The sequence below is a fragment of the Leiobunum rupestre genome, chromosome 2, assembly GCF_980474605.1.
Source record: "Leiobunum rupestre chromosome 2, qqLeiRupe1.1.hap1, whole genome shotgun sequence".
NCBI lineage: Eukaryota > Metazoa > Arthropoda > Arachnida > Opiliones > Sclerosomatidae > Leiobunum > Leiobunum rupestre.
This window is the reverse complement of record NC_143385.1, coordinates 59,292,031-59,364,119: the sequence shown is the minus strand read 5'-3', so window position 1 is coordinate 59,364,119 and position 72,089 is coordinate 59,292,031. Positions and strand designations below refer to the sequence as shown.

General features: G+C 35.2%; 1 protein-coding gene and 1 long non-coding RNA gene across 2 annotated transcripts; one reads left to right on the top strand and one right to left on the bottom strand.

Moving 5' to 3' along the window:
• Positions 1-19,567: 19,567 nt before the first annotated feature.
• LOC149958558 (uncharacterized) lies at positions 19,568-22,266 on the top strand. The gene is made up of 3 exons (XM_090167216.1): positions 19,568-19,671; positions 20,989-21,122; positions 22,010-22,266. The coding sequence occupies exons 2-3, from the start codon at positions 21,038-21,040 to the stop codon at positions 22,264-22,266; spliced, it is 342 nt and encodes a 113-aa protein (XP_090023342.1). The 5' UTR covers positions 19,568-19,671; positions 20,989-21,037.
• A 25,217-nt stretch (positions 22,267-47,483) lies between these two features.
• Positions 47,484-49,316, bottom strand: LOC149958557 (uncharacterized). The gene is made up of 4 exons (XR_016478303.1): positions 49,212-49,316; positions 48,878-48,939; positions 48,717-48,818; positions 47,484-47,691 (listed from the first exon to the last, which is right to left on the bottom strand). It is a non-coding gene; the product is annotated as an uncharacterized LOC149958557 (long non-coding RNA).
• Between the last annotated feature and the right edge of the window lie 22,773 nt (positions 49,317-72,089).

Genomic DNA, 72,089 nt, shown 5'->3' with positions numbered 1-72,089 from the left:
TGGCGGGCTGGCTATGAAGTTGGCCCCCCAGTTTGGTTTTCGCCGTAACTTTTGAACTGAACCGGTGCAAGCTCTAATTTAGGTGGTGCAAGCTGGTGCAAGCTCGGTGCGTATAGAAAATAGTTAAATTTTTCGTACCGGGTACCTGGGGGGCTGGCTATGAAGTTGTCTCCCCAGTTTGGTTTTGCTGTAACTTTTGAACTGAACCGGTGCAAGCTCTCATTTAGGTGGTGCAAGCTGGTGCAAGCTCGGTGCGTATAGAAAATAGTTAAATTTTTCGTACCGGGTACCTGGGGGGCTGGCTATGAAGTTGTCTCCCCAGTTTGGTTTTGCTGTAACTTTTGAACTGAACCGGTGCAAGCTCTAATTTAGGTGGTGCAAGCTGGTGCAAGGTCGGTGCGTATAGAAAATAGTAAAATTTTTCGTATCGGGTACCTGGGGGGCTGGCTATGAAGTTGGCCCCCCAGTTTGGTTTTCGCTGTAACTTTTGAACTGAACCGGTGCAAGCTCTAATTTAGGTGGTGCAAGCAGTCGCAAGCTCGGTGCGTATAGAAAATAATTAAATTTTTCGTATCGGGTACCTGGGGGGCTGGCTATGAAGTTGGCCCCCCAGTTTGGTTTTCGCTGTAACTTTTGAACTGAACCGGTGCAAGCTCTAATTTAGGTTGTGCAAACTGGTGCAAGCTCGGTGCGTATAGAAAATAGTTAAATTTTTCGTATCGGGTACCTGGGGGCTGGCTATGAAGTTGGCCCCCCAGTTTGGTTTTCGCTGTAACTTTTGAACTGAACCGGTGCCAGCTCTAATTTAGGTGGTGCAAGCTGGTGCAAGCTCGTTGCGTATAGAAAATAGTTAAACTTTTCGTATCGGGTACCTGGGGGCTGGCTATGAAGTTGGCCCCCCAGTTTGGTTTTCACTGTAACTTTTGAACTGAACCGGTGCAAGCTCTAATTTAGGTGGTGCAAGCTGGTGCAAGCTCGGTGCGTATAGAAAATAGTTAAATTTTTCGTATCGGGTACCTGGGGGGCTGGCTATGAAGTTGGCTCCCCAGTTTGGTTTTCGCTGTAACTTTTGAACTGAACCGGTGCAAGCTCTAATTTAGGTGGTGCAAGCTGGTGCAAGCTCGGTGCGTATAGATAATAGTTAAATTTTTCGTATCGGGTACCTGGGGGACTGGCTATGAAGTTGGCCCCCCAGTTTGGTTTTCGCTGTAACTTTTGAACTGAACCAGTGCAAGCTCTAATTTAGGTGGTGCAAGCTGGTGCAAGCTCGGTGCAATTGTTTTAAGCTGAAAAAGAACGCTTCTGGAAAAACTTGGGGGCAGCCTTTAAGTTGGCCCCCCATTGAATATTGCCGGTGGTCTCCGCCCCTTTCTGGTTCAAACTTTAATTTTTGTGGTTCAAGTTTGTGCAAGGCTGGTGCCATTCGTTAATAGGTCTAATATTGAATTCCATGTTTCTGGGGGCCAACTTAAGAGACCCACTTAAGTGACTTTAGTGAAAAATTGTTTGGATTTTAATAGAGGTACCTTGTAAAGATTTTTTAAAGGAACAAAATTGATCTGGTAGAAAGTACTCATTTGATTTTGATTTGATATATAGACTGAAATATTAGATAAAAATTGATAGAAATTTGTTAGTGGTGTTTACTCATAATTTTTTAAAGGTAAAAATCTATTTTATAGAACGTACTCATTTTTTATTTTAAATTGATATTTAAATGTTGTGGGGTTTTAAAAAAAAGATCGGGATAGTGATAGTGGCGCCATCTTAATGAATCTGAGAGGGAAAAAGATAGATAGGAAAAACAAGTGCCCATCTTAGGTGTCAACGTCCACCGGCCGAAACACTCGGCCCACACTACGGGCACTAAGGCCCTGCCGCTACGACGCGTGCAATAACTACTTTTAGCTACTGAAAGACATGTCGTCTTATCAGTTCGGCGATTTTCTCAATCCTCCTTTCTCTAGCTCGGGTCGGAGGTCTTAATCCCTACGAAGGGTATTGCGAAATTAGGTGAAACCTCCTTCCCGGCGGGGAAAGTTTTGGACCACGGAAATCCGCGGGGAGAGTAAAATACGTTACAATATTATTTTTTGTATATCTAGAATTTACTTTCCAAGTTGTAATTATTAAGTTTCAATTTCGCTGAATAGATGGCGCCACCTCAGTTTTACAAAAGTAAACTGCGAAATATAGCTCTACATTCGATAAACGGAATAAAGGCAAGGAAATTTAATTTAGTATTTAATTTAATTTAAATCTAAAAAGACCCTTGTAAGTTGAACCTCCAGCGACATGACGTTGGGGGTACTACAGATTCCTAGAACAGACAACGACGAAGCGCACCGAACCGCTCTACGTACACTCTCCCTCTATAGCCGGGAAGTCGGTTTCCAGATATCGAATGGCCGTTTTACCTTTGACAATGGTGTCAACCGAAACTGAATTTACGAAAACTGTTCCTGAATTAGAGGGGATTGTAAACTCAGTAACTAATCAAACTAAACAATGCATTTAATTATGCCACGACCTCATCTATCTAGCGTAAGTCTATCATCACGCTCCATAAGTGCATCTCTTACTCGAAATAGTTACTGAGATCGCTGTGTGGGAAGTGATGTATTAGCCAAAAGTAAATGCTTTTCCAGCGATAACAACATGCCAGGGGTGGCAATAAAATTTTCAGATTCAAATTCCCTGACCATTTATTCTGATTTTTTCTGATTTTTTCAGGCCCAAAAATTAGAAAACCTTTGATTGTATATTTTACTTTTATCAGTGGTTGAAAAATTAACTTCAACTTGGTTTTTAGTATACAGGGTATGTTTTAACAAAAAAAGTTTATTCGCACGTTTAAAGAACGACTAGTTTTTACTGAACTAAAAGAATTAACAGAATTGGACACAGAACTGTAGTAAAATTTGTTTCATAGAAGTTTCGAGATAACATTGAATCCCTTGAATTTTGGGACCAAAATGTTTCTTTTATATTTTACTTTTATCAGAAGTTAATAAATTTACATGGACTTATATTTTAGTAAAAAGGTTATTGCAATGTTGAACAAGTTGGTAAGCCAAAATATACCTCCCCTCGGAAGAGTTTTTAATTTTCAGTAAAGCGTAACTGTATCCGTGTTCTGCGGTAGAACGCTCACCTGTCGTTCAAGAGGGCTCGGGTTCGAATCCCGGCCGATTAAAAAATTATACTACACCCAATGACAAAAAGAGGACGCTTTTGGAAAAACCTTTTCCCTGATTCTAAGAAACTGCGTACGCAGTGATTACCCTTTGCCTGGAAAATGCGAACGCGTTCGCAGCCCGGACAGACCTTGGACGAAGAAACACAGGGACGTCTCACGGCTAATATTTCGCGGCGAAGCTTTGTTGCGGGTTGCCTTTTTCCTAATTATCTCGCGCGGTGTCGCTAGCGACCAAAGTGAGTCAATAATTATTGGCTATTTACGGTCACATGATTAGACCAATCCGAGCCGGTCTGCTCTAGGTTTGTGAAGGTTTAATTAACGTAAGAAAAACGCATGGCTCCAATAAAGAAAGTTCTGGTAAGTTTTTATTTGCTTTATGGCTTAAAATATGTAATTATTATCAGATATGCAAGCCTGCGTGTGTTTTTGGATACGCGTTCAATATTGAAGTCAGCTTGGTTCAGCCATTTTATCCAAGTTTAACATTATTTCAGAGATCTCTTAGGCTTTGGCCAAGGCATCAAATTCATTTCTTTCACGTAACTTTTTTAATAATGCCGCGAATCACTTTTACATTTTTTGACAACCCATTTTTTAGTTCTCATAATGGAATAGTAGATATATTAACGAACTTTAATTTAAAAAAACCAATTAGTCACTGCAGCTGAATAACTTCCAAAACTTTGACCCTTTAGCTTAAACTAGAAGATGGTGTTTGGTCACGCGCTTAAAAAAAGAGCGTATTTTATCTCTCTCCCACTGATGGCGCCTAATTGCTATCTGTATCACTTCTCCCCCTTTTTCTTCCCCCTTTTCACGGCAGCCGTAACAAAGTTCCGCCGCTAAAAAAAGCTCTGTAGATGCTACGCGCGAGACGTCCCTGTGTTTCTTCGTCCAAGGACCAGTGGCGGCCTAATGGGGGCGGTCCGCCCCGGGTACCAGGGCAGCAGGGGGTGCCATCTGAGAAGCTCGAGGGGGGGGGGTGCAAATCAGAACGATTAAACTTGAAGAAGACGGACCCGTGAAAACCTCTGCACGGTCCTGGGGGGTGTCACAAAACACTGCCGCCGCCCCGGGGACCCAGCCTTCTTAAGCCGCCACTGCCAAGGACAGACCCACAGACAGACAGACAGACACGGTGATTGTATAACCCCTTAAAAATTAGCCAAACATTCAAGGAAATAAATGATAATCGTGGAATTTGTCATAGATCTTGAGTTTAATTACCTTCAAAAAGTGCCAAGATAAAATTAAATTCCCTGACTTTTCCCTTAATTTTTACCAATTCTTAAAATTCCCGGACTTTTTAGGCCCATTTATAAATTTCCTGACACTTCCCTGACTTTTTAGGCCCATTTATAAATTCCCTGACTTTTCCCTGATTTCCCTGACGTGTGGCAACCCTGTTATAGTTCCCTATTTTACGAACCTTGGGTATAACAATCTATCCTTATACTGGTAAATATTTTTATAAAATCATGTTGTGACTGCCGCCTTTTATGGCGCATTTTTTTGTTTAAAATGGCTAGAATGCATAACCGCTGTTGTGTCAAGAATTGTGTCTCTTCGTGTTTTTTCTATTCCCGGTGTAATCCGAAATCAAGGTACTCAAACTGAAGATTTATCCAGTCATAGGCGTAATAAATGGCTAATTAAGCTAAGGCTTAACGAAACCGAAGAGTTTCTATCTAAATTTAGGGTGTGTTCTAGTCATTTTTACTCGGGTAACAGTTATATTCCTAGATTTAATTATGTTTTATGAAACTGAGTATTTTATTAGGAGAACCAGCCAAGCTGTATGACAAAACAAGTCCAGACTGGTACTGGAAGTTCCTCAGACACAGTTACAAACTCCTGTTAACGTTGTACGTTACCATCAAAGGATTAAACCATCAACAATAAATTACTCAGCACAGTGTTTACTAAATGTCACTTTTTTAGAAAAAAGTCCGTGTCAGTGGCAAAAAGTGACAAATAGTGACTAATAATCAGTAAATGCATTTAAATGATGTAAACAAGCCAAAATAAGTAATTAAAAGTTATTTCACAAGCGTTTATTATCGTCAAAAGTATTGAATATTGCGAATTCAACAGTTTAAACATTTTTTAATTTATTTAGGATTGATTGGTGAGCCGTAGTTGATATCACTAAAAAACACTGAAGGCAAACATATCTGACACAACTTAGGAAAGTATTTTGACTAAAAGGAGTAACGAAAGCTTTTCCTTTTAAAATCACAATTAATTTAATTGAAATATTGAATTATCTTTTTCGGATGTGTAGCCTCCCTTACACAAAACAACCATTAAAAACGCCTTAAAGATATCTAGCACACGAATTCAAACTCGGGAAAAATCGTTGAAAAATAGCCAAAAGAAATAACTTAATTGAGTTTCTAGTCCCAAACCTGGCAACTAATCCAGTATATTTGTCTAAAGTAGCGCAAATATATTTTTCCTTTGGTATGTTTCTTCTTTTTATTACAATTTATTATTGGCCACTATTTGGCATATTAGCTGGTAAAAGTATTATTCGCCATGTCGGTATTTACCACTTTTTGTCACATTATTAGACACGTGACATTTACCACTTCAGAACACCGACTCAGCGTCAAACCATCACCCAGCTACAACATCAACACCAACAGAGAGACGCTCTCTTCGCGTTACTTTTGGCAATAATGTATCATCTATTAGAGAAAGTGTATTTGAAACCACCCTATCATTAGATGAAAATTATTTAAAGAGTATCTCCGCGAGTGATATAAGTATGCCAATAGCCTCGCCAAATGGTTCCAGCCATATTCAAGACCGGATTAGCATTTGTGAACCAACAAGTCGAAGTGATTTCAGCGGGGAAAATGAATCTAGTGAGCAAGCTAAACCTTGTGGCATAGACTTCTGCAAACGAACTGAAGAACCTGGTGGTGTAGGATTTGTGCGCAAACGGAACCTGATAAAGCAGACTTCTGCTGGCAAACTGATGCACCTGATGGTGTAGACTTTTGTGCGCAAACGGAACCTGATAAAGCAGACTTCTGCGGGAAAGCTGCAGTACCTGGTGGTGTAGACTTCTGTGCGCAAACGGAACCTGATAAAGCAGACTTCTGCGGGAAAGCTGCAGCACCTGGTGGTGTAGACTTTTGTGCGCAAACGGAACCTGATAAAGCAGACTTCTGCGGGCGAACTGATGCATCTGATGGTGTAGACTTTTGTGCGCAAACGGAACCTGATAAAGCAGACTTCTGCTGGCAAACTGCAGCACCTGGTGGTGTAGACTTTTGTGCGCAAACGGAACCTGATAAAGCAGACTTCTGCGGGAAAACTGCAGCACCTGGTGGTGTAGACTTTTGCGCGCAAACGGAACCTGATAAAGCGGACTTCTGCGGGCGAACTGATGGTAATACATAGATCTTGGACTTACAAGCTACTCTCTATATGGTCCTTGGCTGGTATTTAAAAGGGCATCGACACGAAAAACTTGTGTTAGTCCTAACGTAGATTTTGACGTCAACACGAAAATTTATTTTTTTGTCCTAATGTAGATTTTGGCGTCGATACGAAACACTTGTGTTAGTCCTAACGTACACTGTTAAAATTTACCGTATCTTCCTGTTAAATTACAGTAAACGTTTTACAGGTAAATTCCAATACCAACTTTTAACGTAAAAGTAACTATATGTTTACTGTACGCATCAGCTTTAGTCCTGTTATTGGATTAACGGTAATATTTAAATTTCAATTAATAGGCTAGCTGTAGTAGGAAGTCAATACGTCCTAAGTAAGTTAACCTTAATTTCAATTAATTGATTACTGGCGAAATCTAATATTTTTTATAATGTTTTGATAAAGGCTAAAACGGAAACTCCACCAACCCAATGACCGCAGTACGAGGAGTCGGACATTCCCAAAAAATAGTACCGTATTTCGAAATCTCTGTGATTTTGCGATTTCGTCAAAGATTTCGCGATTTCGTCAGAGATTTCACGACTTCGTCAGAGATTTTGCGATTTCGTCCGAGATTTGGCGATTTCGTCAATGATTTCGCGATTTCGTCAGAGATTTTGCGACTTCGTCAGAAATTTTGCGATTTCATCCGAGATTTTGCGATTTTGTCAAAGATTTCGTGATTCCGTCAGAGATTTCGCGATTTACTCAAAGATTTCGGGATTTCATAAGATTTTGCGATTTCGTCAAAGATTTCGCGATTTCGGGATTTCATAAGATTTTGCGATTTCGTCAAAGATTTCGCGATTTCGGGATTTCATAAGATTTTGCGATTTCCTCAGAGATTTTGAAATTTGATCAGAGATGTTGCGAATTCGTCGGAGATTTCTTGAGAATTGTACGGGATTTTCTACAAATGTCCGACCCCTCGCTACAGATCCATATTCAAGGGTAAATGAATAAATTCATGATGTTACTAGGCCTATATGGATCTAACCATATAATCTCGATGTGTAACTAATATTTCGTGCAGGCTGATTTGTTAAACTATCTAAAGATAAATAAAGACTACAAGTTAATAAAGCGTAATTCTTACTTGTATGATTACTTTCAGGGCAGATTATTTATTGCTCTAAGGTATAACATTTACTTTTTATTTGGACGACACAGATTTCACGAAATTTCATAAGTTAAATAATAATATGTATTCCAGTGAACGATTTTGGTTAATGGCAGTTGGTTGCGCAGGCTTTGCGTCCATAATTGGAACTTTAAGTAGGCTATTTAGTATTTAAAATACATACCCGAATGAATATACATTTAATCTCTATTTTTTCAACTGACTTTAGTACTCTTATATAGTTAAAATAAGGATTTTTTAACTTGCATGCATCTTTATCGACAAAAAGTTTAGGATTTTATTCTAAAATTAACCCTTTTGCAAATCTTCCCTATTTTACTTTATTTCAGTCAATTTTAAAACTTACTAAGGACTTAATATAAATCTAAATGTAACGAAGGACTAAAGAGATATTTAAAATATAAATAAGAGTTATAATATAATATAGTTATATTTAGTCAGCAAATATTTTACAGTCGTGGGTTTCGGTTTATTGTTATATTTTGATGTTACGAAAATATCTGTGTAATGCAGTCTACTCTAAGATTTAATTTTTGGCAAAACCACCGTGTGACGGTGAGCGTCAACGAATAAATTTGCGGTTGGGTTGGGTGCGGTAGTTTTTTTTTCGTTAACGCTCACCGTCGCGACGGTTGCATCTCAGTATTTTTTAAATTTTGTTATTGTATTGTTTGTGTAGCGTGGGAATGTTGAGTTAGCCTTATGGCGGTTATGGGTGTTGAGTTGGTTGTGTTTGCGTTTTGTATATGGGTGTTTTCTCTCCAACTTCTTCTTATTGACTTTTGGGACGGACCGAGTGCTGAGGGTGACGGTAAACGTCTCAACGTCCAAATGGCAGGGTTTCCACCAAATGTTTACGGTATTCGTCTTAGTGTCAATTTGCGATTGCATCGAGCGGGATTCGAACCCGAGAACAGGCGGACGTTCTACCACAGAACCACCGATACATATTACGATTCATTGAAAATTATAAGCTCAGCTTAAGCAGAAGAGTAAACTAATAGTTTTTAAAGTGTAAATGTTTTACGTATTAAAATTAAAAGGTCAAACTTTGTTTTAGCGCAGTCAGCAGATAAGATGGTTAAAGGGAGCAACCGTGGGTGGTTCACCTAGTTAGTTTTTTGTAGTTTATTTCGTTTTTCAGTCGTACATTTTTATCTATTGTGTTTTAGCGTATTTAGGTTTCAAGCGTAATGGTTCATTTATGTAGAAAATTTCGAGTTGTATACATCGTGGTCTTACATTTAAACGTTTTCTCGACGGATAAAGATGTTTAATGCAGTTCATCAATTGGGTTCGTTGGTTTTTATTATATACTATATAAAGAGCCCTAACTATTTCGTCGACGGTTATTTATTGATAAACGAGCTGTCGTTCAGTCAAGTGGCTTTCTGTGCTTCTTAATGGTAAGTTTTTTCGCTTCTTGTTAATACATTTTTTATTGGTGTGGATATTTGGACATCTACGATTCCTAATGCAGTCATTGATTTCCTGGGTGTGCTTGTCATTATATGATATTGGAAATTTAACGGCATTGGTCTTTTTCATGCGGTATCTGTCACAACGTCAACAGGAAGTCTACGAGTCGTCCACTATACCATATGCCTAATATACCTATTCTACGGTTATAAATGAACGTTAAAGATGCGGCAAGTATTTCGCAAGCGAGAAAAATACAAATACCCTCTGTAGATATTTCTTTCATTAAAATTTGCTTCGTATTATATTTAACTGATAAACTTGTTCTGTAAATATGGTTAAATTCAATTGTGCATTGTTTAAGTACGTCTAACTCACTGTTGTAACTAGTTAATTTATAATATTCTGAATAAACTTGATTGTTTCGTCTCAATTATTTTAATTATAATTTAAATTTTATACCAGGTGGGATTGAACCGGGATTACGTTTTTAGTAAATAACTCTGAATTGCGGAAATATATCTTTAAGGGTCATATCGATAAATGAATACCACTAGGGACAATTCTTCCGAGGAGAGGTATGTTTTGGCTTGCCAACTTGTTAATTATTGCAGTTATTTGCTAAAATAAGATTTATATTTTCGTAAGATCTAAGCTGTATTTATAAACTATAATCAAAAACATATTTATTTTCTTTATTTTAAAAATGCAGGCATAAAATATAAAAACGTATTTGGTTCTTCAAATTCGTAGTTCAATATTCTTTAAATCTTTTGTATACCTTACTTCCAGAGCCGTACCTAGTGCAAATGCCGCCCTGGGCCAAAAACCAAAATGGCGCCCCCAGAACCTTATGTAGAAATTTTTAAATTTTCAATATCTAATTTAAAGGAAAATTATCGATTTTGCGCCTTTAACAATTTGGCGCCCTGGGCCCCTGCCCCTCTCGCCCTACCCAAGGGATGGTTCTGCTTACTTCAGAATTCTTCTTAGTCTAAAATAAGGTATTTTAAACTTGTAAATAATTTTATTAAAACATATTTTATGCTTCAAAAGTATACCTTCTCTAGACCTTTTTAAATCTTACATAAAAATAAGATTAACATACATATTATCTCTTTATTTCAGTCAATTTTAAAGCTTATTAAGGACTTAAAATAACTCGAAATGCATCTTTAAATATTATAGTCGGGTAACGTTTGTTTCAGTCTTAAATGTGCTATCTTTCGATTTTTCGAAGCTGTCTGTTTATTTCAGTCTTATTAAAGACTTGATCATTATATAGCACAGATGCATCCTAAAATAAGAGGGATATAATAAGTGATATTATATTATGTTTTTATATATTATTTCGTATTCTTTTATTTTAATAGGGAATCGTACCAGGAAACCAATTCAACCAGCTCAACCTAAATTTAATTTTCATTCCCAATGTCCATTTTAAGATTGTAGCACTTTTACCTAGTAAATTTTAGAAATCAATGAAACGACGCCATGAAAAAGATTTCGTGGTCATTTTGTCGAAATAAAACGTTGTAACCAACTTCTCAAAAGTACATGATTTCAGTCTGTGTGCTTGGATGGAAATCAACGGCACCCGGTAAAGAAAGCCGCGTGGTTTGTTAGCCTTTATTTCCAAAGCTGTAAATCTATGATACAACGAAGGTTGAAAATTTCATTATCGGAATCCAATTTGAATTCTGGGAAAAGCACGTTCCACAAGTAGATTAGGCAAAGAATTTCCAGGATCATTTGCAACCGACGAGTCTTCGACGTTCGTAAAATTTGATTTTCCATTATCTCACAATTACAGTTTTTGAGTAGAGCATGTCACACGCTTCAATTGCTCAATAAAGACGTAAGTACGGTACTTGAAGACTGATTACACGAGTTATCCTGCCCTTTAGGAGCCGTTCCGGAGACGAAAAACTCTCGTAAATTTACGATAAAGGGGGCGTGTCTAGTAGAAATACGATACTTTTAAAAAAACCGCGTTCCAGAAACGTTTTAACGATACAAAAAGTCTAGTATCTTTAGAAAATGGCGGTGGAGTTTCTTCGAGGTAACGTGAAAAATGAAGGTGTAAACAACATCGAAACAGACATCCCGCTGAAAATAATGTATCGTGAGTGTCCCAATACTATGAATTGATTTAAAAAAAGGATTTTTGTGGCACTACCAATTAGTGATCCTATGGGGACCCCGACCCCGACCCCGACCCGGTAAGTCGGGGATCCCCGGGTTTTCAACCCCGGCCCGACTCGGGTCAGGTTGTAAAATTTTTGGGTCGGGGTTTATTTTGAAGTCGGGTTTTCCAAATCCAATAAAAAAATAATAAACGGCCGAGCGAGCGCTTGGATTACAACCAAAACGGAGAAGGACGGGGCAAGCCAGCAGCCTAATCTCTCGGCGACTTCTCTCGTTAAGAGGTACAAAGGTCGCGTCACACTCGCCGTGATTTCGTTTTTGGTTTTACCATAAGTTTATAATATTGTTCCATAAAATCATCACTTTGGAAAATATTTTACTGACAGCTAGTAACGAAGTGACGTCATCACAAGAAGAAAATATCCCCCTAGCGAGTAGCTGTCAAAGGCTACGTGTGGCGCGTCCGCTCGCTAACGCTAATGAAGTCTGTTTTGTTAGTAAATTTTTTACACGTGAAGAATAGAAAGTGTCACACTTATTAAAAATATTATACACTTATGGATTTATTTTTACTTTTAAATAGTCGGCCGCGGAAGTGATGCGACTACTCTCGTTACTTTTGTAATTAGAAATCGCTTAAAAGTGAAAATTCCAAAAAACCCCGACCCGACCCGACCCGACCCGACCCGACCCGACCCGACCCGGTTTTTCGGGGTTTTTTCTGTCCCCGACCCCGACCCCGAGTCAAATTAATTATTATTAGATAATAAAACGAAACGAAGAAAGAACGATCTTTTCGTTTTGTCACTTTTGGAGAAATTGATTTAATAAAATTATTTTATTGCAGATCTTCATAATGATGTGCGGTATTTGTTTTGGAAATTTTGGTATTTCATGACAATATTTTGCATTGTCAATCTTTGTTTTTTTTACCAGTGTGTTGTCATCAATATGAGAAGCTTAATTAGGTTTCAATTAAATATTGATAACCTCTACTTTCTAAAAAAAGTTTGCCACGTCTCTTTGAAGCCAAATGAAAGGGAGCAGGAGTAGTACACGTAGGAGTAATGTGAAAACATCCCGCACTTGGCGTACCAATAAAAACACCACTTGTTCTGGCTAGTGGTGGACCACCCCCCCTGTCGCTTTTCTGATCCTTATGATATCTTGGGCTTTCACTATTCTCATAATTCTGTTGACCAAACCCATTCTAGCTTCAAGCCAAAATTGCTTCCCTTTCGTTCAACCTTGGTTAAACTTCTTTGCCTTTTGCACTCCTTCTTTGCTGTCTCCATTTTTAAAACAATTTCGCGTTTATGAATAGTAAATGTAAATAATATATAAAAACATATGAAAATAACAAGAAAATTTGGAAATATATAAATAAAATTTAATATATATAGTAAAATAACTGATAACAAGCCGAGATTACGAAGTCGAAAGTGGAAAATTGCCGCTGTTTACAAGAAATAAATAACGAGTCAAAGTTATATAAGGCTTAACTGAGCGGTTGAAGTAACCCGCTCCCGGCGATATTTTCCAGCGTTTATTGGGTATGGTGGGGGGCGGAGCTTATTAAAAAAAGGCCAAAGATACGAAAGCGGGAGTTTAAGAATTCTTGAAAAGTTACATGTCTCTGGAACGCGTTTAAGATACGAGAGTTCGGGTCTCGCAGATTTGCTCTCGTAACTTTTTAACTTACGAGAGTTTTGAAAATGTCTCTGGAACGGGCCCTAAGTCGCTTCTTGGACACCGGATTCTGAATTCCTCAAAGAACTAGCGTTTTGTTTTTATATTTTCTTCTATTGGAGTATTTTGCCTTTCGATAAACATGTGGATTCTATTTGAGCAGTTTGGCTTTCGATAAACATGTTCTAAATAGGCATTTCACTAGTTGATGTATAACTTTCCTAACGGTCCTCGTAACTTTCGATTACTATAAATAAACATAAATGGGTTTCTTAACTGTGAAATTTATGGGAATACATGCTTCTCTCAACTTAATAGTAAATAAACGAAAATTATTATTAAATCTTTATTCCGATTGTAACAACCAATTTTAGGCAGTTCTTTAAATATAATTTTGTTTAGTAGCTCCCCAGATATTTTTCATATCATTTAAACGTTTTCCCAACGTTGCGTCATGACGCTATGGTTGTGATTGGTTGGGTCCAGCCAGTAATACTGGAAACTAGGTCACTGATTGGGATGAACGTTTGTGACACCAGAAACCACGTGAAGAACTAAAAACCAAGGAGTCGGTGATCGGAAGGACAGAGGTTGTGGTGAACGAGAAAACTTGTCTCGATGGTTTAATCTTTAAAATCGTTCCAAGATCAAGTGGCGGGAGCCGGACGCGAGACATAGTCACGGAGATGAAACCAAGTTTTAACCCGCGACGAAATGACCCTGCAATAAGTAACGGGTGTTCGAGTGAGAGACCGCGGAGATGAAAGCGCGAATGTCCGTAAGTCGCAGCTGGGTCACCAAGCTTGCGCGGAGTGCGTGAATCGAAATCACCTGTGAAGACCAGGAAGCGGACCCACCTAATAAGTACTATATTGGCTAAATTGATTAGCTTGCATCTTGTGGTTTAATATTAGTGTACATTATATTATCTGTGTTTCTTTTTGTTTCTTTAAAAGGTTAACCTATACTCTGATTACTGTTAATTAATTTTTTGTTAATTTTTTGATTCCTTAAATGGAAACTCTCAATGTAATATCTAAGCATACAATTTCCCCTAAACAATCTTTTTTTAACTCGCTAACCCCAAAAGTTCCGCGAAAAGGGAGGAATGTAGGAAGGGTCGCAGCGGTTCCTTTAGGATAGGAATAGCGATCTGGGTTTGGTAGAAATTCCCCTACACGATATAGATTACATTGTTCGTTGATAATCCAAAGTCTTTATTTGCTATTTTAAAAACTAATTAAGGCAATCCTAAAAACACTGCTTCTCTTTAGTCTTTATTACTATTAACTGCGACAAACACCGAAAAAAGGAATGTTTTCAAATAAAATCCCCTTATTTAAAATTCAAATAAATATATTCTTAACATAGAAGCACGGTAAATAAATTTATTGATTATTTGAATTTACATTTATTTGGAAACTGAATGTTTAATTTTACAGTGTCTTTCTAGACCGACTTTATTCATAAAAGTGTAACCAATATATTTCGAATCTAAAATTATCATTTAATAGTGAAATCGTTAAGTGCATGTCTATCAAAACCGTGGTTATTCGTAGTAATGTAGCATCAGCTCCAACGAGCATGATAACACTGTTTTAAATTTAATAAATATTTCCGAAACTGAATCTCTTGGTATAGCCAGATGCATCTACCGCCTTTGCTTCTGCACAATTGTTTTTCAGTGGATAACAGATTGGGATCACCGAGGGGCTGGTCACTCCGCGTAATCGGTGTACAGAGCCGTACCTTTGACTGTACTAATGGGATTACGTGTAATCTTTGAAGTCCCTGCCTTTGGCAGTGCTAATCTAAGCGTAATCCGGTGTACAGACTTTCTAAGAGTGGTTAGCCCCTCGGGGGTCACCGTTTCGAAAATAAAGCGTGATGATTGCGATACTAAATGAACTTTGTATATAATCGAGGTTTAAAATAGCTTAAAGATTTTAAAAATTGTTTTTCCTATTAGAGACCAGAAAAACGATAAAAATTTATTGGTAAGCCCGTCTTAACCGAGCGATATTTTTGAACCTTGGCTATTTCCGTCTTGATTAGGGTGCTAATGCATTTACTCGTGTCTTCGTGATCTAATTGCGGTAAAAGTTTTATATATCCATAATAGTCTTCAGTGTTTTCATCGGCGAAAAACGTTTTGTAATATTTTACCTCATCGGTAAATAATTATATGAAAAAGCGATATGAAACTAAACGATATGGTATTATACACAAAAATGAGTCCAAATTTGCAACTATATCTGTCTTCAACTAAACCGAAAATAGAAAAGCTTTCCATGAACCGAGAAGTTTACCAACGTGATAAAAAAATACGGAAGAAAATTTTTTGACGCTTCAAAAAATTTCTCCACGCTTTCGAAAAAGTAAATGCTTTTATACTACGCATTAAATAAGTTCAAGAAGTATTCGAAACCCTTACTATTGTAGCCTCACCAACCAAAGCTTAACTTCCAGCCCTGGACCATTAAGTTTTAACAACTCGCGACATTACCAGAAAGGGGGTGTGGTTTTGAAAAATTGAGAACTTCGTGCCAAATACATATCGATCGCATTTAAATAACAGGAAAGCCTTCTGTTTATTCTGCGAGTGGCTTGGGGCAGTCTCGCAAAAAATGGCAGATAATTATGGTAGAGCTCGAGAAATAAATTGAGAAGTAAACGCTACTTTATAAAGATAAATAATATAACACGATAGGTCAGCTTCTTTTAAATTATCGAAATGTGATTTTCTAGCTTATCATCGCTTTCCGGAATTTTTTTGTCAAAATATTGTCAGAGCGAAAGCCCAAAACGATCATGATTTATGAAACTCTAAAATAATCCTGCTGGGTGCTCTACAACATTACAGGTAAGATGAAATTGTAATAGATAATCTTTATCATTACTAATTGGGGTATATTCTAAGCTTTAGTGTTTTTATAGATAATTATTTGCTGTTGTTATGACTAATAACACGGTGAATTGGTTCAGCGGAGCTACTATATCTTTCAACCAACATTTACACCGATTCAAACCGTTTCTCAGAAGAAACTATTCCTCAGGTAAACTTGTAGTGGCGAGCGATTTTGTTGTATTACCCTAAAAATGGTGGTCAATTGTACACACTTGTATCATAATTTAAAATTTCTAAGTTGACTAGGCTGTATAAATGCCATAGGCTTAGGTAGAAGACGAGCAGCTTATTTCAAATAGCTCATGATGTAATCACAGGACCATGGTTTTTAGTTTTTGAGATCGGATAATTAGCTAGAAACTACTTTTAGACAATTACATAATTTTTGTGTTCGTGATAAATTGCCCTTTCTCAACTTATTTATAGATTTATTTGATTTCTAGATTTATGTAAATTGTTATCAGCAAAATTTTCAAATAATTTTTTCTCCAAAATCAAAATGATATGGTACATTTTCTAACGAGGAAATCCGTTCAGAAAATGTTGGCTTATAATAGTAATGGACTATTTTATTTTCGGCTTTTTAAAAAATAACAATAAAAATGATACATCCAATAAAAAATAGAGTGGAAAAATTATTAATAAGAAGAGCAAAGCCTTCACCGTCCCAACCGGAAGGACCGGGAAGCAGATAATAACCAAGTGATAGCTTTTTTGCATCCAAATTCGAGCTCTCCCATTGGTCCGTGGCCTCGGGTTAATTTTTTGACCAACAACAGCGTCGCCGATTAACAGGAATCGCTAAAACGTCTCTACACCGGGCCCTTACCCTACAGACGAGTGCTTTTTTAAATTCCGAAAGACTATGGGCAGAGTAAATCTTAAAGTATCAACGAATTTCAAAATTTCCCATTTGCATAATCTAAGATTTGTGACTTTGCCGAAATATTGCGCATCATATTTCGCGATTCTAATTTCCCACTAAATAAGAATTGTTAATTTTTTCGATACACTTACTTAAAAAACTAACGGCCATTTTCAAAGATGGCATACATATACCCCGAATGAGGGTTTCAGTGATAATTTTTTTCGCTTATTCTAAAAGTTATTCATTCAGACACTGAAGGGATATCGACATCCTGGTGTTACTTTAACTGCCGATGATTCCGCCACTGTGACCGAGGTCCCAAATATTTTATATATTTTACGTGTAAAGTATATTGTTCAAGTTTCAGCTCTCAACCTCAATATAAAATGGTGGGCGCAATATTAAAGTGGTCACCTTAACATTTAAGAACATCTGATATATTTTGAGCACGTTTGAGCAATTTCCAATAAGGGGTTTCATTGGGATTTTGAAGTATCGATACGAAACATTTTTTGGAAGACATTCCAAATAAATATATTACAGTTTTTGTAGGTCAAACGCTAAATCTCCAGGACTTTTAATCAGACGCATAAATTTTTATCGGTTCCTAATCAGAATATGATAAACGATACTGAAAACCACCCTTAAATGGTGAATATTGTGATAAAAACGGAATTTCAAATATGGTATATGTAGTTAATCATTATATTACTTATTTTTATTTAGATATTTGCATATGTGATATGTACGCGTTTAATGAACTTTACACAAAAATCCGTACTTACTGAAAGTATATCATTTCATGTAGTAGGGCGTTTTATTAAATGTATAACGCTAAGGTTTTATACGCAAAGTTTAATAATCCTTTAAGGAGTTCTTTAAGAATTAAAGTTCATTGTAATCGTACGGGCGTCTATACAATAAGTGTTCTCGAGTAGTGTTCTCCGGAGAATATGTTTTATAATTTGAGACCGTTCGTGTGAAATTATTATTCATTTAATTCTGCCAACTATTTTATGGAACCGAAGTAAAGTTGGCTGCTGCGGGTCCAAAATGCGCGCCATTTGATAAAACATCCAGCTTGCATTTTCTCAACGTGTTGTTTCGTTCCATTGTTTCAAATTAAATCTGTATTAAATTTGTCAAGGAAGTAGTTTACGGGCTTTGTTGTGTCACTGTGTGATGAATGCAAATTGAATGTATTTAATGTTATTTATCTGCCGTCTGGGATTGTATAAATGAGAAGCTATAGCGTCGGGTATTCACCTTTTCGCCATTCTAGTCTAGTCTGCCGAACTCAAGTCCTCGCACTCCGGTTCGAGTTGGTAAGAGTAGGCTTAGGTCCTAGATACTTTCAATTAGTTTTTCCATAGCATTAGTTAGTTGGCCTTCTTTTTGCCATAAGTTAACTCTAGCTTTTTCTACTTATTTCAGTTGAATATACCCGCGTAGTTAGAAAATATTTTAAGTGAGTCAATCCTATAAAATTAGTCTTTCATTATTCGTGTTTACAGGGTTTGGAATTTTCGCTGATAATGGTCCCGTCTTTATTTTCAGTCGCCAATATATCTTCCAACTTGTTGGTCTGGTTCTAACGTTCATTGCTGTAGACAAGGCAATCGCTCAATCATAAATAGGCAAGTAGAAACAAGAACAGGTGCGTAGAATCGTTTAGGTTTAAAGAGGGTTCAACTTGAATTTTGAATATGTCGAATTGAACTTAAAAATTAACGATTTGAAATTAAATTGACTTAAATCTATTTGGAAAATTGAGCTTTGAACCACTGGAAACCACTCTAAATTCGCGTAAATTTTCAAAGATACAGACTTAAGGAAATATGATGTTGACACTTAATTTGGACTCCGGCCTATATTCAGATTGGCTTCTATTTGAAAATATTTTATTTTCTTCTCTAGTCCTATATTTTTAGTTTTTGCTTTGACCCTCTAAATAGCTATTTTTAAAACCGAATATATTTATCTTTTCTTCACTCGTGATTAACCAAATTGTAAAAATTCCAGAGGGTCGCCCTTTTGAACTTATCGGTGTGAAAGAAGTAACACTTGTTTGAAAGACGATGCTGGCTCGCGTGGCATGAAGGGCTTGCTACCACCCTCCTACGCATGGTAACCCGGCCACCTGTTTAAAGGCATTATAAGTCGCTAGATGACTTGGGCCTAAGGTGGTGCCTTGGGTATTAGCCTAGCTGGCCTAGCTGGTTGTTGAATTAATAATACTGACCTCCGAAAAAAACTTTAAAAACTACTTCCTCCCAATGGAATCGCCGAAACCATCGTCTGCTTTCGTAAATCTACCGACTCCAAAACAAATTTTAGGCCACCTCTCATATCGACTGTTTACGGGAGTTGTTCGCGACCAAAATCTAAAAGTCGTTCACCTTTGAAATTACTTTTAACAATGAAATCGCCCATAAAGTGCTTCTACTCTTCATAATTATTTCATTTAACGAGTTTTCCGCGTCAAGCATATGCATGGTCCTCACCTCGAAACTAAAAGTAACAGACCGACGACCACCGGTGATAAGATTTTGTCTTGTACCCAAAAGCTTTCCCATATATCATAATTACACTCTTGTAATACAGTATAATGCGAACAATTTCTTCCACTACGTATAACTTGAAGCGTCATTTCACTGCAAACGCGATTAAACAGATTAAATATGTAGCACAGAACGCCCCATAATTTATCACGCTCACTTTTATCTTGACAATTAAATAGGAAAGAAAGTTTGGACCGGTCTAGGTAGTTAAAAAAATTGGGAATCGAGCTCGAGACATCGCAGCAGCTACGACAGATTACATCGTTCCCGAAAAAAATTACCAAATTGGTAAGTTATTCAATTTCTAATGTTATTCCAATGAAGCACCCGTAGAATCTATTATCAACGTTTACGATAAGCCTTAATGGCTTCATATTTTAGTAAACCCAAGTACTTTTAACCTTAACCAACTTCAAGCTTCGCGGTAAAGAGAACTACATTTTTCTATTTGAAAATATGTATGATCTTCTACTGGTGAAAAATGCGTGTTAGGTTTTAGAATTTTTATGAAATTTACAAATTAAAGAGTAATATTCAATAACAATATGTACAAAAAGCATAAGCACGGATGACGATAATTTATCTGAAATTGTGTCATGAAAATTCCACAGGTGACGATTTTTCTTTATTCTTTGGCATCTGCCGATAGTTTGATTGATTCTATACACGATTTTCACCGTCATACACAAGCCGCTATTGCAAACACAATCCCGCAACTGCATAGACAATTCGCAAGTGCAGAGACAATTGGCAACTAAATACATTATCCGTAACTGCATACCCATTACACCTACTAAACTTAAATTTGCACCCTAAAACGCAACCTAGTAGTTTGAGACACTTAGCTAACATTTGCACTTAAAGTAACTCATCGGAGAATATATTGGCCCGCGCAGAGTAGAAAGCTAATTCCACATGGCACCAAACACAACACAAAGAAAACGCAACCCGTCAAAAGTTGTGTATTTTCTTGCATACATTTTTTATTGGAAAATTCGGAAATTGTCTTCCCCCTTTCCGTAAAACGTTCAGCATAAAAGTTCCGTCCAGTAAAATTTGTACACAACACTGCGTTTAAAGGCTTGCTGCGTTGTCCTTGTGTTTTTTGCTCTTAGGTGGCACGATCTTAGAAACTTTTTATACCACCACATAACCTTTTTAAGACTGCAAATTTGGTTGTCTAGGGTTACCAATTTCACGTTTTAAATTTATTTTATATTCTCTATTCATGAAAGTAAAGGAACCCGAGGGGTCTATGAAAAAAAAACAAAAAAAAACCAGAGGGGCACGAGCCTGCAGGTTGGGAGAGTAGACTCTAAAATGATTACCCTTTTAACATTGTAACTGAGGCGAAGATGACCGCTGATTGGCTTTTTAAAAGGCTTGGAGAAGGCGCTTAGCCATTCGAAAGCAAAGTGGACAGTCTCGGCCTCGCGCTCTAGTTTCTTAACTTACGTCAGTTTCTTTTCTTTATTCTGGGATAGAGCCTGCTTCGATTTAGGGAACTGAGGGATTTTATACTAATATTTTGTTAAATTGAGGATTTTGAATTTTATCTTCTGTCTTCGGTTTGAAAGTTAAAAAAAACTTATTATTTCCACACAGCTTTAAATTTAAGCTACTAGTTGTTCCGAATTGGTTTTCCGTCAGCAAGATGGCTCTCATATGGTTGATTTCTTTCAATTACCTGTTACTCACTTTTGTCGCTGTGGACAAAGCATTCTCTGAAAAAACTATATGTAAGTAGCAAAAATATTTTTTTAAATGAGATTATTTTGAAGGTGTGGATCACTCAATTTTCAGGACACTGTTAAATACGAGGCCTAAAATAGCACATTTTGTATATACAAACGCTTTACACTCTAGCCGTTATTAAATACAACACCTGTGACGTTTTTAGTCATTGATTTTTAAGTGGGAAGCAGTAGTTACTATACCATTCTTATAAATATCAATAGAAAACGTGATTTACTAGCAGCACTCCCTTTATTTTTCAGTGGATGAATGACATGGTGATTAGGATCGTTGTTAATGTACTAGTTTTTGAAAAAGTGTTGTTTTTGGTAAAAACCCCTAAGGTTGTTTTAATACGGTTATCAGGGTGATTGAAATATTGTTTCTAATAAATAGGGTGATAAGTATAGCGTTGTAAGAATGTTTTTGCTAAGAATTGATGCCCGGATTATGATAAAGGACCGGGTGATTGAGTTATTTTACGGGGTGGTCGATATTTTCATGAAATTTACACGTAGGTTCTTATAGTGCGCTTATTAAATTTATGTACAGGGTGATTGGAATATTGTTCATAATTAATGGACAGATGGATCAATAAAGCATTACTTACTGCTTATTGGGTTTGATATATTACACGACAGGGTGATTGAGGTAAGGTTTGTAAATTGAGAAAACGCTTATTTCCGACCAAATTCATCTTGGGTTAGTATAGTTCGTTTATAAAGTTTATGTACAAGATGATTGAAAATTTGTCAAATCAAAAATTTATATTCAAAATGTATTTAATACATCGGGGAGAATAGTGTGTACTAAAATGCCCATGACATCTGGTTATTATCTCTTTAAGATAAGGTTTCAGAAACTGACCTTGAACTATCTTCCCTGGTTTTAGATTGTACTAAAAGGACTGAAGCTGAGAAATGCAATTCAACCACAATCAAATGCGCATCAAGTGACATACCGTTCTGCATGTACGATAACTTCTATTCTCGATGCGTCTGCCCTTGCAACGACAACAGTGAGTGCGACAACTCCTACATCCCGAGAAAACGTGAAAAGAAATGTGCCGAAGAAAGCATTAGCTGTAAAAAAGTACCATTTACTGAAAACAATGGTGACAAAAAATATTGTTCGTGCAAGGATAGCTAAACTCCAAATGCTAATAAATTAGAAGAAAATTAATGCACGTATCACTAACTGTTCAACTTATCTCCGTTTTGATGGATATTGTTCATCCTTACTTATTATCTTACTAGATCATTTACGGTGTAAAATTAGTATTATTCTACCATTGTTATCCGCAACAAGATTTTCCTTTTTTTTTGGTTTTACTGTTTCGTTTGACTGTTCACTTATTTTCTTCGGTGTATTTTTGGTAATCTCTTGACATTCATTTGAATTAAAATCTATACACACAATGCCCTACACGTTTTTAAATGAAATAACTTTTACTAATTGACCTATTCGGAATATTGAAAAGTGGTGGATGCTGTTCGCACTTCTTTCAAGCTAGAGAATTTCATTGAAAATATTTCCAATCTGTTCCAGTATAATGGATCTAATTAAAATCCAATAATATCATCTTTAGCAGGGGTGGCCAACAGTTTCGACTCAAGGGCTAAGTTCGAATTATGCCGCCACTTTAAGCTCTAAAATTGTTCCGTCCATTTGTTATTGAAAAGTACGATTTTTTTTCGGGATTAAAAAGTTATTTCCGAAAATCCGGCGTTCCTTCAAGGAACGATAATCGTTATAGCGGGAGTCTTGGGGCCAATCGCTCTTAAAAATATTAGATGGACCTTAAAATAAATCATTCAAAAGGCGGTTGCGGAAACAATGCTTTCCTACCCTAGTCGAGAGCAAAATTTAGTGTTAAAGTTCACGTTTTAAAGTCGATAAATGTGAGCGTACGTAACGTAACCCATTTTACCTCTCCGAGGAGGGGTTATACAATCACCGTGTCTGTCTGTGGGTGGGTCTGTTCGCATTTTCGGGGCAAAGGGTGATCATTGCGTACGCAGTTTATCGAAATTTCTGCGTTCGCAGTTTCTCGAAGGGTTGGCGCGTTAACGGATTGATTTGCGGTTGGGTTTGGTTTGTCTTTTTTTCGTCAACGCTCACCGTCGCGACAGTTTTAATTCAGTTTGATTGGATATTTCGTTATTGTAAGGTTTATGTGTAGGTATGAATGTTGAGTTCGTATTGTGAATGTTGAGTTCATGTTGTGAATGTTGTGGGTGTTGAGTTTGTTGTGTTTGCGTGCTGACGGTTGTGGATGTTGAGTCTGTGTTGTTTGTACGGGCGTTTTCTCTCCAACCTTTTCTTAATAACTTTGGGACGGACCGAATGCTGAGTGTTATACAAACTCTCAACGTCCAATGGCAGGGTTTCCACCAATTGCACACGGTATTCGTCTTAGTATTAATTTGCGATTCATTGGCGCCGGCCGGGAATCGAACCCGGGTCTACCTCGTGCAAGAGACTTACTCTAACCACTCAGCCACCAACACTTGTGAATTTACGGTGTTTTTCTAAAAAACAGTTTTGGCGAATGTCCTTTACAAAGTTATAACGTTAGGTACTATAATTTATTCTACATCATTTTAAATATTTGTAAATTATATTAATCTTATATTTAATTAAATATTTTAGTATTTTAATGTAAAATTTGATCTTGATCAGGAATTGAACTCGGGTCGCATTGTAACAATGCAGATAGTTCACCGCCGAGACATTGACCTCCTTGGGGAAAATATTAAAGTAAAGGAACCATTATGATAAGGCGGGTTTTTTTACTAAACGGAATAATACAAGATCTGTATATATTATTTATTGAACTTTGTTTGTTTATTCTTTGGTACGGGTTTTTTGTTTTGTTTTAAATTTTTGTTTAATTCTTAACAAAATTTCGTTAAAACACAAAAAGTAGTTCATTGTTACCTTTTAATAACGCTTAGAAAAAGGATAATTATTCAAAACTCCCGCGGAAACTATATCAAAGTAATAATATAGCGCCACCGTGTGGAGAACAATCAATCAAACCGGGTAAAAATATAATCTCTTCAATTTTCGAACTTCAGTCAAATCTCGACGGGTCAAAAAACACACAAAATAAAGTATATAAGGCCGTTGCCGTCAATATAGAAGATATATTCTTAAATTAGTTCTTGGCTGTCAGACGAACTACTACAGGACGGGGTCCTGGTGTCGGTCAAACGTTATGAGGTAACTTTACTGTTTTAATTAGAATGTTCGGTCTTCGGTCAAGAAAAGAGTTAAATTGTGTTTCGCGTTTGGAACGTGAGTGAATGGACTTAAGTGTATGAACAGTGCGTGTTTAAGACTGAAAGTGTTAAAGTAATTGTGAACTAACTCAAGTCAGCTGAAAGATAAAATTGATTGTTATAATTTTTTGAATTGGAATAACCTAATTATACCCTTGAAACTATCAACTCAACCTGTGAGGCTAATTAAGTAGATTGGAAGTAATTAGTAGCGAACAGCTCTCAGCTGTTAATTAAGACAGTTTATAGTTAGGTAGTTTGAATTTAGTTAAAATTACTCAGTATAATTTATGATATTTACTTAAGTGTAAGTGTGTTTTGGTTTATTTTTCAATCACGATGAACTAAGACAAATCTAGTCTTAGACACTTGAGTACCAGTACAATTACGTAGAAGGGATATATATTGTTGGGTTATTGATGAAAGTTAAATCTAGAACGTTCCATAGACTGTTCTGAATAAAAATAAACATTGATAATTTCGCATAATTCTGGCTGCCATTTTATTTTCTAATCACTCGCCCACAACATTACAGTTCTGGCATTCCCGACTCAAATAAATTTTCGATATAACGGCGATGGGAAATTATTCTCGTAAATTTATAGCACGGCCTTAGGGAATATTCTTTTAACAAAATTTCGATAAACTATCGTTTAATTCGGTTTAATTAAAATCGGCCCGATTCCGTTAAAATTATAAACCAAAAAGCGAACGGTCGTTATAATACCCTCTGTAGATATTTCTTTCATTGAACTGATAAACTTGTACTGTAAAAAGGGTTTAATTCAATTGTGCATTGTTATAGTACGTCTAACTCACTGTTGTAACTACTTAACTTATGATATTCTGAATAAATTAAAATTGGTCGTTTCGACTCAATTATTTTAATTATAATTAAAATTTTATACCGGGCGGGATAGAACTGGGATAACATTTTTAACAAATAACTCTAAATTGCGGAGATATATCTTTAAGGGTTATCTCGAGAAATTAATACCACTAGGGACAATTCTTCCGAGGAGAGGTATATTTTGGCTTGGCAACTTGTTATTCTCGTATTTCCCTCCCCATTTAAAAATGTTTCTCCCATTTCACCCCCCTAGGCCAGTGGCCCTCAATAAAAATAAACTTAAGGGGGTCCGCGAGACCATAAAGCCCCCGTTAAAAATATTACTATTGCTTAGTCTGGTATTATACCGCGCACATATGCAAATCGTAGCATGCAAAGAAGCAGACGATGCGAAACAAATGAGAAATGACGAGGTTAAAAAAAAGCTTTCCAACCAGGTTGAGAAATAAGATGTTTTTAATAGTTCTTTCTATAAAGTAACATGGCCTTCTTGTTTTAATGTAGCTCTTACGTCACTATATTTACCTTTTCCAACACTACGAGCGCGCGCTCGATTCACGAGGAGCTTCCTATTTTCTAACGCTCGTGCAAATCGCGCGTGCTAAGATAATTCTGCCAAAGCTAAGTCTCGTGACGTACGAGCAACATGTTATACTTCTACTTTTAACAAGTTGGATAAGCGTAAAAAATTTATAGAAAGAACTATTATCAAGAGGAAAAGATTACAATGCTGCTGTTAATCAAAACCGCAATTTAAAAAAACGGCGAGTGACGTACAGCCCATCTTTGAAAGGCTTTCTTTTGATGCCTTTATTCCAAACCAGGTAATTTATCGCAGGGTCTGCTGTACCATCGGTGCACCATTGAAAAGTAACGACCATACCTGGGGAATATTTTTCCTTTCTGTTAAAAGAAATCTATACAAGAGGTCAGGGACGGTTAATCATTATCCATGTTTAAATTGATTTTTTTCGGGAAAAAATGTAAACAAAGAAATTTACCGGTTAATATTTCGGAAAATGATTAAAAAACATGACTTATTCGTAAAATGTGAGCTTTTTATCGAGAAAAAAACGTCGTTTTTTGATTAATTTTACAAATTTATCAAAAAAATAATCGGATAATACAGAAATATAAATTACTTGATCAAAATTTTGAGAGCTTTATCTATTGAATAAAAGTTAACCATCCCCGACCTCTAATCTATACGTGTATTCGTCGATTGTCCGTATGTCTAGCCTTCTTAAATCATTTGTTATCTACCTAATAATAAATAAGATTCAGATATTTTCAACGATCTATCTGTAGGACATCCCAAAATCCGGGGTTGACGTCGGTTGGACGTTAAAGGACGTCCAAATGTCCGGTTTGTCTATAGCCGTAGTACGTCCCGGGGACGAGTTTTCGGACGTCCAACGGCGATTACGGCGGTCGTCCCCTGGATGTCTTTCTATAAAACCTAGAGATGTCTTTAGGCTTTTAATTTGGTTCAATCATGGTTCAATAGGGATAAAACTAGGACGTTCATTGGATATCGTATTCTGAACAAATAATTTAAAAAGCCAAACTTGATATAACAATTTTATTCAAAACATTAAAATACAAGATAATGGAAAAAATCCAGCAACAAGTGTACAATTTGATTGTATTAACACGAACTCTGCAAGTATTAGCAGTTAGCATATAAATTACAAAACTTATATAGTTATTTAATTTTAATATAACAAAATAAATTTCGAACTTAACTATTAAAATAACCTTCCTTATACAAATGTAAAAAACAATAAAATTAATGTTCAAATCAGAAGCAAAATAAAACTAAGCCATTTCATACTATTCCTTAAAAAAAATTAAGACTATCGGATGAAAAATGTACTAAAGAAATTACTGTTTCTCGAAGCTTAATTTTAATATCTATCCAAATCTTACTTTTGGAATTATAATTTAACTATATAAAATATCACAGTATGAAATAAAGCTTTAGGCGAACCGTTCAGTGAGAGTAATGAATAATAAACTTAAAAAGTTAAATTGAAACATGTACAGGTCCAAAATGAACTTTAAAAACAGCGAACCTTCCCTAACATTCGGAGAATTCAACGCAAATCTTACTTTTAGAATTCCAAATCCAATATATAAAATATAACAAAATGAAATAAAGCTTTAGGCGAACCGTTCAGTGAGAGTAATGAATAATAAACTTAAAAAGTTAAATTGAAACATGTACAGGTCCAAAATGAACTTTAAAAACAGCGAACCTTCCCTAACATTCGGAGAATTCAACGCAAATCTTACTTTTAGAATTCCAAATCCAATATATAAAATATAACAAAATGAAATAAAGCTTTAGGCGAACCTTTCAGTGAGAGTAATGAATAATAAAGTTAAAAAGTTAAATTGAAACATGTACAGGTCCAAAATGAACTTTAAAAACAGCGAACCTTCCCTAACATTCGGAGAATTCAACGCAACTCTTACTTTTGGAATTCCAAATTCAATATACAAAATATAACAAAATGAAATAAAGCTTTAGGCGAACCACTCAGTGAGAGTAATGAATAATAAACTTAAAAAGTTAAATTGAAACATGTACAGGTCCAAAATGAATAGACTTTGATCAAACATATTTTCTTCATACCTCTGTAAAAGTCACATTAAAACAAGTTGGCAAGCCAAAATATACCTCTCCTCGGAAGAATGGTCCCTAGTGGTATTAATTTCTCGACACGACCCCCAAAGATATCTCCGCAATTCAGAGTTATTTACGAAAAACTTATTCTCGGTTCAAACCCTGCCCGGTATAAAATTTTTATTTTAATTTAAATAATTGAGTCGAAACAATCGAGTTCAATTTATTCAGAATATTATAAATTAAGTAGTTACAACAGCGAGTTAGACTTACTAAAACAATGCACAACTGAATTTAACCCTTTTTACAGTACATGTTTATCAGTTGAATATAATACTAAGCAAATTTTAATGAAAGAAATATCTACAGATGGTATTTGTATTTTTCTCGCTTACGAAATACTTGCCGCATCTTTAACGCTCATTTTATTTCAACACTCGTACATGTAGACTTCCAGTTGACGTTGTGACACATACCGCATGAAAAAGACCAATGCCGTCCAATTTCCATTATCATATAATGACTCGCACACCCAGGAAATCATTGACTGCGTTAGAAATCGTAGATATCCAAATATATTTACAAGAAGCAAAAACCTTACCATCAACAAAGCACAGAGAGCCACTTGACTAACCGCCAGCTCTTAAAGCAATAAACGTTAAATTATCAACTTTGAATTAACACAACTATATATAGGTCGTTAATAATACCCGTAAATAAATAACAAAAAGTAACAAAGTGGACCACCCACAGGGTCTACCCTTTAACCCTCTTATCTCGGCTGACTGCGCTAAAACAAGATTTAACCTTTAAAATTTCATTCGTAAAAAAACCAGATTAGGCCTTCATAAATTCATTAATAAAAAAAGACTTTATTACCTATTATGCTTACGATGCGTGTCTTAATTTCAGTGAACCTAAGCAGCTATCGGTGGTTCTGTGGTAGAGCGCTCGACTGCCAAGCCGAATGGCCTGGGTTCGAAACCTGGGTGGCGCATTTGTTTTTAATCAATAGAGAAACGCTAAATTAGAATTTCTTCGATGCAAAAATTTCAATTTCAATTCTATTTCAATTAAACCAAAATTTCGTAATATTAAATAAGCTTCCGATAAAGCTGAAGGTCTAATTTTCACTAAAGCGTAACAAGTGTCAGTGGTTCTGTGGTAGAACGTCCGCCTGTCTCGGGTTCAAATCCCGCCCGATGCGATCGCAAATTGATACTAAGACGAATACCGTGTACAACTGGTGGAAACCCTGCCATTGGACGTTGAGAGGTAGCATTACACTCAGCACTCGGTCCGTCCCAAAGTCATTAAGAAGAAGTTGGAGAGAAAACGCCCATACAAACACAACAGACTCAACATGCACAACCATCAGAAAACAAACTCAACACTCACAACCTACGCATAAACATTACAAAAACGTAACACACCAATCATCACGACGGTGAGCGAAAAAACACCATCCAAACCAAAACGCAAATGAATCCGTTAACGCTCACCGTCACACGGTGGTTTTGCCAACCCTTCGAGAAACTGCGAACGCAGAGGTCTCGAGAAACTGCGTACGCAGTGATTACCCTTTGCCCCGAAAATGCGAACGCGTTCGCAGGCCTGACAGACCCACAGACCCACAGACAGACACGGTGATTAAAAATCATTAAAAAAATCAAACAGTTTTTTAATAAAATACTTACTCTTATGATATATTATCAGCAATACTAGAGATTACGATGTTATAATCTTTAACGTTTGAGTAGAACGCATTATGGACTTTATGGTGACTGATTCCAAACTATCGAGTAATGGCGTCGTACAAAAGAAACTACAAACTGGGCTACCAGCCTACCAGATATTTTAAAAGGACTTTAGCTCGGCCAACTTAGATCAGCTTTTTCGCAGTAATTGGCTGTGATTGTAGAAATAATTCATTAAATGAAAATAATGGAAATAAAAATTAAGAAAATAATAATATAAAAAAATATAAAAATTAAGAACAGATAAAATGAATTAAATAATTAAGTAGTTTTGATTTAACACGTAATTCCATTAATTCACGTTAAATAAACTCGTAAATTTAAATAATAATATTCTTAATAAAATTAATATTTTGTGGTTCATTAATCATTATCATCTCAAATACAAATACAGGTGAAAAAATTCAAAATTAATTGCTGATAAACGCACTTCTAGATAGCATTGATGGACGAAACATTTCGGACGAATAGTGGAGATCCATGCGACGTCGATTGGGCTGAATATCGAATGTCGCGAATTTGGTTCTACGAGGAGTAAAATGGGACGTCAGTTATTCGTCCCGTAGGACGAATTTTGGACGGGACCAAGCTGGGCTCTATGGACCATGCTGGGACGTCCCAGGGACGATTTGTGTTTGCTGGGTACGCACACCTGAAATATCTGATGAAAAATATTTCAGTCTCGATTATTTGCCATATAAATTAATTTGAAATGATTAGAAAGAAATAGGTATTTTGGAATTTTAGTTTGTAAACTAATTGTATTCAATAATATTTCCGTTTATTTATTTAAGATATTTATCTTCGAATAAATTAATTGCAACTTTTTCTATAAATAAAATCTAAAAAAACATATGTTATTAGTTATTTGAGAATTGATCTCTGCCGGCACTAAAAGTAGAAAGGAAAACGTCCCCATTGTGTGCCTTAGTTAACGAATGAGCTTCGGGATGATTTTATTTTTAGCCACGCTAAAACTCGTTTCAACATAGTTCATCTCCTAAATTAAAAATACAAACATTCTTGAATACTTCGCTAGCTCGACGAATTAAGCAGGCAGAGTTTGCTCAAAGACCACTACCAAGCCGGCAAACGTACGAGGCTGTTGACAGATAATTAAGAGAAACTTAACACATTCAAGCGGAAAAATGTTAATACACCAGCACTCATTATTTTCGATGACGATCCTAGTGCTAGGCAAGTTGGCCACCGATTAAATGAAGATTACACTTGTAACGACGTCCCTTAGGGTCACCCCGTTCAGATATGGACAATGACCACTTTCTCCCCTCTAGGCGAGAAATGGTTTTGGCCCACTGCGTGGGGTTTCGGAGAATTCCGAGAACGGTTGGGCAACGCGTGGAAATGTACGCGAGCCGTTTATACCTTGTGAAAATAAAGGCAGTTCTTTTTTGGATGTAAAATCATTAAGACGTCTTCGTCGTTCCGTAAATTTATTCTAGATTATCATCTAAGTATTAGTTATTAAGTTCTATCATCGTTACTAATTATTTATAACGTGTTTTATCCGGGCCACGTTATACGCTATGGTCTCACGATTTTTTTTGTTTGCATCTCTTATCATTTGCCAAAGGCTCAAGCTCTTAACCAGGCTGAATATCGTAGTAGGGAAAAACGATTATAAATGGAATTTAGTGATAATAAATCGGTGACCTTAATTATCAAGTATTATATTAGCTGATGACGAGTTATATTTCGTGACGGAATACTAAATTTACATAAGATTCATCAGTGGTGCAACCCACTACAGTTTAGTGTAAAAGTTTCCGATCATTTAATTGTACCTTATTTTCTAACTCCAGAAATATCTGAAACTTTTGTAGAGCATTTATCTGATCTAATCAAAGACGTGTAGTTAAATCAGTGAATGCAATTTTTGTATCATAACATTTCAGCCACCAAGCTAGAGCTCATCTCGATGGTAGGTGTCCTTTCAGGTGGATCGGTCGAAGCTGATCTCACAATTTAAAACCTCGCGATATTTTTCCTTGGGGCTATCACAAGGACATTGCTTACACCAGTTAACTTGGTGATATTGACGAATTGGGTATACGCGTAATTTAAATATGTGACACTCTCCAAGGTGGCCATTTGGAACAATTCAAACGATTATAGATAAATAAAATTAATGGTGCAAATTAAAAAAGAAATTTAATATCTAACAAAATTAACTATTAGGTACACTAAAACATTTTGAATAGAGTCTGTGCGTTTTTAAACCCTAGTATTGGCTCTTGGCGTAGTTGCTTAATTGATTGGTTGTGCTGTAGCCGCTGAGCCAAAATATTGTATAAGATAACTGTATTTTGCTTGTTTAATATTCGAAATTGAGATTAGCTGTCAAATAAGTGGGCTATTAGTTAAATACCTTACGAGAAAAATGACATTCCTAATGCACATTGATGAATTCATCAAGTGACTGTTCAATAAATGGTAACATTTGGGCTTCATTTTTATGTTTATTTCTTTGTTTTGAGGCTTAGATTTCGGAGCCCAGCCTCTAGTCATATAGTTTAATATTTTATTATTTTAATATTGTCCGAGGAAAAAATATTTCAATCGGTGAAAAATCGATAATGAAACTTAAAACGAAAATTCACAACTCCAAAGATTTGAGTCATTTAATGAAATCGTCCATCTCGGGCAAAGTTTCCGCTATAAATGTTTTGATTTTAAAAGAAATTTAAATCCGCTTTGGTAAAATATTAAATCTATTCATTTTTTATTAGACAAACGATAATTTTTTACTCATGTTGAAGGTTTGCAAGTTTCACAATTTTAACACATTTCAAAGTTTTTTCAATCCTTCCGTGATCAATAATCTTTCCTTTTTTGCCTAAAATGAATCCGCTTTTGGCAAATGCGCAACCGCATTTTACTAAACAAAAATGTTAATAAATTTGCCGAATGCCGATCTGTTGCACTCGCGCATTGACAAGGCGGTTTTGTGTGAACGTGTGGGACATATATATATATATATATATATATATATATATATATATATATATATATATATATATATATATATATATATATTTAATTTTCAACTTAAACAATTAAATGCAATCAGAAATATGAACTTTAATTTAATACTATGAAAATAAAAATATTTCAAATCGCTCGTATTTGAAATAATGGTTTTCATTGCAAAATTTGCAAACTATTCGATTATTTATTTTATTTTTGAAATTCAATGCGGTAATTGATCGGCTAACCGATTCGATTTTTCCGTCTGAAAATATTCGATTTGGTATATGACGTGACTAGAAAAAATATTTGATTTCCGTAAAATGCTATTTGCAAACCCTTATCTAAATTTCTCTCGTATTTTTCATTTTAATGGAAAGTTAACAACTGTCTTGTTATTCCTCGAGATTGGACAAAAGCTGAGATCATTTTTTCCCCCTTTTTATCTCGGCGCCCTTTTGGGTTGTACTAACCAAAAATAAACTGAATTTGGCCAGCTAAGTGAGTTTGGTCATTTAGAGTTGTATTGATAAAGCGGGTGGTCACATTTGTTACCACACCTAACCTAGATGTGGACTCATATTACAATTATACCTAAGGTAACATTTACCGTGGTATATCACAATCACATTTCCTGAACCTTGTTGCGCTGCTCAGTGTCCCACTGGTTTTCGATTTATTACTAAGAAATTTTGGTATTGATGCTTATTATTTAAGTAGATTAGTTGTACTTGAACGTTACCATGCATTGTAACCCGGCCACCTGAATTAATGACTTTAAAAGTCGCATGATGACTTAGGCCTAAGGTGGTGCCTTGGGTATTAGCCCAGTTGATTATTATTATTATATTGGCGTTACCAGTTTGTACAGTAATGCCAAACGAGATAATCATTACGATTGTAAAGATTAAAAGAGTTATTAAACATGGATGTGTTCAAATTTGTCTAAATTAATACTTTTTAAACAGCCCACAGATCGGAGATGCCAGTGTAATGGTTACAGACGCGCACATTTCTGTAAACCGGTGTCAGATCGAATCTCGCTTCCCTTAATATTTTTTCATTTTAATTTTAGCTTAAGTTTGAACATTTTCTCTTCTTTTTATATCAAATAAATTATATTACTTAAATTCCTCGAATAATAATTCTTATATTCCTAGAATTCCTTCTCTTGTCATTTTCATTCATTTTAGGCTACCAACGCCATCTCGTATAAAAAAATAACTAAGAATTTCGGAATTGTTGAATTTTTAACTTAATATAAATTGATTATTCATAATGGTGTTTAAATTTATTAGTATTTAAAATTTTAGTTTGAACATTTAATCCTATTTTTATACCGCCATCTAGTAACAAAAAATTAACTACGAATTTTGTAATTGCTATATTTCTCACTTATAATTATTTATAATAGTATTTAATTTCAGTAGTATTTCCAAAAATATTGTTAAAAATATTAAATTACACTCTTTAAATCTGAGCAAACCAGCACCTACACACGGGTACACGATTCATATTACAAAAATTTATTTTTGTTTCCTTGTTTTTTGAAAAACTGGCTTAATTATCGACAAACATTTATTGAAACATACATTTCATTTTTAATATTTTTAAAAAAATTACAAGAGTGACTCAACCAAATTTTCTAAACCACCACTTAATAAATGGGCATATATTATAGCAAAAACAGTTCTTCGAACTGAAAAAAACAGTTTAGAGTTCGTTAGAGGTGCGGCCTTAAAGGGACATATATTATTTTTTATTGTTGATTAATTTGTCAAATTAATTGAAATAGTATTAAAAAATACTCCTGTGAACAACAGAATGACGTCATTCTGCTTTCAAATCACAGTCCACTGCTCCTCCAATTTTTAACACAAAATCTTTGGCCAAATTTTGCCAACAAAGGTATCCATATTTATATTTATTTTCTTCACTACTCATTTAACATTAAAATTTTAAAATTTACTATTATTAGTTTATTTTTTACTGCAATAAATAACTAATAAACTAATAATAATAAATTAATCAACAATAAAAAATAATATATGTCCCTTTAAGGCCGCACCTCTAACGAGCTCTAAACTGTTTTTTCAGTTCGAAGAACTGTTTTTGTTATAATTTTGGTAATGCTTTAAGGGTTACGACAGAAAAAGGTTTAACGAAAATACCTCTCTGGCATAATTATTGTTGAGCTATTCTGTAAAGTTATATTTGAGTTCTACAAAATTCATGGTATACATCTTTTGTATACTCAATAGAAAATATAGCTTTTGAAATATCCTTTGAGAAAAGTCATTTGGACATAATGGATTTGTAGAATACAGTATTCATCCATGACTAGTCTGACGCAGTTAGGAGCAATTCTAAAAAATCATTTGGGCTTAAATGTAAAGTTGTTTTAAATCAATCATACAATTTCTGTAAAAGTCACAGATAAATAAATACTAGTAAATACATGGAAAATTCTTCAGGGAGGCTATTCTGTAATTTTCATTTGGATCGAGTTTGTCCAAATCATTTGAAATTTTGGACAGTTTGCACCAAAAATGACAAAAATGCTTATTCTGTAAGTCTAAATCCCACATCAATCGGCTCCAAGCAAGCCAAATGATTTGGCCATACAAGTGGCCGGCCAAATGGGGCTGATTTCTCATTTAGGTAGTTTACCCCCCCCCCTCCCCTGATTTTCACTAACATTTCCTTCCTTTTTGGTCACCCAGAAGCGGCGCCAGCAACAGGCCGGTGTCGGCCTGGGTCTACTTGAAATTTTGGTAGGGCCCTACAAAAGTCGTCCAAATTATTTAATATCAGAAAATTATGTAATTTGTATCTTTCATTTTATATTTACAAAAAAATGGTTCTTAAACTTACTTTACTTAGTGTACCTACATACATTAATTTTAATAAAGTTGTAAGTTCTGATGTAAGGGATGTACTGTTGTACATGCGAAGTACCGAAGGTATGAATGTAAATTGATAGACTGGAATTCAGTCGTAGAAATAAGTAAATAACCACTCATTTGTTAAGTGTTATCGGTACACAAAAAAGGATCAACACAGACTCTGTTTTTAGTAATGTTTAAATTCATAATTAGTTATAATTTTTTCGTCGCGTATTCATTTTACCCAACATTTGCACCATTGGCTTAAAAAAATGAAATAATCCACGTGGACGGATTTGAAAAATTCGTGGTGTGAGGCCTCCATAATTTTAGGGGGCCTCCAAATGGTTGGCCTACCTTCCCAAAAATCCTGGCGCCGCTACTGATTACCTCTCTATAGTAAACTCTGTAGAGTGGGCTCTTTTTCACTGCCATTTTGATATTTTTCGTGGTATTTTATAACTCTGAATTTTTGATATTACTGCGAGTATGTTTAAAGCTTAATTGCGAGGCTAATTTATATTTTATACACCTTAAACATTGTTCTAAACTTGGCATTCATTTATTGGTGGTGGAATATACTAAGCCTCTGCTTTTTCGTTTAAAATGGAAGCTTTGTTTTTCCGACATTGGATTAATAATAGGACTATCCTTAGTTCAAGTTCCAACTTGAGCTTTTTCGTTTATTGTAAGAATATCGTAATCGCGTTGAACGTCGTGATCTACGAATTCAAAGAGTTAATAGAGATACGAATCAAGTGTGGGAGTTAGCAGACCTTCGTTTCCGAAGAAATTTTCACTTAACGCGTGATATGGTTTTAGGCTTTGTCAAACCTTGACGGAGCCTCTACAAGGAATTAGAACCACCACTTTGCCAGTAGATTTGAAGGTAAGAAATCTCACAAATCTAACAATTTTTAACTATGAATATTTATAAAATTGAACGTTCTTTTTCAAGGCGATTATCGCTTTGTGGGGTGGCGGAGTGGTTAGCACTTTCGATCCCAGCCTGTGGCACTGAGTGAAAACTCGGAACAACTCCTTCTGCGTAGAGTTTGCAAGTTTAAGGGGTTATCCCCCGAGATCTAAAGTTTCCCCTTCCATAAAAACTAGTTGAGGTTAACGGTAATAGTTAGTGTAGGGAGGTGTTGGCTCGAACGCGTGGCATGCAGGGCTTGTCACCACCCTCCTACGCATTGTAACCCGGCCACCTGAATTAATGGCTTCAAAAGTCGCTTGATGACTTAGGCCTAAGGTGGTGCCTTGGGTATTAGCCTAGCCGATTATTATTTTTAGATTTTATTCGAAAGGGTCATACCAACTGCATGTAAGCCAAAATCGTTTTTGGTGTCAGCCAACCTAGTGTGCTTTAGTGACGTTACGAAGGCTTTCAACCGGCATCTAGTACCATTACGTTTCCTGTGACCGAAGTGCACAAAGCTGCTGTTAAATTGAGGTACGAAGAAGAGTGCAACTTTACCGGAAAAATTGGAGCGATAGATTGCACACATGTAGCAATCACCCCCCCCCCCCCCTGCGAACATTGACCCAGAGTTTCCGGAGAATCTTCACGCATGAAGATTTCATAGTCGGATACCCTGTGACAACGAGCTTATTTAAAATTGGGAAATTCTCTTTTTTGGAGGAATTTATTTTCTAAGGACGCTTGAAGTTGCAATTTATTCTCTTAAATAGGCTAATATCGTTGAACATGTGCGGAGTATGTTGCCTTCTCGTGTTGAAAACTTGCTTTTGCTAGGCCAAAACATGCACGCTTTTTTTACTCGCAAAGATGAACTTTAAATATTTTTTGGACCTTATTTAGTACTTTTTTTAGGGAATTTCCATTTGTACTTTTTTTGATTTTTTTAAATATAGTACATATTGAAAACTAAAGGGCTACAGCGGCTGCGATTTGCAGGTGACTAAAATATAGAACAACTCTTTATGGCACTATAAAAAGACGAAATATCAGGACCTCTATAAGTCAACCATAAAGAGTGGACGCATTCACGGAGATTAAATACCACTTGCGTGGTTCGTTTTCACTATGATTTCAGAACCAAAAACATGAAAACAATCGGAAGCTGATAGGGCACTGTTAAAATAAGCCACACGCTATTTAAATTTATTTTAGATTAAGGCGCTAATCAAAAGCCGGTTTTAGCCTAAATGATTATATTATTATTATTTTTATTATTTTGTTATTGTTGGAAACCATTCCAAGAATGCCATTTAATAAAAACCGCCACTTAAGAATCAGGTTTAAAAAACGGTAGAAAATCGCTGAAAATCGCATCGAAATCAGATATATTCCGAAAAATCAAACAGTTCAAGAATTCAGTAATACGCTTTCTATAGCGCAGACTTTTTGGAGAAATATAATGTCATTTAATCTGCACCAGTTTCGTCAGCACCTAGTTGGCGTCAAACGTATAACTGACCTTTTGTTTTAGGTCAATAGGACTAACTTCAATTCATAATGTAGAACTTACACAGACAACAAGAAAAATTTATTCGTTAAGAGAATAGTTAATATTTTACCTCACGTTTTCTACAATACAGTGTACAGTCAATTTATAGCCTTAAAATACATCGTTAATTGTTGCGAAAAAAATATTGAAATGCTTACAAAAACTGCAGTCTTACGATCCATAAATTATTATTACTGCTTATTGTTGAAATATTCCTTTTCGAAAAACCTTTTCGATATATTTCAGAATGTATTACTGCTACCGAAATACAAAATAACGCGAAGTTGAGTACATGAATTCTTACTACGCGATAATCGATGAGTAATTACAACTTACTCATTTTCGAGTTCAGGTTCCCGGACGAAAAAAAGATCGATGGAGTACTAGCATAGCAGCAGTGACTCATTTAAAAGTACAAAGGTTATTGTAGTATTCTAGGCAAATATACAGTTTAGGGCCCCGCCCCATTCCTCCTATTCCACCAGGGAGTATACAGTGGAAGGCCACTAATGATTCAGTTTCATTAGGGTATACACACTAGAAGGTGTGCTTATAACTTTTCAATCATCCCTTTTCATTCGATAGTGAATGAAGAGCAGATGATAGTAGGGTCTTCGAGCCGATTCTAGGCCATACACAGTATTCACACAACCCATTCCACCTATTCCACCCTTTCCACCAGCGAGTATACAGTGGAAGGCCACCACCCGTCCCTCCCGTCCCTCCGGGTTGGTGCTGGTGGTGTACAGCCAAAGGCAGGGGTGATGATGATGGGTAAATACTTAGGTGGTGAACGCGTAAAGGCGGGGTGAACTAGCAATGCTATGTTTAACGAAAGAGTGACGCAATACTTAGGTGGTGAACGCGTAAAGGCGGGGTGAACTAGCAATGCTATGTTTAACGAAAGAGTGACGCAATACTTAGGTGGTGAACGCGTAAAGGCGGGGTGAACTAGCAATGCTATGTTTAACGAAAGAGTGACGCAATACTTAGGTGGTGAACGCGTAAAGGCGGGGTGAACTAGCAATGCTATGTTTAACGAAAGAGTGACGCAATACTTAGGTGGTGAACGCGTAAAGGCGGGGTGAACTAGCAATGCTATGTTTAACGAAAGAGTGACGCAAAACTTAGGTGGTGAACGCGTAAAGGCGGGGTGAACTAGCAATGCTATGTTTAACGAAAGAGTGACGCAATACTTAGGTGGTGAACGCGTAAAGGCGGGGTGAACTAGCAATGCTATGTTTAACGAAAGAGTGACGCAATACTAAGGTGGTGAACGCGTAAAGGCGGGGTGAACTAGCAATGCTATGTTTAACGAAAGAGTGACGCAATACTTAGGTGGTGAACGCGTAAAGGCGGGGTGAACTAGCAATGCTATGTTAAACGAAAGAGTGACGCAATACTTAGGTGGTGAACGCGTAAAGGCGGGGTGAACTAGCAATGCTATGTTTAACGAAAGAGTGACGCAATACTAAGGTGGTGAACGCGTAAAGGCGGGGTGAACTAGCAATGCTATGTTTAACGAAAGAGTGACGCAATACTTAGGTGGTGAACGCGTAAAGGCGGGGTGAACTAGCAATGCTATGTTTAACGAAAGAGTGACGCAATACTAAGGTGGTGAACGCGTAGAGGCGGGGTGAACTAGCAATGCTATGTTTAACGAAAGAGTGACGCAATACTTAGGTGGTGAACGCGTAAAGGCGGGGTGAACTAGCAATGCTATGTTTAACGAAAGAGTGACGCAATACTTAGGTGGTGAACGCGTAAAGGCGGGGTGAACTAGCAATGCTATGTTTAACGAAAGAGTGACGCAATACTTAGGTGGTGAACGCGTAAAGGCGGGGTGAACTAGCAATGCTATGTTTAACGAAAGAGTGACGCAATACTTAGGTGGTGAACAGTAGGGATGCAACGGTTCGACTTTTTTGGAATATCTCGGTTCGGGATCCGGTTCCGGTTCCTAAATTTTTGCTTTATCGGTTCCGGTTTTAATTTATCGGTTCCGGTTCTCAAAATTTAGAACCGATCAGTTCCGGTTCCTAAACGGTTCCTATGCAGTTCCAGTGTGTTTAGTATTAATTAAAGTTAAATACACAAGCAATTCAAATGAAGTTAAAGATAAATAAAATCCATCACATTTATTTATTTAGAATATAAAATTTGATTTTGATAAATTATATTTTAAAAATAGTAGTATCATTAGACAAAATCTAGAAGAATTGTCATCGTGAATCAGTACCATTAGACCTTTTTGTAACGTTGTATACCATTGACCGGCTTAAGTCCTGTCAAAATTGTGCGATTTAATATATGTAAATATCAATATTGAAATATTTATAGAAATAAAAGGTGACTATTGTAGAAAATAGAATACATCTTATTTAAAATATTTCTTAATTTCTTTATTGACTTAAAATATTTACAATATTGGACAAATTTTTAACGTTTTCATTTGTCTAAGAGTTAGTGCACAGTTCGTCGGCGGATAAAATATACTAACTATAACCATTTGGAGATAAAGAAAACTTACATATATCAAAAGTATATAGTTGAAGTTTGAAACTAGTGGCTCTATATAATGTGACGTTGGTTTCTTTCGTTGCAGCCTCTTTACTAAAATGAACATAATAAAAATTTGTTTTTTGTTTGTTTTATTTACGAGTTATCTATTGAGATTTTCATTTCGCATTTTAATTTGTAGTCGGAAGAGATCACTTTTGGAATCGATAATTATTTATCGTAGAGACCAATTCGGTACTTAGACGCAATACCTTAGATTTCATTTGAGTTTCATATCGGTATTTGTTGTTTGCTATCGAATAAATATGAAGAAAAGATTAAAGAAAATAATTTGGGGGATTTTTCTTGGAAATTGCCAATTTTATTTAATTACAAATACTGTTTTAGGGCCTGGTGCAGAGACATTTTTTCCTATCGCAAAATAGCGATTCCTCGCTAAATTAACAGAAAACGCACGTGCTATCGAACTTAGCGCCAAATCGGTGTGCAGAGACATCTCGCTCGCTAAAATAACAGAAAGTCACTCTGTTTATTTTGCGAGTGGTCTTGGGCAGTCGCTAGCCGCCGAAAAGCTCGCAAAAACAATGGCCGATTGTGTTACGCAAAGAGCTCGGGAAATAAATTGAGAATTAAACACTTTTTACCTACTTTAATAAGATAAATATTACAACACGGTAGGTCAGAATCTTTTAAATTATTAAAATTTGAGTTTCTAGCTCATTATCGCTTTCCGAAAAATATTTTTGACAAATTATTGTCAGAGCCAAGGCCTAAACACAATCATGATTTACGAAACAGAAAAAAGCCAGCCACTCTTAGCAATTTTACAGGTAAGAATAAATTATAATAGGGAATTTTATACATTACTACTTTGGGTGTATTCTAAGCCTTGGTTTATTTATAGATCCTTATTTGCTGGTAGTGTATGCAGTGGGTTTTAACTAATGAGCCAGTAATGACATGGTGAATTTGTTCAGTGTATCAAAGATCTTTAGCTATCAACCAGCGTTTATACCAATTCATATACCGAGAAGAAACCTATCCTCAGGTAGACTAGGAGTTGCGATAAAAGTTGTATTGGAATATTCAAGTTTATTTGGCATGCATCAAGAGCTTACCGAGCCAATTTGATGTATTACCCGAGGGGTCGGACACTTGCCATTATTTTGTACAAGAATTTTGTAGAAATTTTGGCGATTTTATCATTACATTTTGAAGTGATTTTGGGATTTCAATGTTAATTTACCATAGAGAGAGTTAAAAGATTTTGAAATTTTAGACAAAGTACGGGATTTTGGTAAATGTCCGACCCCTCGGTATTACCTTAAAAGTGTTTGGCAGTTAATTCTACACGCTTATATCATTTGTTACAATTTATACCTGGACTAGGCTATGTAAATGCCAGATAATTGAAAACAACTTATATCAAAAAGCAGCACTATTGTTTTACGTGTGATTAATATAGGATATTTCGCTAGAAATTGCGTTAGACAATTACCAATTTTTGAACACTCGTGAAATTGCTGTTTTTTTATTTATTGATGTATGTTATAACTAGATTTATTTTAATTGCTATCAGCTAAGTTTTGAAATAAATATTTTCCTAAAAACCAAATGATACGGCTCATTTTCTAACAGAGAATCAAATTCGGAAAATGTTGGCTTATAATAGTAATGAATCTTATTTTCATTCGGTATTTTATTGGTGTACCAACCATATAATAAAAATATATTTTTAAAATGACAAAACCATTAAACTGTGTAGTAAATGCAACTAAACTAATAAATAATAAGAGTAAGAAATTTATATAATCAGAAGGAACCAATTTTCATGCACTATTTTTTTTGGATAACCTCTCATTCTTCAGAAACTGATTTGGTTTCCCTTCGTGGCTATATTACATAAATATATTTTATTAAAATAACGGATTTAACTATAAAAATTATAAAACCTAATAATATAATTAGAGTAAGATAATTATTAATTAGAAGAGCCAGGATTTCATCGTCAAAACACAAGCCAACCATAACCACGTGATAGCTTTTTGCGTCAAAAATGGAGCTCTCCTATTGGTCCGTGACTTGGGTAAAAAATAACAGCTAAAACGTCTCTGCACCGCGATTTTGATTGCGAGGATCGCAAAGTAAACAGCTCGCTAAATCTGAATCGCTAAATTGCGATCCTGTTAAAATTAACAGGAATCTCAAAACGTCTCTGCACCAGGCCCTAAAAAAGTACAAACAATTATAGTAACCATATGCTTACAAAGTTCAAAAATGTAGAATTATTGTAAAATTCAGTTATTAATTCGATAGTAAAATTACTGATAGCCCTTGAAATATGTTAATTACTATTATATTGATAAAACTCTCAAACCGAGAATGGGATAATTGTTTCTAAGTCCAGTTATATTTATATGGAAATATATCATGGGTATGTGATAAGGATCGGTCAATCAATCTATCTAAAAATGATGTCCTTAGAAAGAAGAGCTATGGCGACGTTTTTAACGTATTATCTGTGTTATTATACCCAAACAAAAGGTTATAATAGATGCAGCACCATAGCGCCATTAGATTTCACGAGATATTTGTTTGGATCTCCTTTATCATTTACACTTTATACGCATCAACATTAATAATAGAGAAATGTCAATAAGGTAAGAATACTTCAGAATGCCGCATGGTGACGTTATCGAGGCTTTCAAATCACGCTTATAGTTTTTCACTTTGTATGGAATAACCATTGGTCTGCGTCATCGATGTCAAAAACCAACTATGTTAAATAAGTTTTAAAACCTTATTTTTCCCTTATCCTCCGTTATGCCCACTGTTCCCCCCTTTGTTTATTTTTGATATTATATGAATCACGTCGGTGGTTTCTGAACACTTTATATTTTAAGACTTAAGAAAATTAAGCCAAAACGAAATAACAGCTGTTTCCTATTTTGTTTATTTTCGTTATTATATGAATCACGCGGGTGGATTCTGTACCCTTTATATTACAAGACCTAAGAAAATTTAGACACAACAATATGAGCGCTGTTTCTTATTTTGTTTATTTTTGTTATTATATGAATCAAGTGGGGGAAATCTGTACACTTTATATTTCAAGACCTTAGAAAATTTAGGGAAACAATATGGATATCAACCCTAGGATAGGTGAGTTCCGAAATTAGATACAAAACAAAATGACCACCAGCCCTAGGTAGACACCGAAAAACGTCTTTAAACGCAATTTCCCCTTATCCCCCGTCTTTCCCTAATTTCTAATGATTTCAAACCCTTATATCCCCTGTTTCTTTAAATACTAATTGCAGTTCCTTTCTTTAAAAAATATTATAATACTTTTAGTGTACTTGACCGTATGTGGAGTGTCATCATGGAACGTAGCTTAGGTGGTTGCTCAGAGACCTGGATGAAAATATTCTCGAGGGAAAATGGTTTTGTAAAAGATATTATCAACATTGTTTATGAAAATATGATGTCAAATATTGATTTAAAAAAATAAAGAACTAAATCGTAACCTCTTTTTCATATTCCATAGTTTGTAAGCTTCTATTAGTCCACTAAGTATCGATTTAGCTGCAAAGTTTAGTTCTCTGTCCTCTAAGTAACTTTATATAGCATTTTGATAAGCGATTGAACGTTGATATCATATTTAATATCACTTTTGGAATAGATAATTATTTATCCAATCGGTACTTAGACGCAATATCTTAGATTTCATTTGAGATTCATATCGGTATTTGATGTTTGCTATCGATTAAATGTGAAGAAAAGATTAAATATATTATTTTGGGGAATTTTATTGCGGGAAATTGCAAATTTTATTTAATCAAAAAGTACAAACAATTATAGTTACCATTTGCCTTCAAAACTTAAAAATGTTGAATTATTGTAAACTTCAGTTATTGACTCGATGTTTAAATTAAACTTATTGTTATATTTAATTTGTCAACACTCTCTCTCAGTTATGGAGTTCAGTTAGGTTATTGGGATTCTTCGGGACACTTGAATTTTCTCCAAAGCGTACATGTGTTGATGATTGACAAAAAGGGGAAAAGGTTGGGGATGCGCGAGGAGAGTGGTTTCTACTAAGGATTAGTCCAAATACATTAAGAAAACTTTTCACTACCCATCTCCCGTTGTTCATGGGGACCTAGCGAACACCCGATGGTTTTTCCACAACAGTAGATTTACTCTACGAAATTTGGTTTCACACTTTTTTTAGTATATACGGCTCGTAAATCACGGAAAATACATGGTGTCATTAGGGTATTTTTTACTACTTAACCTTTGAGCATGTTATTTTTACAACTAAGGGCAAAACCCTTAATCGATACTGAACGCGTATAAAAAGGGCTCCAGGATGGTCAAAATTTCAATTTTCAATAGAGCTGTTAAAATGGTTGTACGGAAGGTTCCTTTAGCGACGGAATGGGTAAGAACCATGTTCAGCGACGATGTCGACGACAACGAGGATGTTATGGATACAGTATCCAATGTATCGTCAACCGATACTTTTCCGATAGTACTGTATATGGTCTGCTCTTAAGATAACGTTTTATTTTATTGTGTTAATGGGGTAGAAATATTTACTATAATTTATTAAATCCTCAATCAAATGATTAGGTAAATGCTAAACAACTCCATTGATGAACCCAAATATGCAACAGTAAGCGGGATAATAGAAGAATTTCGTGCTAACATACTTAATATCGACGGATTTCAGGAGGGTAGGATTAATATCAGTTGACCCTATTTTGATTCTCTTCCAAGTTAAGTGTTTCAGATAACGTTTACTTATTCTGTACCTTCAATCCATTTTGTTTCACATTAACTTGATATAAACTTGTATCCACTAAATTATAGAAAGGATTGGAAGATCATAGTAACAGGGAAAAAGCATTGCTTGGAATTATAGATATTGGGGTGGAGGAGTGGTAGAATTACGGCTCTTCGTTTTTCCAACTGCTTTTCTACCAAAAATGGACCAAAACGGACCAAAAGTACCCTAAAAGCGACCAAACTGTGAATAGATTACTAAAAAGTAAATTTAATATAAGCTAAGTGAGCAGTGGTGGTAAAAATCTAAAATGTATTTTTAAGAATAATTCCGGGAATAATACTACTAATAATATAAATAATGTAAACAATGAGAGATGTGTGGTGTATAAATTCGATTGTATTTGTAAACAACCCTATGTTGGTGAAACAAAGCGCCCTCTAAAAAAACGTGTCAGTGAACATAAATACTGTATAAAAACTGGTGACTTAAAAAATGGGATGGCCAACCATATTTGGAATACTGGAAAAAATGAGATACATGATATTTTATTTGATGAGCCTTTAATTTTATATAAGGAACCTGACTATTATAAATGAAAATTCATAGAGGGCGTATATATCAATGATATTGGAAAATTAAATCTGGACGATGGAAATCTAACAGCGAAACTATGGGGGGCGTTTGATAAAAAACTGTTGTATCCAGTAAGAAAGACTACTTGTGTCGTGGTTTTTTTTTATTTACTCTGTATCGTGAATGTATATAACTCTAGACAAGGGATGTTTTCCTTTAGTTTGACAAAGACCCACGGGTCGAAAGCTCACCTGTTAATTATTTAATTATTGTTAATTTTTGAATTAAAATAATTATGATTTTAGTTATATCCATGTGTTTCCTCCGTTAATAAAAAAGTTTTATTTAACGTTTTAACCTGGTTTGAAAATACTTAAATTCAACTCAAGCAGCTTGAAACGCGCCTGCCTTATAGCCTAGGTGATTCCAGTATCCAAATCTGAAGTGTTGCATGATTCGCATTTAAGATTATCATTTCTGCAAACCTTTAAATATGCTAACCCCATTTATTTGTTAAATATTTTGGTAAACTCAGACTACTTAGGAGAGTTTTTAGAAATAGAGGACTGTTCAGTTTTATTTTTAAGTCACTGCAATAGTAGGGAGTTTGGAAATATTTCTCAACAGTTTACTAGTCTTTGTTGTAACGGTTAGTGACTTTTAAAGACTAAGCCTCTTAACTCGCTATTTTGAATTTTTCTTGAAATGCTTAGGGGGCTATGAAGACGGTTAAATTAATATTTACGAAACCAGGAATTTTAACGGTGGAAACACCCTGAACTGTGACGACACTGTTTAGTAGAAATCCACCAAAGAAGTAGTGGTCTTTTTACACTTTAACACATTCTGGTGGATAAATTCCTAAACTACCATTAAAAGAAAAGCTGTTTTTCACATGTAGAGCTAGTTTTTTATTTAAACTCCCACTGTCCTAGCCAGGGGCGTAGGAACGTTCTAGAAGTTGGAGGGGGCAAAGTGAAACCAAAAGGGGTCTTTAGAATGGTTTTTAATTTTTAATGGAGTGTAGCTTCTCCGAATGCACGTGTACATTTTACTACTATGTAAATTGGCGGGAAAAGACTGAAATTTAAACACAGTTGAGGTTCTATAAGTTTTTTTGCTTTTAAAATGAGAATTTGAGCCTTTTGAAGATTTCAACTGACCAAAACGTTGGAGGGGGCAATAACATTAGTTGCCCCTCCCAGAAAAATTCTAGGGAGGGGAATTGCCCCCTTGCCCCCCCCTTGGTTCCTACGCCCCTGGTCCTAGCCCCAAAAGTAAATGAGAGAAAGAAGCAAATTAAATAGTGACAAAAAGTCCATGTGGGTAAATGGTTTAATAAATACAGACCATCTTAACATGAAATGGCAAGAAATCATATCTCATTGGACGGTTCGGTGTAATTGGTATTTATTTTTCGCAAAAGCCAAAATACCAGCAATAGAAAAAGGACCACGTTTTCAGACATGTTTCCCTTGACAGTAAGAGGTAAACCGTTTATATAATTAACAATTATTAACACGCATGCTGATCACGCATAAGCTCGACAGAAATATTTTAAGACTTCATTACACGATTTATATTATTCTCGAGAAATTGAACAACAAACATGTATTTGATTTTGACACATTTTATTAATAATTTTGTAAGACATTTTACATCTTAACTCCTTAAATATGATCTGAGCATCAGGCGTCGCAATTACATTTGTACCTGATCATCTTAATCGAGCCATCTATTGTATAGTTCATAACGACCATTTTGCAATAGCAGCCGTCTGCGGTACAAGCGCTGAGGCAGTCGCTCTTCGAATTGTAATGACCTAAAGCATTTGGTTTCATTGATCGATTCCGGAAGTCAGTGGTTGAAACTTTCATTCCACGTACTAGTGAAAACTGATTTCTCCTACGTCATGTTCCGTAATCTCTGCTCAGTGGCACCCCCAGAAATTAAGTGAAGGGGGACACGGTGGCTTGTGGAAGGCCTGGTTGAAAAGTTATAAGTAGAGGTCGGCATTTGAATCCAATTATTTATTTTTATTCATAACCGCAAATTATCCAAAAAACATACGAAAAGATCAATTATTTTTGCATGTTAAATCTTTGATTATTCGTATAAAATGTTCATAAAAACAATTAACCCAACTTTTTATGGTTAATCGAAATTTTGCCGGTTAATTTATTCGTTCCGCCGACCTCTAGTTATAAGTAAATCAATTCTTCATTATTCCGTATGCCTGGGGGTGCCATTGTCTCTGTTTGTGAGAAGGGAGAGAAGAATCCGTTATGACGTAGAATACAAAAGTCTGCAGAAGTAAAGGAAAATAGAATACCACCACTGACATTTGGGATCGATCTTATAAATTAAATAATTTAAATGAACTGCAATCCTAATAGTTCATTTTATAAAATAAAAAGTGGTCTTGCCAAACTTGTTAAAATGTTGCTCTTACGTCACAAGACCCAGCTTTATTAGTGTATTCTTCGCACGAGCGATTTGCACGCGCGCTAGAAAAAGCTATTCTCCTCGCGACTGTAGCGCGCGCTCGTAGACTTGTAAAAGTAGGAGACTGTGACGTAAGAGCAACAGTTAAACAAGAAGACCACGTTACTTTATAAAAAGAACTATTAAAAGGAAAGAGACAAGCATTTTAATGTTTAATATTTCCTCAAAAGCCTAAGCCAAATTCAATTACTACTGCGATTAAAAAAAATATTAAGTTTGAAAAGTTGGAAAAATTGGGCTATTTGCTTTAAATATTGTCCTAAAAACCAATTAATATTAAAAAGCTCTTAAGAGAGTTTGGCTTCAAACGGCTGTGATTTAAATGTGATTTGGATTGTTTACCTTCTGCGAATTGCAAACCAATCACCAATACGAGCACAAACACGGTTAGGATTAAATTCGGCTTTGGTGAAATTCCCATTGTGAGTTTGGTGGTTTAGTCGACTGTAATCAAACAACTTATTAGGTTCGAATGTAATAAACATTAATGTCTGTTATATTACATGTGAGCTTATTGTTGTCGTATGGTGAAATAGCAGACAAATTTATCCCTTCGTGGCTGTGCCTGAAAATTTGAGTTGTTGCTAAGAAATAATATGGAGCAGATGACATGCAGACATTCAAATTGAATGTCAGTCAGTACGCATTAATTTATTCCGTCTTCCATAAAAACGTTTAGCGGTTAACGGTAATAATTAAAGGCATTAAAAGTCACTAGCTGACTTGGGAGTAAGGTGGTGCATATTGAGGTATAAGCCTAGCTGAGTATACTTCTCACTAAAAGTAAACTACCAACGAAGATCCCTCAAATCCTGCATTATGTTAAAAATGTCTTACCTCGATAAATAGCTTGAAATTATGTCTATAGGTTGCCGTGATTCGTACTTAACTTAACAAATATTTTTATATTCAAAGGTTTTTGAAAGAGGAAATAACTCAAATTTATGAATAGCTGTTTAAAGCTAGATTTATCAGCATTCTTGTTTTCCCGAACAATTAACCACTTATTTTTAAATGTTTAATTTCGGAATTATCATAAAGTGTATAAAGCGTAAAATATGAACTATTTGTTTCAAGTTTAAATTATCCTTCTTGTCTATACTGACCTATATTTAAAGGCCCAATAAAATGTAGACACGCAAAACCATTGCTTAGCTGAAGAAAATCCAGAACCTTAAAGGACGTATGAAGTAAAACGTCCAATGGACATTCAAGAATGCCTTGATTAAATGTAGCCAATGTGACCAATACATTAAAACACCTTTTTTATTACATAAAGGCCCCAAATCACCTTTAATTTACAACTGATTGCTCCATCCGTATCGATCGCTTTGAGAAATATTAGTTACTACTCATCACTTTAAAAAATTTAATAATGAGCTGTTAGCGCCTTTTACTGCATCGATTAGGTATTTCAGTGACCTCAGTTAAGCGAAATGTGACAGTTTATTAGTTATATTTAAAAATCATTTTGTGTCATTTGAAATATGGCACGTTGGAGGTGTATTATGCTATTTATTTAAAATAAATACAAAAGAATAGCTGGAATATTTTTTAAATAAAATACTAAATACTAGAAAAATAACTATAAATTATTGAGTTTATTTTCAGAGGAAAACGCCAAAAGCTTGCTGAATATTTTTTCGAACCCTTCTGGTAAAACTTGAACTAGTAATCGAGTAGATTGGGTTTTCAAGAGGTTTCTTTTAACATGTTGAATCTTTGTCATAAGTGAGGTCGGAAAACAGCTTTTTTCACCGTGTAAACGATCCAGCGCCAACGATATTGGGCCCATGATTTTGCAGTACTCTTACAACTTGCAAACTCAACGCAGAAGGAGTTGTTCCGAGTTTTCACCCAGTGCCACATTTAAAATAGTACTTAAAATAATACACTGCCTACAATGAAGGATACAAACGGTACAGATTACTCGCGCTGTGCTGGGGAAGTGTTTGAGCAATTCTCCTCGTTAGTAGAAATGACTTTCTTATACCTGGGCTCTCTCGGTAGCCCTGATTGGAGTTTATTACCGACTGCTTCTGTCGTTTTATAAGTCCGGAAACACGAAGCAGATTGCTTGTATTTAATAATTTCAGTGATTTGTCACTTGTTAGGTTGTTAAAGTTCAAATACAATTTATTTAAATAAGCAAGTGGTTGTTTTTACTCTGTTTGTAATTAATGACACATCAATACACATACGTGTTACAAAACAAGTTGGCAAGCTTCCCAAAATATACCTCTCCTCGGAAGAATTTGCCCTTGGGTGTTTTAACTACTGGACACGGTACTCATTGATATTTCGCCATCAAAAGCGTCCTCCAAAGAAAACGTAATCCCGGTACTATCCCAACCAGTAGATTATTATTACCTCTCCGAGGGGACAAAGTCCCCTAGGAAGGGTACTACAATCACCGTGTCTGTCGGGGTGTGCGAGTGTGTGTTGGTGTGTCTGGGCTGCAAACGCGTTCGCATTTTCGGAGCAAAGGGTAAACTCTGCGTACGCAGTTTCTTGTAATTAGAGAAAAGGTTTTTCCAAAAGCGCCCTCTTTTGTCATTGGGTGTATAATACAGGGTGTCTCAATTGCTCGATCAGGCCATTTTTCTCAAAATGTATCTATGCTAGGGATCTGAAATTTTCAGTGTTTATTTGTTAGGTATGGAAGGCTTTGGTTACTAAAGTTCAGAAAAATCGAACGATTTTGTGCCGTTTTGGAAAATTTATTTTTTCACCGGTAGGTGTCACGCAAAATGTTTCAATAGAAAAGTTGTAGGGCATAGTCGAAAGTGTAAAAATAATTTTGGTTCGGTTGAAAAAGACTTATTTTTCACTGAGTTTGGAGGTCGGGGGAAAAAACAAGTTGTACTAGCAGGCAATAGCCTTTAACGTAAACAATCGTACATAATCACAACACACATGTACATTTATTTTAGGGAACTTATGCTTTCAGCTATGTAGTTAATAATCAGATCTGCAAAAAGTTATTGTTAAAGAAAATTATTACGTTCAACACCTAATTAGACAAAGTAGACAAAGACCGCGTCTTCCATTTCGACGTGGTTACGAGTAAGATCATCAAACAAAGATTTGTAGACCAAAAATTACGCTTATTTTCCTTTTGTTGTTTTTTAACGTGAAATATCAATTGTCCGAGTAGTATACCTTACAAATAAACCCTAAAAATTTCAGAACCCTAGCATAGATACATTTTGAGAAAAATGGCCTGATCGAGCAAATTGAGACACCCTGTATTTTTTTGCGAATGTACGCGAATAATCTTCGACGTTTGGGACGGAACGAGTGCTGAGGGTTATACGTTAAACCTCTCAACGTCCAAATCGCAGGGTTTCCACCAAATGTTCACGGTATACGTCTTATTATCAATTGGCGAGAGTATCGGGCGGAATTGAACCTGAGCCCTCCTGCATGACAGGCGAGGGTTCTACCACAGAACCACCGATACATGTTACACTTCATTGAAAATTATAAACTCATATTAGCGGAAGAGTATATTAAATCTTTTTACTAAAGTCTACATTTTTTACGTATGGAATTTTAAAGGTCAAATCTTGTTTTAGCGCAGTCAGCAGAGATACGATGGTTAAAGGGTAGAACCCGTGGGTGGTCCACTTAGTTAGTTTTTTGTCATTTAATTACGGGTTTTCTTATTGACTTAAATATAGTGGTATTAATGTGGTGGCGTTGGTTTAACGTTTATTGATATACGAGCTGTCGTTGAGTCAAGTGTATTTTTGTGCTTTGTTAATGGTAAGGTTTTTGCTTCTTGTTAATACATTTGGTGTGGATATTTGGAAATCTACATTCCTAATGCAGTCATTGATTTCCTGGGTGTGCGAGTCATTATATGATATTGGAAATAGGACAGCATTGGTCTTTTTTACGCGGTTTGTGTCACAACATCAACAGGAAGTCTACGAATCGTCCACTACCAGATGTCGAATATAGCTATTCTACGGCATCTTCATCAGGGACGAGTGTTGAAATAAAATGAGCGTTAAAGATGCGGCAAGTATTTCGTAAGTGAGAAAAATACAAATACCCTCTTTAGATATTTCTTTCATTAAAGTTGAACTGATAAACTTGTACTGTAAATAGGGGTAAATTCAATTGTGCATTGTTTTAGTACGTCTAAATCACTGTTGTAACTACTTAATTTATATTATTCTGAATAAATTAAAATTGTTTCGTCTCAATTATTTTAATTTTAATTAAAATTTTATACCGGGTGGGATTGAACCGGGATTACGTTTTTAGTAAATAACTCTGAAATGCGGAGATATCTTTAAGGGTCATCTCGAGAAATTAATACCACTAGGGATGATTCTTCCGAGGAGAGGTATATTTTGGCTTGTCAGCTTGTTTATTATATTAAATATTACAAATGTTATTGCATTAAACAAATTTCCAATATCAATAGAACTAAAAACCAACTTTAGACCCAAAACGTTATTATATTAACAAAGCAACAAAATGAGAAATATAAAATACAAAATTTTAAATTATTAGAACGCTCACGAAACGTAAAATATCCGTACAAATAATCAAATGTATATGGAAAAACAAAAGTTGAAGCGAAAACCAAAACTATAAGTGAAAGCACTAATAAAAACTGCGTGGGCTCATGACGACAACCCAACGAAGCCGATAAAAATCAATGCCGATAAAAATAAATATAAAATCGTAGCCCACATTATCAACAAACAAGAATAATAACCAATAGAAAAATATTTAATAATAACCCAACTAAGTAACAAGTGAATTAAAATACTTAGGAATCAAGAAAAAATCAATCTAAATACCCACAGTAATAAACATTGTATAAGCAGAAAGATTCAATAAAAATATATAATAATTACCCAATCAAACAACAAGGTAATTCAAATACTTAGAAATCCAGAAAAGGTCAATCGATATACCCACGGTAATGAAACAATTCCCGGCTTAAAACGCACACAAAAAAATCTAACTGAATAGTGAAGGCTAAACAACAGCGCATATCTCCAAATATAAATATAAAACCAACGAACCCACATTAATGAAAATGTATCACACATTTAAAGACGATAAGAAAACACGTAAAATAAATTACGAAGTTACGAGTAAAGTAAACAAAACGAAAAAAGCGGTTCAAAAGTACCGATAGACAAAAAACGAACTAAGTTGCCCACCCAAGGGTTCTACCATGGACTAATTAAATGCTTTTCCTCTTTTTATCCCCCCCCCCCCCGACGGAATTTTACTCGGGTCAAAACGTCACAAGAAGGAAACGGCTACCGCCATCTAGTAGTTTTCAATATCACTTCTGAATTTTAAAAAATATAGCAGACGGTTCTGTCTCAGTTTTTACAACGGTCCTTTTTTCGCCGCGACAATACGTTTTAGGATAGTTTTTAGCATTTGATTATATTTTTATTGGGAAAAATGAAAAAACTCTGTTAAAGTAAATCGTGTAAAAGTGATTCAAGATACAGCAGTAAACAGCATATAAGTGGACTTTTTTTTTACCATTCCGTAAACCAAAATTCTGAAATTGATAGCGATTCAAAGGCTGTTTATTAAGCCTTGGTAATCACTTACCAGAAAGAAAATCAACATCCAATTCTTTTTCTCCCTTGTTTTAAGTTGAGAAATGAATATCGTTTTATAAGTTAATGAAGAAAAATTCATTTTCTATTTACTTCAAATTAAGAAGGACAATTCTTGCTAATTTAAATCCGAAAAACAAAACTTTACGCGCCACAACATGGTAGCCACATGGAATAGCTTTATGTTCATTACCCCCTTTTCTCGGATCTCATCCCGTTTGACCCTAGTTTTCCGTTAGTTCTTAACTATACCGCCAGAGCGCACATTTAACAATCGCTCGAAGCAAATATTCGGGAACGGGGTGTCCCAGTGTTAATTAGTCCATGGTTCTACCCTTTAAACCTCTTACTTCTGCTGACTGCGCTAAAACAAGATTTGACCTTTAAAATTTCATTTAAAAACTATTAATATACTCTTCCGCTTTAGCTGAGCTTATAATTTTCAATGGAGCGTAACACTTATCGGTGGTTCTGTGGTAGAACGCTCGCCTCTCATGCAGGAGGGCTCGGGTTCGAAACACACCCGATGCGATCGGAAAATGATACTATGACGTAAACTGTGAACATTTGGTGGAAACGCAGACATTTGGACGTTGAAACGTTTACCGTAAGCACTCGGTCCGTCCCAAACGTCGATGATTCTTCACGTAAAATCATAATTCCCCAAAGAATATTGTAATACACCCAATGAAAAAAACAGGGCGGTTATGGAAAAACCTTTTCCCTAATTCTAAGAAACTAATTCCAAGCAATTGCGAACGCGGATTTCGAGATAATGCGTACGCAATGATTACACTTTGCTCCGAAAATGCGAACGCGTTCGCAGCCCAGACAGACACACACACCCACCCACCGACAGACACGGTAATTGTAAAACCCCTCCTAGGGGACTATGTCCCCTCGGATAGATTAGAGGTAGTTGCCGTAGAGCCCACTGTGGGTGCAGTTGACTTACCAGAAAGAGAAGGGAAGACTAGGCGGGATGACAATTTTGGCCCCCCTATCACGGTAGTAAGACCGAGATCGGTACCTGGTGGAAATCTATAGAAACACGGGAAAATGGCTGCCGATGTAACCGCTGAAACGTCTTTGCGTTCTATTATGGATATTCAGGCTCTGTAGTAACTTCTCCTAATTTAATTCTGATATTATTGTTTTATCTACTATCAACTAACCCTCGTCAAGTAATATAATTCTAATGGGTTTTCCTTTGATGTCAGCGGTAGAAATAATTGTAGCTTTGCTTCCCAATGCTTAATCTTACGCATCACAAAGGGTAAGTGAAACGTCTTATTTTTTAGTGGTCCGTGTATGAAATATATTTTATAATTATTATTAATTCAGTTTTCTAAAATTATAATTACCTATTGAATGTTTTCGTGCCGGTGTTTTCATTCGAAGTCACCTTATCATCTGATAATATTAAGCTTTAAGTTGGGGCTGGAAATTGCTTCAAACCGCATTTCGATTAGTTTTGATTTCCTTCCGGTTAACTTAATATTTTTATTTATTTACTATTAAATATAGTTCAAAATTGAATATTTTTGAGTTATAAATATAACACAAAAAATAACAACGCAAAAATGAATTTACTACGCTTCTGTATCTTGAGGGTTTTTACATTGAAGCTAATAAATGACTTTTACGGTTTGGTGACTGTTTTCCTAATATTATCTTTTTCCATCCTTAATTTTAAACTAATTCAATTATATTTAAATTTACCACATTTGCGGAAGCCATAACAGATTTGAAATGCTATTCATTAATGTATTGTTCGTCTAAAATTATTTAGGCTATAATTGGACAAATTTTAACAGAAAATTAAACTTAATCTGGAAGCATATTTTCAGAGAGATAATTGAATGAATGAAAATTTTACACGGATCTAAATTTTGAAGTTTAAGTGGCAGAAGACCTAAAATTTTTAGTTAAACTCATCTTTATGTGTGACATCCTTTTTATAAGCAAAGAGGGCGAAAAACTTGTTTTTTTTTTAAATTATTTTATTGCGCATGTAAAGAGCTCTTTTCATTGTTAAATTAATTGTTTATGCGCATTATTTTAGTCAACTAAGAGCCGGTTGCAAAAGTATGTTTGTCTAGGATTTGTCGAATCCTCCTCCAGCGTACTTTACTTTGCGGGAAGATAAGATTAGTTTCAGTACGACATTTTCAAAGCTTGCAAGTTTTTTTAAATATCAACAACACAGTCGTCAGTGTTTTATTCTTATGTTAACTAATGCAATATAGAAACTGTTTTAATCATTATAACTAATTCACTTTATTAGCCGCTGAACAGAGTTTTTCCAGTGAGATTCCAAAAGTCAAAGAGTATCACCTTTATCCATAAGCTAATTATACAACAACAATGAGTAATATAACCAAAGACTATATAATGGATTAATATCACAGTCGGATACAATTTTTATGTATCGATAATTATCAGAATAGTGAGATACTGACGGAGTTGCATCGCTATTAAACATTGTGTTTCACATTCAAGATATAAATCGAATATGGAAAATTATAAGGAATTTTTTAGGCATTTTCCTGCCTATAACAAACCCTGCGTATTCGCCACAAAGACGCAATCACCATGATAAGAATAAATTACCATTTGTATTTCCTATTTCAGGAAGATTGACGCGGTATTTGGAATCCATAGAAATAAAATATTTGCCAATTTGTACACCGAGAAAAATGTCTAATTTTTCTGTATTTTTGACAATTTATTAAGATATAGTTGTTGAAATTACAAATAGTTTACTGTAATTTCAATAATTTTTTAGTTGTAACCTAAACACAATGTTGTGGAAACTACTGACCCTTTTCTGTGTTTTTTACAGTTTTTTATTTGTAAAAATAACAGCAAATGTCCTATTTTTAACAACTTAGCTCTACATATTTTACGCAATGTTAAGTTAAAAGGAACCACCTATGGACTGCATTGTAAAGGATTATATAATTAGCGAATAAGTAGATAAGTCCATTATGAAAAGGGATAATAAAGCTAAACCCTAAACAAATTTGAAGAAATTTAAAAACTTACTAATTAGCTCGTACCGATAGGTCTTCGAGCGAACAAAAAGACGCGAAACTCGGACCAAATAGATCTTCGAGTGAAAAATTAAATTAAATTAAATTAAATAGCCAGAACTTAACATTGCGTATATTATAATCTCCACCACTCTCCCCCTATTCGGCTTTCCGTTGCTATGCAACTCGTTTTGAAATTTTTAATATTTAGGCTTAGTTTCTCCTAGAATGTATTTATTTATACTCAGGGAGAATGAATATAGTCGCAAGCCAGATTTCCCGCACGGTACTGACGAGTCCCAAATAGGACGAAAACGGTCTACCGTTGGAATTTCTGGCTCTTTAATTTAATTTTTCACTCGAAGATCTATTTGGTCCGAGTTTCACGTCTTTTTTTTTCGCTCGAAGACCTATCGCTACGAGCTTTTAGTAAGTTTTTAAATTTCTTCAAATTTGTAGAGGGTTTAGCTTTATTATCCCTTTTCATAATGGACTTATCTACTTATTAGCTAATTGTATAATCCTTTACATATTTTACAGTTATCGAATTGTAGAAATTACGGTTTTTGAAAATGGAAGCGATATTTGAACTGGTCATATAAGACCTTTGGTGCAATTACCGAAGGCCGATGCTGATGTGGGCAGTCGTGTGATATTTTAACGTTATTATCTAAACTTGAGTGAAGTATAAACAAGATATAATGAGTGTACTTATGGAGCTGAGTAGCGGCTCTAATAAAAAGTAAAGCCACCAAATCCACCGACCAGACATTAATAAAAATGAATCCATTACTTAAAAATGGGAATCTCAAAGGATATATGTTTTTCGGTGGATCAGTTACCAAAAAGACGTTTATAAAGTCTTTTGTAAAACTTGTCAATCTTTTGTCACAAAAAAAAGTTATAGGAAGATTTCTTGGGATTTCATCAAGATAAAAATAAAATAAATAAATAAAATATTAATCAATTAGGCACCACCTTAGACCTAAGTGATCAAGCGACTTAAAAAGTGACTTTAAGTGCCTTGGATTATGAGGGATTCTAAATTTGAAAGAAAGGTATTGAAAAGTTCAAGAAACGTGAACAGAGCACTTTCTATAGAGCGACTAGAAACGTAACTGACCAAAGAAATGTTCATGTTTCGATTTCATTATCCGCCGCGAAGCTCAATGAAATGAAAGCCTTGATGAAAAGTTTCTGTATTTGGAAAAGCAACGCCAGCATACAGGAACCAAAATTTCACCTGTATCAGCTTATTTTTTTAAGACGTGCCAGAACTGATGTCTAGAAAGAAAACGAAATGGATATCACAATGTACATGTTAAAATATTGGATTAAATCCATCAACTTTAATTTTGTCTGATAGACATTATGAAATGACTCGCGTTTTATAAGCAATTTGTTACGTAGACCAAACTGTTATTACTTGAGATGTAATCAGCTAGGCTAATACCCAAGGCACCACCTTAGGCCCAAGTCATCTAGCGACATATTATGCCTTTAAACAGGTGGCCAGGTTACAATGCGTAGGAGGATGTTAGCAAGCCCTACATGCCACGCGAGCCAACAGCTCCCTACACTAACCATTACCGTTAACCTCTACAGGTTTTTAAATAATTTGTGATTTAAGTAAGCTAGTTTAATTTAATTTTAAATCATTTAATTATAATTTTCTGTTAAATCGAGCTTTTTGAATCCCTGTGATAAAAATAAGCTACTCCCGTGGGAAATCAAAGGGGTACAATCTGCTCGTAATGGCCGGGCTACCCAGATAGGGGTTTTAAATGAATGATCTAAACTGTTTAAACCACGCACTAGAGGGGGCTGCAATCTTTAATTTAACATTAATTTTCGTAGTGTAAATAAAGCGAGTACCGGAATTAAAACGAAGGAGCGCAAGGCCTTAAGGTCCATTTTCCATAAACGGAATTCTTGCTCGGTTTCAACCTCGAATTCAATTTCTCGTCTTCAGCTAATGCTGTTTTCTACAATACATAGTTTTGCATGAGGTCAGCAACCCCACGTTTTGTTTTCCGCTGTGCGACTAATAGAGTTATGGCTTAACCGACTTGCTTTTGATTTCCTAGTCACGAAAGCGAATAATAATACTTGGCACAGTCATAAGACCTTACAAAAACGATAATAAACAAACCGGCGCCATGCAGCTGCATGTAAAAAAAGCGTGAAGTGCCGAAGGTTGTTCCACAAGAATGCGATGTGACACGCGGGTTTCTGGGCCATGGGCAAAATCCGGCATGATTAAAGCGACAGTTGTTGATTTTGTGCGTGGGCAATCACTATGACAGGTAGAGCCTCCATACCTCATAATAACCTGGCATAGGGCACCACGGAATCACAAACCAACTATTGTAAATCTCGTACAGAAGCCGTAAGAACGTCTAAAGAGTATCAAGCTATTTTTCACCAAGTGGACAAAGCGCAGATTGAACCCGGCTTCTCCTACTTCGAGGTGGGAGAGAAAATAACTCCCATTATTAGAACTCCGTTATAACCCAAAAAGTTTCTCTTACAAAATATATAACGCGAATATTGTAAAAAAAAAATCAAATCAAAGAAATATTAGTCCTTTAAAATGTAATTTGAAAAAAGACTAAACAAAAAAATTAATCAAATAAATGATATCATGGTGCTCAACCTATTTGTCTGGAGAAGAAAGCCCGCCAAGAAATCTTATCGAACTCACTGTGGTGCAATAGTTAGCGTCACCGGTAACTTTACTCCGATGGTGGAAAACGCGAGCGAGGAGGAATCATCTTGACCTTTCCCAGCAGTGATGTCCCAAATCCACGAGATAACTCTCTGAAGTCAAGTAGTCCAAGAGACCATGACAAAATAAGCGTGCTCTTACCAAATATCTCTAAATTAACCTTCAAATCTGAACCAAACGGCGCGGCGTATAAAACAAAAAAAGTAATTTTGTCTTATACATGTAAATTTGGGAGGGGCTCCAAATTAGTTTTTTAATCTTATACGCCCCTTGGTTCTTATTTGATCGTTAAATTTGCGATATTTGGTAAGAGCACGTTGAGACCAATCGAATGATACCAATATCAGGTCATATCAATTTTCAAGGTCACCGGAAGTGACGTCACGTGGTTCGTATTTCCGGAAAGCCCCCACTTTGACCCGTAAGACAAACAGTTCTTTGTTACAAATCACTAACCTAATTTAAAATTATATTGACCCACCGTGTACCTTATCACATGCGTATTTTGTCATGGGCTCTTGGACTAAAGGGAAAGGCTGTTAGGGACAAAGCCTACATTTGCGAAGTTAAGCAGATTTTAAATACCTTAAAAAAATTTATTTCCTTCCCGAAAAAAATTACAAAATTTGTAGTAATTACGTGGAAAATATTTCAAACCCCGCCGCACATCCGACCCCAGATTGGTTAGCACTAGTAGACGCCAAGGTAGATCAAACCCAAAGTCCTAGAATGAAATTTATTGTTTCTTGGATAATACAATTAGAAGGAGTATCGCATTTTAATGATAATTCACCATATTTAATAAGAGTGGTTAAATAAAATGAAGGCTCTTATAACATTCTAAAGGGGTCCAACATTAAATAGATGGAGCACCATCCACTCGTGGCGCCGTCATTGACTTAGGCCCCGGAGCAGAGACATTGGTCGATTCCTGTTCATTTGAACAGGATCACATTTTAGTGATTCAGATTTAGCAAGCTATTTATTTTGAGATCTAATAAACGCAATCGCGGCGCAAAGATTTTTTAGCGAGCGTTGCCAGTTCCTGAAACTCAAATTATCTTACCACAACCAAAAAATATCATTCTCAGAAAAATTTATCGTATGCCCGAAAACTAGCGGTAGATGAAAATTGTGTGTCAAATAGCTACGTTTAACTTGTGAAATCAAAAAAATAATAACACTTAAAGTTCAACCGATTGAAAACTTATATTTAAAAATCGCAGTTTTAAATGGTTTTCAGCGAATTAAAAAAATATCGTTCGGGTGAGCTGACGATCTCTGATACACTGAACCAATTCACCATGTTATTAGTATACAACTGTATGCAACAGCAAATATATCTTTAAAAAACCAGGCTTAGAATATACCCAAAATAGTAATGTAATAATAGTGGCGGAGTGGTTAGCGCTTTCGCCTCGCAGCAAGAGGAACCGGGTTCGAACCCAACTTGTGGTACTGGGTGAAAACTCGGAACTACTCCTTCCGCGTTGAGTTTGCAAATTCGCTCCCCACTGGTGAAAAGGGTTTTCCCCCGAGTTCTTCGGTTTCCCCTTCCATAAAAACTTTTAGAGGTTAACGTTAATAGTTAGTGTAGGGAGCTGTTGGCTCGCGTGGCATGTAGGGCCTGCTACCACCCTCCTACGCGTTGTAACACGGCCACCTGTTTAAAGGCATAATAAGTAAGATGACTTGGGCCTAAGGTGGTGCTTTGGGTATTAGCCTAGCTGATTACTACCGGCAAAATAAAATTAAACGTATACCGTAAATATTTGGTGGAAACCCTGCTTTTTGGACGTTGAGACATTTACCATAACCTTCAGCAATCAGTCTGCCCCAAAAGTCAATAACCAATAAAAGTTGGAGAGTAGTTACCCGGTACATACAAAACAGAAACACAGATATCATTGAACCACACGATTCGAAGAAACACACGGCACAACGACACGTTACACAAGCACACACGACAAAATACACACGAATGGGTAAAGTGAGCAATGAAAAAAAGGGCCTTTATATTTCCAAAACCACGTAACACAAACCGCAAAAAAAGAAGTCCGTGCTTTTGGAAATAAAGCCGTTTTAGAAAACGTTTTTAAATCCTGAAAACTGCGAACGGGGTGATTGCACTTTGCCCCGAAACTTAACTTTTTAGCGGTTAATCATGTAGTTCACCGTTTATTTTAATGTTTTAACGGTTTGCCGAACCCTACTCAAAATATAATCAAGCATTACTTTGCATAACCTAAATAAATTTTATTTTTTGAAAAGAACAGGAAACAAACGACTATTTAGAAAAAGTTGTCGTGAATTATTATGAAGCAGCGACTATCCTTAAGAAAAGATCTGGAAAAATGCCTTAACAAGTGTCGACAATAGAAACCGTACAATTATAGATGTAAGTAGATTCCCATCCACCAGCAAAGTGAATGGAGCTATCGTTGATATACATGTACGCTCAATACAGGAATTTCTAGTGATTTCTAGTCTGTCACGTCCTGCTATATTATCTTTAATCTTGGTGCTCAGTGAAGCCACTTCCTTTCTTGGTTCTATTTTTTTACAGTACCGCAGAAATAAGAAAAAAAAAACGAAAATTGTTGCAGTTGCTTAACATAATGATAAATATTCCACAAAAATGTTTTTTTCCCCCGAAGGGTAGAACACGAAGATCATCAGTATAGGAAGACCCTGTAAAGAATCCAAAAATGATATTTAATTATAAGTAAATAGTGATTGAAATTAGGGCTAATGGCTTGATGTTATTGAAATTTTTAAAATCATGAAATCGTGATCAAAACTCATTAAATAACGATTTGAAAATAATTGAAAAACGTTGAAATTTGGATAAAATAAAGGAGTAAAATAATATATTTATTTTGTAAATCTTAAAACTACCTCTATATCGCTTAAAGATTTCAATAAGAAAATTACACTTTGTCAGGTTGTGATCAATTTAACCAATAATGTTCTAAAACTAGTTTACAAACGATACTCAAATATAAAACAGGCTTGTTAAAAATTATTAATAAAATATCTGCTATTTCATCTTTAATAAATCATGTTTAACATTCTAAATTTAGCCATGATACCAAAAGAAAATAATAATAAAATAAAACTTCGTTTGTTCAACTCACGTTATTTACATTACCCCAAAACTCGTTTTTCCCAATTTCTAGAAAATAAGTTGTTTTCTTTCTTCTAATCGTGTTATGAAACGGTTCTCCGCTTTCACTGGACTACGTTCTTCTCGCTTAGCCATAATTAATGCCAGAGATAAAACGGGGAAAACAAGATGGCGTTTTCCGCAACAACTGAATCTGAAAAACGTTTCGCTGCTTCGCTTTCAAAAGTGTTGACTTCAGCGACACCTGTAGCTCAGAATTGAAGTCCTACTACACGCGAAATCTGAGGATATATTCCGTTCATAAAAACGACCACGTTACCGGATGGCTACTCCATCGTCCCAAGCGGCTATGTTTTAGGTATTTTGAAAAATGTAATAATAATAATACTATTAATAATCAGATAGGCTAATATCCAAGGCACTACCTTAGGCCAAAGGCATCTAGCGACTTACACTCTTAAAAATATTGGGTTGTTTTTGATCCAAATTGGGTGGTTTTTTTACCCATTGTTGGGTCAGTATTTAACCAAACAAAATATTTGGTTGTTTTAGTTTTCACCCAAAACGGGTTATTTTCATTACGCTATTTTGGGTTAAATTTATAAGTTACCCAAATATGGGTTGAACATTAGCCCAAAATATGGTTAATATATGACTAAATTTTGGGTTATAATTTAACAATTAATTGGGTTGTTTTTTACACATTGTTGGGTCAGTATTTAACCAAAAAAATATTGGGTGGTTTTCGTTTTCATCCAAAATGGGTTTTTTTAATAACGATATTTTGGGTTAAATTTATAAGTTACCCAAAATATGGTTAATATGTGACTCAATTTTGGGTTATAAATTAGAAATTAATTTGGTTTATAAATTTGAACACACTGGAAAGAATAACGTAGGGCCTTGGCAATTTGCAATAAATTTAAACATTACGTTCTTCCGCTGAAATATCAACACGACATACAAAAATAAATTTAAAATATTAGAATAATTTAAATTATAAATAGTAAATTAAATTAATAATATTCTATACCTTTAGAATAAAAAATTTAGAATCCTTTCAAGCACTCATGGAAACGATGCAAGAATGGCGCAAAATTTTTAATTTCCAGTCTTCCAAAGACTACAAGTTCGATGGACACATTTTTTCGATGCTCATATCGTCTTTGGCGCGTGGGAATTTGAAATTTGATAGTATGACCAGAGAGGTGGTATGACCCACTTTTGGGTTGCTATTATATTATCTTAAAAACAACCTAATTTTGTTTAACCCAAATTTTGCGTTTAAGGATTTTCAACCACATTTGGGTTATTTTCGACTCAAAAAGTAGTTTAAAATGAAATAACCAAAATCATTTAATCCAAAGTTTTTAAGAGTGTATACTGCCTTTTAAACTGGTGGCCGTGTTACAATTGCGTAAGAGAGTGATGGATTTTAATATATTGTTAAAAGTGGATATATTTTGTTGATTTCCGTAAATAAAGAAAAATAACTTTGATAGTTTGGTAAGAAGTGTGAAATAATTTGAAAGATCCGCCATATTTTCTGAAACTCCAACGCTCTTCCAACGGACAGTTTTCAAAATATTGAATGATAACATAAACATGTTAATTGCGTATCTTAATGGGGTATTCAAAGAGTTTGGCGGTTAACGGTTACAGTTAGTGTAGGGAGCTCTTAGCACTCGTGGAATGAAGGGCTTGCCACCACCCTCCTACGCATTGTAACCCGTCCACCTGAAAAAATGGCTTAAAAAGTCGCTTGATGGCTCAGGCCTAACGTGGTGCCTTATTTATTTTACTTACAAGGTGTTAGTGGACTATTAATTAACCACTGAAAGTGTTACGCAGTTTGTGTTAAGTAACAAAGGAAAGGGCTATAAGGCTGTGTAGCTTACATAAGCATTTATTTTAAATTAAATAAATAAAAACATTCCATGATAATTTATTTGTATAAATATAATATTCAATCATCGTTTTGCAGTTTTCTTACATATAATTTCAGTGAACTTTCGCCAAGGATTACGCCTTCTTTGTTAATGAATTTGAGGAGTGCATTGTACCACGTGGGTATCTAGGCCATTGGAAAAATTCGAGTATTATAATAGCAGTTGAAATTCCTTTTGCAAAGAAAACTGCCTTAAGAAGCGGGAGAAAATTCTTGTAACTGACGCTTTTAAGCTCACTGCATTTATCTCTTTTCCTCTTTTCCAAGTAGTCGGAACATCCTTTCCCGAACATCAGTCTAGAAAATACTTGATAATGTCCAGTTTGGAAAAATTCTATGATCCTGCCAAATAAAAAAATATCTGATTATTGACAAGCGAGGAGAACTTACAAGTACTGCAAGCAGACTGGAAATCGTTTTGTTTTTGTGTTTTTTATTTAAGCGATAACTAACGATATATTTTTCCATAAAAATGTACATCCCTCCCTTAATTTTTTTAGGGTTGACAAATTTTAGTAAAGTAGGCGAAATTCAAAATTAAATGACATTTTTTTTGATCCTCTAAACTTACACCACTACCCTGCGATTAGAACCCAGGAAGCGTTGGCAGCATACCCTTTGGCGGTTAAGAGAGACTTCGCGAGGACTCTGATTTTAACATTTCAAATTGAACCTTTTTTGCTCTATAATTTTTACTTTTTAGTGTTCTTAATCCTTTCATAATCAATTTGAAAATTTAAATAAATATTGATAACCAAATATTTGGCTTTATGCGGAACATTTTATGAAATTTAGAAATAAGCTCTTCCTTCATTTAGATATCATCATCGTGTTGTGTCATTCGCAATGGCTGTTAAACATATTTGGTCATGTATTTAGTTTTGAATGCGAACATTATTGGCACGGTCAAATGATTTATTTTAGATTCAAGGGAACACTGATGTATTTAATTTTAAAGGTACCAATGATATACATTATAGTGTTGTAAGTCGGAAAATTTTCCGTATTTTTCCGCAAAAAATTAAAAAAGTTTTCATTCCATGATTAGTCTAATATATTGTTTGCAAATTGAAAAAAATCGGTATTTTCGCCTCATTTTTTCGAATCTGAAAGTAAAACTAAACCTCTAGAGTAGTTTAAACTGATTAACAATGTAACGCTATTAATGTTTTGTAGTATGTTTACTGATATTAGATATTTTATATCGATAAAAAGTTAAAAACATTAAAAACCCTTAAAAGGTAATTTATGTTTCAAATTTTTATTTTTCCGATTTGCGGAAAATTTTCCGGAAACTTTTCTGGAAAATTTTCCGCATTTTATTTTTCCGGAAAATTAACAACACTAATACATAACAAGCTTTAACTATCTACAATAATGACAACCAACTTCTGATTCATCAATTCAAGAGCATCTTCGTACCCGTGGGCCTGTTTTGATGCAACGTAGGCGTGATATATTCCGAAAATAGCATTTTGGGACAAATGCAAATTGATATATTTTATTTTCTTCTTTTTAATACTGTGATCACACATGTAGTTCAAGTGAGTTATTGTTGAAATAAACACTGCGTTGTCATATTTGATTAATGTTTCGACGTTCAGTGTATGATTTGCTAGTTTTCTTTCAATATTAGAAGTGTACTCGGAGGGTATAATCTGGAATGAAACAACTTTTTAATATATACTTAAGCTATCACGACTGTTAAATCTCCGGTTAAAATTAGTCATAAAACTTTTTAAGGTTAGTTTACTCAAGCGACGTTCCCACTTAAGCTTCAAATCAGTATTCAATGCAAGTTTCTATGAAATTTGTTAGTTTTAATTTACATTCTACTAACCAAAAATGAGCTCTAAGATCTAGTCTTCAAAGCTCACACACGTCCTAGAATTTTTTAAGATGACCCTAAGGTGATTATTTTTTTCAAAGGGACAACGAGCTAGTTAGCATGGATTGCACTACTATTTGATGGTCTTAGAATTACTGTAGTATACGGTCAAACCTTATTTTTCTTGTTTCAAACTATAGCAAGTAAACTAGTCACATCAGTCAAATCAACTATTCGAATTCCCTTCAACAAATAGGTTTGTAACGTCTAACTTTAAATGACGACAGAAGTAGTTACTATAATGACGTCCTAGTTAAAATGTTCTCACTAAAATATTTCCCACACAGACATAAAAAAGGATTATATTCTTATGAGTATAAGATACTTCATACTCGCTTAACGCGTTTATTCCAGTCATTGTTTCTTGTACACACTGGACCGTACTTTCTGAAAGTAAGATCTCTGATCGTGTTGACGTTGCAACTCTCGCTGGAAACGAAATTTGAAGACAATCTGGCCTTGTAAGTTTCGAGTAAAAAAAAATAACTCAGCGACCAGAAAAACAACAAAGTTGTAGAAGCCCAGTTCAGGTTAAAGCTCTTGTATCCTTTAAAGGAAAATAGAAAAAAAAAATTATAATCATTGAAAACACAAAAATCTAATGGTATGAACAGTCTAGTGACAAGTAACAGCTAAACGGACGTTAAGAAGATAGGCATAGAAATAAAATGATTTCTTTAATTAATTGAAAACGACTGGAATTATTGAAATTTCTGAAATCCAATAAATGTTTTTGCTACTAAGACTTAATTCTTAGTATTCTCATTTAAATCTTTTACTTCTTATTTTCTACTATTTTAGTAGAAAAAGTGAAATTGTTCAAAAATGTATCTGTAAAACAGTTCCCGGCGTAAAGTCAAATGGTCTTAAATGAAATATATTTAAAAAATGAGAATACGCACGGAAAGCAAAGAATAATACATCTTGGTTGTTCGGATTTAGAAACTCTAAATCGCTGAGCTACTCTCGATCTGAGTATTTACAACAGTGGAAAGGTGGTGTCCGGTTTTAAATAAGTATGAAAGTGTTCAACCAGGTAATTTTTTCCAAAATATAATTAACGTAGAATTACGAAATTTAAGAATTTTGGTTATCCAACGGTAGATGGTAGAAATAATGTTTCAATGTAACATAAAGTTGTATGGTCCTACGTTTCAGGATGCATCACATTTTTGTATGAATTTTAACAGTTCAAAAATTTTATTGAAATTTTGTTAAAACATATATGGTTTGATAATTCCTCCTTCAGATAAAAAGTATAACGAAATGACCTCTTTGTGATTTCTGGTGTTGCACGATGGCAAGCTTTAATAATTCTCTAGCGCAAGTCTTTCAGGCTCGTTATTCACCTTTGCTACACTTTTCGAAAGGAAAATTTTTCTTTGTTGAGCGAATTCGGTGGTTAGATAATGCACGACATCACGATGTTGGTGTGCTGTTGCACCATCATGCTGGAACCAAAGGCATTTGTTATCGACCAAGGACATTTTATGAAAATTGTTCGCTACTTTATTTTCAAGGTAGGCTAATAATCTTCTATAATAAAATTAAAATAACACTACTGATACTTCATGGTTTTAAAACATAATTTTATAAACGTTAAAATAATCTTGTACATCAAGATGATTTGGGAAAAAATTGTTAATAATTGATGCCACATTTGGTTTTTGGAAATTGAATTTTCCAACTATCTAAAATGAAGAATCATCGGATAATAGCATTGTAAGACTAGATGCGTGAAGTGTCTGATGAAGGGTTTCGGGATACGAAAGAAAATAGTTTTGAAATATGAAAAATATGTAAAAATTGTTAGTTGAAATGAAACCTCCAAAATAAAGTCTTTTTCTATTGGATGTTTACGCAATTAAAACCTTAGTACTCTACGACATGCCCATTTTGTGAACGACTTCAATTATTGAAATAAAATAAAATAAAAACGATTAAGTGATTTATAACTTTTAAACAAGCTTCAAAAACATAAGTTGGATGTGAAGTGTTTAAATATTTTTATGACAAATACTACTAACCTTCCCAAACTGTCAAAAGTGAGTTCCACAAGGTGTGACGCCTTCTCGTCCTAATGAAATAATAGTTCAAAATAACAATCAGTCCTAAGAGGAAGAGAGTCGTCACCCACACCTAAAGGAAATGCGTAAATTAAATTATGCACGTTATCCTACGTCACTTTTTATCGTGGCTCCATCTACGGCCGTTTTTCGAAAGTATATATTAAGTGTTTTGCAGGTATCGGTGGAGTGAATTTCGTACTTGCTTCTTCCGATAGTAGTCAGTCCGTGGCTTTTGTGAAGACTTTATCAGTGAATATGAGCGCTTACAGGCAGTTCTTTTTGAAAATAAAATCTTCACACATAGCCTAGGGGAACAATCTGTATACCTTTATTAGGGTATTAATAGCTCATGAAAACGGAAGGGGGCATTTGCCCCGTTTGCTCAACCCTCTGCGGGCACTCATAGTGGTGTATACAATTGCTAGTAAGAAATTGCAGATCGATTTTAGAGGGCACAGTCAGGACAAGCTACCCGTACAAAATAATCTTATTCAATTTATAAACAATCTTTTAAAACTCTTTTTAAGTATTAAATCTGTCAGCGCATTTTTAAGATATTTTTAAAGAAAACCTGTTTTTTTTTATCAAGTTGGTTTCCTCTTTTTATTGCTAGTTATAGCTACAGATTAAGTGCATAAACAAAACAGCCAAGGATTATGTGTGAATATACATACTACAGTACTATTATAAACCTACATAGAAACCGATAACCAAATAGGTTCGTGGTCTTGATATACTACCTAAATATCTTTCTACCAAAGTAACACTGAGCATTTTCATTCTTGTAAAATACTACTTAATATCAGCCTGTGAGTAATGATATTTCTTTTCTTATAGGCAAATTCAATTTAACTCCTAGTTACCGATTGATTTAAAACTAAATAGTGAATATATGAAAAATCCTAAAATGGGGTGGCGTAGTGGTTAGCACTTTCGCCTCACAGCAAGATGAGCAAGGATCGATAGCAGCTAGGGGCATTCGGTGAAAACTCGGAACTACTTCTTCTGCATTGAGTTTGCAAGTTATCTTTACACTGGTTAAAGAGGGTTTCCTCCGAGTTCATAGTTTTCCATTTCTATAAACACTTGTGAGGTTAACGGTAAAGTTAGTGTAGAGAGCTGTTGTCTCGCGTGGCATGAAGGGCTTCCGACTTCCCTCCTACGCGTTGTAACCCGGCCACCTGAATTAATGGCATTAAAATTCGCTAGATGTCTTGGGCCTAAGGTTATTAGCCTAGCTGATTATTATTATATTGTGCCAAGAAAATATTCGGTTTACTAATCCACACTTCAGCTGGCTCAGCGTTCTAGTTGCATCTCAGATTCAAATTACCCCTAGTTAAAAGATTAAATCTTTTAACTTGTAACAAATAATTAATTAATTCATAAATTTAATAATCCCCTTTAAATATTTTAAATTTTGGTAAATCGTTATATATCAGTGTTAGGCTTAATTTTCTATATATATTCCTTTGTATAAAAATGAACGTGTCGGGAAAAAGAAAATTCAATGGCTGGTTTTCCCCTTAGCGCTGGTTCCCCAAAAACACCGGAAATCACTTTCGGAAATTTGCGACGCGCATCTTCCGAAACATTCCGGGTTTGGCCCTGACGTCTTTTGGGTTTTTCCAAGAACTTACGGGACGCCTCTGTCGAGCCTATAAAAAGGGGTAGCTCCCCTTTGTTCAAAAAAAGAACAGTGCCTGAAACCAGAGATGCTAGCGCTTTAGAATATCAAGCTCATAGTGGTGCACCTTCGTGGTGAAGTTTTTCGCGAGCTGAGAAATATCCAGTCGCGGGTCACAAAACAATACGAGCCACTAGGTCAACTGACCAGCCGCTGTGCCGTAGCTGCCGTTGTCCTCACCGTCCGGCCCAACCATCGTAAAGCCGAAGCCAGCGTTGGATCTGTGTGAATGTGGTACCGTAAGACAATTTATTTTTAAAATGGGGAACCAGCCAAACGCTTTAAATATTATATACTCTCCGCGTAGCTTTAATTGTTTTGTTTAATGTTTAGTTGTAAATTAGCTTACGTATTGTTAGATTTAATAATATTGTATTTTGCTGTTAAGGTTATAGTAGTGCCCAATAAATGATTTACCATTGCCAGTTCCGTCTATTTATTTATCTTTTAATGCTGACACTTATTATTTAATTATATTCCAAATTCATCCCCTAGACAACGATATGATTTTTAACTTTATCTTCCCCTAATCATTTTAATTAAATTCAACATTACAAATTTAAATAGTTATTATTATGTTTTTAAAAAGTGTCGCAAACTTATAGCAGTTAAATTATAGCCACACCGAAAAATCGTATCTACGCAAATGATAACTATCAAAAGAGCTTAAAGGTGTGGTGACTTGAGCTAGTACCTATTTATTAGGCCCGGCTTCAAAAATAATGTGTTACCTCTGTTGATATCTATCTACTAAATACATACTAAAATATGAAAACATAACTAAACTATTGTTAAATATTCTTGACAAGACTTACATCCAGCGTGTATACATCCGTGATTGTCGCGATGGACTCGAAACATCTGTAGCACGTTCTTGATAAAAGAACGAATGGCGCGTATTCCACGACAGATGTGTACGTATGGTTCCGCGCCTCCAAATCATCTTGGACTAATTGCGCCCGCAGACTCACGTGCCACTATGCAAACCATTTAATTTAATCAAATCTGGATAAATAATTAAAGTATCCGAAAAAAAGGTAACTACCCGCTCCAACAGTTTTTTTCTGATTAATAAACTTAAATCCAAAAAAGTGTCTTCATTATTATATTTAAATAATAAACTCTATGTTAAAACATGTAAACATAAATGAAAACGAATAAGTTTTCAAAAAGAAACTAAAGCTTTATCTTTTAAATCAAAACTATAAATAATATATAGTTTTTTTCTTTTGTTTTTGTTATTGTTTTTGGTGTTCTAATTGGATTTAAGTGTATTAAGGTCATCGTTACTACGTTAGATTTTATTTAAATTAAATCTTAATTATCTCTCTTTTTCTATAAATTATTTAAAATAAAAAATATATATTAAATTTACTTATAATGCAAAACAATTTTACAATTGTGTTAACTAATTAATGTAAAGCCAGGGCTTACAAGTCACTTGTGACTTAGCCACTACCTCCCACTGTAAACCCAAAAATTTATTTGCAAAAAAAATAAAGGTGTAGATATTATATGTGTTACGAAAAAATATGTAAATATCCATAACAAGCTAGAATTATGTTCCAGTGGACATGTATTAAATGCAGAAGAATACAACGCATCACCGTTTAAATTTTTTTGTTAC

Coding starts and splice junctions, on each gene's coding strand:
- LOC149958558 (XM_090167216.1), top strand. CDS start 21,038: ATGGCTCTCATATGGTTGATTTCTTTCAATTACCTGTTACTCACTTTT. Junction 21,123..22,009: donor ATTCTCTGAAAAAACTATAT/GTAAGTAGCAAA, acceptor CCCTGGTTTTAG/ATTGTACTAAAAGGACTGAA.